The sequence below is a fragment of the Podarcis erhardii genome (genome assembly GCF_964252035.2).
Source record: "Podarcis erhardii genome assembly, chromosome: 8".
In the NCBI taxonomy this organism is placed as follows: Eukaryota; Metazoa; Chordata; class Lepidosauria; order Squamata; family Lacertidae; genus Podarcis; species Podarcis erhardii.
In genome coordinates this window covers 26,937,799-27,009,887 of record NC_138499.1, presented here as the reverse complement: position 1 = coordinate 27,009,887, position 72,089 = coordinate 26,937,799, and positions in this window count along the sequence as shown.

Sequence of the window (72,089 nt, the reverse complement as noted above, 5' to 3'; positions counted from 1 at the left end):
TGAGATGAGCGCCGCAACCCCAGAGTCGGTCACGACTGGACCTAATGGTCAGGGGTCCCTTTACCTTTAAGAGCCTGGCATCCAGCTCTATTCTCTCCCCAAAAATGTTTACCCTTACTGATTTCCGCAGGCTTGCAGTTGTCAGTTCTGTTCCTACCTCTAAGTGGGAAAAGATAGTTGCTAACCAATGCCTAAGCAACCACTCACCTTCTGTAATTCAATAAAGTTGTGGCCAAAATTATGCCAAAAACCAAAACAAAAATGATATGTGAACCGTGTCTTTATCTGGGGGTGTCATGGGGGTCCTCGACACGCAACTAAATCTTGACCCCAGCAACAACACCCTGAGCAATAAATCCTAGGCATTTGGAGCAGGACAAGTAGCCTTTGCAGCCAGTCAGCCAGGGCTCTGCCCTCCCAGGCCAGGTGGAAATAAGGCAGACAAAGCAAGGAGCGGATCTTGCAGGATTCACAGCAAGAAATCATGGTGGCTTCTTTGGGTGAAATACCACACAAATCATTTTGGGGAGGAAAATGTTGGAGGATACGGTGATGGCATGACACAATCCCTTACAAGGTGGGTTATCTGGAAGAAGCAGTAGAGGAGATAAAGGTAGTGAACGAGGTCAAGAGCGAGTGAATATGAAAGCAGTTGAACTGTTTTTCACAGTTTGTTGTTGCACAGAGCCTATTTCACGACATTTGAACTCCATAAAGGCAAAACTTGGGATGTAAAAGGTATTTTGTTTTGGTTTGCAGAACAATCCTGGGCTACTTGTAGGAGATAGGTAGGGAAAATGTTTCCAGGAATCTGGCTGTGGAACAGCTGTCCTGATGGACATTCTTTTGACCCCAATAGTAGCTAAACTTGTGAGAACATCTGTGTGATGTTATTAATGTGGTGTTTAAGAACTGCAACAATGCAACTGGCAGACTTTATATAAGATACTGCTTATTAACCACTCAGCTAGAAAGACTTCATTGAACTCCTTGCCAAGGGTTTGACACAGAGATAATTATATGAGCCCGACAATAATGTATGAATAGTTGATAGAAAATGGAATTTGAAATCACAATGCATCTAGTTTTATTCAACTGTTATATTTTTTTATTGCTGTTTGAGAAAAGACTGGGTAGCTCAGGAATAAAAGCTTTCACTTTTTTGAACCAGCTATGATATTATTTTATTTGCAAACCTTTAGAATGGATGCTACAATCTTCATCCAGCTATGGGAAATACAGGGAATTGTAGTGGTTAACCATTGTGAACACAATTCACAGGTAGATTGTGGACTGTTGATTATTTGTACAGTGAGCTCACAAATGACTCCAAAAAGGAATGCTTTATGAATGCAGATGTGAATATAGAAGGCTCTGTCCCCAGTCAAATACAGGTAGGTAGCTGTGTTGGTCTGCCATAGTCAAAACAAAATAAAAAAATTCCTTCCAGTAGCACCTTAGAGACCAACTAAGTTTGTTATTGGCATGAGCTTTTGTTTGCATGCACACTTCTTCAGATACACAAGAAGTGTGCATATACACGAAAGCTCATCCCAACCAAATAATCATATTTCCAATTGAAAACAATGGGATAAAATAGGTTAAGCTAAAGAATTAAGTGTAAGTGGGGAGTTCAACTTACTATTTCAAGGAATTGTTGGCTCAGAAAGAGGTTATTTCTGGTGCTCATATTATCAAACTACTATGCACAGGCTTCATATTACTCATTTGGAAAAACGTGAAGCCACATTGTTCTCTGTGGAGGATGTCATATATCTAACAAGCATTATAGTAAGAATTTTAGCAGGTAGGGATAACAAGATATGGATGAAGTTTGATACTGGAATGAACAGATGGATGTGCAACACAAATGGGGATGTACCTCCCCAACACTACCTTGGGAGCAGATGCGTTCTTATGCACAATGTGGGCAACCACCAAGGAGAAGGCCTTTTTCAGCAGTGGCAACCTTGTGATGAAACAGCCTCCCCGTAACAGTAGTGGGAAAGTCTTGGTTGCCGCCATCTTTGTGGTTGTTTTAGCACCAGGTAAAGACTGTATTATTCATCCAATCTTTTAAAATAACTTACATCTTATGGGCTGGTTCTCTGAGTTTAAAATACTCTGTTGCAATTGTGTTTGGAGTTTTTAATAGTCTTTATCATTTTATATTGTATTCTAATCGCTGTATTTGTTTTATGATCCACCCGGAAAACCTATGCTAGGGGAAGGCTACATAAATTCCATTAACAGATACATAAATTGTCCCAGGGATTGTTCTTTTATATATATAGCTCCAGATATGTCTCCAACAATATTTCTAAGTGTTTATCATTATATACAATTTTTTTAAACACAAAGTTTCTTCTTGACTTCCCACCCCTCCTTTACTTATGTTTGTTTTTACTCTTTTTTATTAGCTGTTTTTAAACACATATATTTTTATTACCAAACCCCGCTGCTGTTAAATTTTCCAGTAATCCACATCCCAGGGATTGTTCTGGAGTGTGTGGGGTTATGGATTGTTGTGGTTGCTTGATATTGCATTGGATTTCAGTCTGTTCTCCTGTACATTACTTGTATCTGATGTTTCTTATCTTGGTATATAGATCACAATAATAAATCAATAAATCATCTCCTGATTCACAATGTGAGAAGTTAGGCTGAAAACCATTCGCAAAGAAACAATTATTTGAAATAAACAACTGGAAAGTTGGTGGCATATCATAACAGCTAACCGAGGTTGTCACACTGCAAATCTGAATGTAATAATAGAGATTAAAAACACATTTAACCTACAAAAAAGCGGGAAAGGATGTATTATGACTACTGGAAAGATAGGAGAGAAAACTTGTAATATTAGGCTTGTTCACACATTGAACACGGACACAAGCTGTCTCCACACATATGCAAGTGTTTGCATGAAAAAGTATACATAGGTTGAATTGTACAGCTCAAACAGGTACAAAGGCGGTGTGCACTCATGCAACATTACATGTAAATAACTATAAATGTACAGCTCAACTATTTGTGTATACAGGTACATATATTGTACACTTATTGAATGTAGTATGTGAGCACCCCTTTTGTCAGGAACGTTTTAACTTTAACATGTGAAGTACTCGCCAATTGATCCCAGACACAATTGATGTTGAAGCTGGACACTGAATAGCAACCCCATTCTCAAAATGATGTTGTTTCTTTAAGTGAACTATCTGATCCCCAGTGCATTTTTGGAAAAGACGCTTATCCCACTTATTGGGGGGGACAGAGGCGCCAGGTTTCCACCGATATTGAGGGGGTCTATCATGTGTCATGCATGTGTGATGTCACGTGCATCATGTATTGTTTGGAGGAGAACCAAGCACTCTGGAGGAGGTGGCTACTGAAGCTGGAATATGGGATGTGCTGTTGTAATGTCACAAGCGTTCAATGTGTGCAAAGTCCCCTCTACATTGAGGGGCCCTAGCAAATATTGAGGGTCTCTAGAATTTGTGTGCCTGTTGGGGGAGTTAACATGGAGCACATTACTTCCTAAGTGAATTGCAACAGTAAGTGGAAAAATAACGCCCTGAAGAAGGTGTCATGGATGGATAGATTGGACGTGGTCCAATAAGATTCTTCAAGCATGATTCTGAGGTTTCACCTCTCTGTTTTCGGCTCCTAGCCTTTTTCATGATCCCCCACTCCATGTTCAAAGCCCAGTTCAGAATAGGTACGAAACTATGTACTGCAAGGTCTGAATTCTAACACACTAGTCAAGATGCGCCAAGCTTATGAGAGGTTGGTAAAGGGTGGGTTGGAATGGATTCTTGATGATTTATCGCTCTCATTTATCCAGCAAACAATGCAAAGACGTATGTGTGAAGGAGGAGTTTGTCTTAACAATGGCGCGCATTGAATTTATCAGCCAAGGGAGGGTGGAAGTGAAGAACTGAGAGAGAGACCGAGAGAGAGGCAACATGAGAATTACCAGGGAGAAGCAGGAGCCGCATGCCATGGAAAGAGAATGGTGATAAAAAGAACTCCAACCTGTGCTTCCTGGGCATCAAGGTTCATGTAGAAGCCAGAACAGTTAAAATATTCATATCTGGGCAGTCGGTAACATGGGAAGCAGGCAAATGTACTTCCAAGACACACTATTGATTTCTGACCTACAAATTACTCTTCATCAAGGCGGGCTGGAGGGGGGAAAAGAGACAGGGAAGGGAGGGGCTACAGTCGACTGGGTCCTTCTCCTTTGCAATCTGCAGAGTGTTTAGTATTCAGTGAGTTAAAGCATGCAATGAAAGGGAACTGTCAGCGCAATCTAGGAGATATAAAGAAATGAAGGGGTGAAAAAAAAAAAGCCGTATGCTAATAATCCACTCAGTAATTAAGTGAAGATCGCTGCCAAGCGCCAGTGCCACTTTCAAAGGGTAATTTGTACAGGAAATCATAGAGTCATTGTCAAATCATTTCAGGATAAAAGGAAAGTCATCAACTGAGATAAGATAAATGCTGGCTGTCTGGCAGCATGTGCCCTAGGAAATGCCTTTGCTATTTTTTATTTATTTAAAAAAAAACTTGCAAAAGTGGGGCTAAGGAAACTTGACAGGTTGAAATGTACATTTACTATTAATAATAGGGGTGCAATATGCATAGATGCATTATTAAATAGGTAACAGAACAAAAAAAAAAATGGTAAAATACGCCAGTTACCGGGGATTTAACTTGCAATAACTATAGGCGGGTTTTCTTCCACTGTTATGATCCTTCCGGATAATGGAATTCGTTTAGCACAGATATACATACAATTTATTATACAGTTAATATTGTTTATTCACACTCTGGGGCATTTCAAGGAGGTGGGGTGTAGGCTGGCTTTTGTGACCAAAGAAATGCACACAGACACATGTATGGATGTATACTTGAATGACTGTTTCACTATGTAATCTAATCATGCCATTATATGTTTTTTAAAAAAATGTCATTCCAACTTCTATTTTTAAGTGCACTTCCATGACAGAATGTAAGGGATGGGTTTGCTTTAAAACTTGCAACGACTTCATTTTATCAAAACTATTCTGGGTGACACAGAATTCCCACCTGTGAAAGCCACTTGCTCTTAATACGTAATCCAAATAAGAACATAAGGGGGGGACCCCTTTGTTTTGTTAGATGAAAGGCCTATTATAGTTCCAGCATCCTGTTCTGAAAGTGGCTAGCCAGATTCTCATGGGAAGCCTGCAACCTCCAATAGAAAATAGCAGCTGTTCCCAACCCCACTTTTTAGGATCTGTATTTTTTTTTTTAGGAAATACAGATGCAAAGAGAACTGCAAATGGAAGAAGTTGCAACAAGAAATCATTAGAGACAAAAGGGTGGATATTGTTAGAATTCCTGCTCCATGATTGCATTCATGGGATTGTTGTCTATCACATGATGGTGTATGTTTTGACTCCACAGAATGGGAAGTGACGGAGACCGGATGTTTGTGTTACTGTGTTCCGTGAAGTGGGACTATTGTCCTTTGTTCTTTCTCTTTGCTGTCTGATGCTAGAGAGAGAGGGAGCCATGTTGCAGTGCTCCGTGTGTGTTTATATGTAAATAAAGTAGATTAGCCAAAGTGCTGAGTTGCTGAGGTCTGTTACACAAACTGCGAAGACTCTGTGGATCCCTAAGTGTGCTGGTGTCTGTTGGCATCAGTCGTTGTGATGTTCAGGCTGAAGAAAGCTAATGAAGCTCCCGAACGATCGACCAGGAGGGAGAGAACATGCCAGTTGGGCATGTGTCTCTGCCAGGGTCCTACTCGAGTGTAGGACTAGCTCCTGACAGATATACTGTCCAGACTAAGATATTTTTCTGCCTGCAATGAAGTGCATGTTTCAACTGGCCAGTGAGTCTTATCCCCACACTGGCAATGGGATAATGCAGACACATGACCCACACAGGCATTCCCACACCTTGCCATTGGCCCCTGCCCCAGCAACTGCTGCTTGGGGTACGTATTCTGTCAACCCTGAGTAGCGAGAGGAATATAATACAAGCATTTTTGCAATAGGGGAACCAGGCAGAGGACCTTCTTGGTAGTGGCACCCGCCCTGTGGAACACCCTCCCATCAGATGTCAAGGAAATAAACTATCTGACTTTTAGAAGACATCTGAAGGCAGCCCTCTTTAGGGAAGTTTTTAATGTCTGATGTTTTATTCTATTTTTAGTCGTCTGTTGGGAGCCGCCCAGAGTGGCTGGAGAAACCCAGCCAGATGGGCAGGATATTATTATTATTATTATTATTATTATTATTATTATTATTATTATTACCGCGCTTATGTTTGCTTAAGGCAGAGGCAGCCCCCAGTCAGCATGGCCAGAAGTTAGGGATGATGGGAGTTGTAGTCCAGCAGCATCTGAAGGGTAGCTCTGTAATTAGAAACCATTTAATCCTCCTGCCCCATTTAGAATGAAACCCTTTATTACAAGGGATTCTACTATGCCTTTGAAGTGCTTCATTGCTTCATTCCTAACAAATTAAATGCTGGAGAGATCCAGGGATTCACATGATCCTGGTTTATTACCTTGTTTTTTAGGGAACACTTAAGCCACAGTTTCCTGACTCAAGATAATGTGATTTAAAGAACCAGGAAAATTTCATTGGAACCAGAAATGTGAGGGGAGATAGGGAGGGGCAAAGAGGGAGTGCATGAGCACACTGCTCATTGCCAGTTCAATAAACCATATTTAAAGGTACTTTTCTTATTAGCATTCCCCCCCCCCTTCAATTCTTGAGAGCCAATGTTATTCACAAATGTCTAAGCACATTTGAAATCTTGAATCTTTGGATGCTGAAGTTCCTTAAAAGAATGAACAAATTTTAGCGATCTGATATTTTTCCACCACCACAGCAGATGCAGTTTAAATAAAACTATGCATTTTCTATATTGTGTCAGAAATAATATTCTCACAGCACCTATTAGCAGTTAAAAACAGCCTTTTATTTGAGTATTGATCTATTCTACTTGAGAACGCGAGAGCTCCATTCCTAAACACAACATGAGACCAAGAGCTTAAACAAACCATCCAAGTTAATCACCCAAATTTGATTTCATAAAAGCGCTGCCAACCTGAAGGTTCCTGCATGTGCAAAATAATGAGTAAAATAAAATAACGGGAGTGGAAAACAGAACCAATTGCGTCCTCGGTTCATAAAACCATGCCTTCCTGTGCAGCATGTTTACTTTGTTTTCCCTATCAATTTCTGTTGTGACATTTCTGCCCTGTACTTTTAATCTCAGCTATTTTCCAGTGATGGACAGAAAGATCTACTACGGCATTTAAAAAGATATTTTTGTACAACTGCTCTCTGAAAACGCTCTTGAGTTCACTATTCTGCACGGCACCGAAGAAATTCTGCTGCACGTCTTTAACAATAAAAGCAGATTATCAATAGGCATGTAAGCTGTCAGCTAAACATGGGAATTATAATGTAAAGAGGAAAAGGATCCCTTCAAGATACTGGCTGAGAGAGCACACACACTCACCATTCTTTAGATTTATGGCATTAATGTAATAAATATTTGAGGTGGAAACAGATTCAGTCTGACTTTAATGCCAGCTTTATTGGATTTAGGGGTGTTTTTTTTAATAAAAAGGTGGTGCGTTATAAAGTTGTACTTTATACATGTCATGAAAAAGGGAATCTAGTAGGCAGTTAACCTCAAGACACACAGGCTCTCAAAATGTTCAGTAAATGCAACCAACTGGTTCAGGGTAAATAACAGATGCAATGTAAGCCTTAGTATGCCAATATACTTTTTTAAAAAAAATGTAGGATATTCAGAAACCCATTTTTCAAAAGCACCCTCTCGCAAATGTATTCTCTTCTATTAGGTGCCTGACTATGTGGAAGTGTTCTTTGCATATCATAATTTAGGACACCCAAATACATGTTCTTCATGACATGCTCTTGTGAGGAATCTGGAGTCCACAACCAATACCAAGAGGATGTTTCCCGAGTTGGGTTTGAGTTGCTATTTTCCACTGAGTGCCAAAAGTAGAACAATTGCAAAAAAGAAATGTGGACGATTATCAGAAAGCACAACATGATTTTGAAGTGTAGCTGAAATATATACGTAGTTCGCATTTTCTGTGTTAGCTGCCATTTACTGCTTAAATTTAGTTTCCTTCAGCCAAAGGAAAGAAAATACCCAGCTTTATTAATCCTAAAGCAATGCAAACAATTAAAAAGAGAGTCTCTCTCTCTCTCTCTCTCTCTCTCTCTCTCTCTCTCTCTGCCCCCATTTCCCCTACCTTTCCCCTAACAACCTTCAATTATAAACACACACCATATGCCAGAGCTGGTCCTTTAACTATCAGTGGCTGTTGTTACTGTAGTAATCAGTCTAAGTCAGAGCAATTACTTAAAAGCATCCTTCCCGGTTGTTTTCCACAATCCACCTCACACTGTGCAGAACAATGGACCTGACAATCTGAACAGCACAGATGGAATGATCGTACCCCACACCCTGCCTGACTGACAGTTACCTGCACGGAGAATGAAGGACCCTATCATCTAAATACGGAGCATGCTCTGTGCCAGCTTGACTTTTGCAGGAGCTCTTTAGAGGGAAGGGAGGCAGGATTCGCCTTGCTGCATTTTTGCCTCTTTGGAAATACATGTGTGTGCCTGTTTCCTGGTGCAGAGCGTAGGTGATGTGGCACAACAGCATGAGTCCATCATCACTCATATATTTCTAACAATTAGGTTAAGCATTTTATCCGGGCATTATATGCGTTAGCACATCGGTGTTTTGTAACTACAGAACTAAAAGTATACCCGTGATCGTATTGATCAGAACAAAAAAAATAAACACTGGAGCAGGTCTTTGTGCAATCACAGCAGAGGTACCCAAGTCACAGACCGAACACCTTCACATCCCAATGGTTAATACAAAGAGGGGGAAAACGAAAGATCTGCAAACTCAGTTTAGGATCTCTTTCACTACAGTAGGGTTACCAGTATTGATCATAATTGTGCTGTCGGAAGGCAGAACAAGTATATGCAGTTTTTAATCACCTTTAATTATATGCACACGCACCCCTCAACTTGGGAAGAGACCTCTAGTAATTACCAATTTCCCTACGAAATGATGTGCCCTATTTTATGTAGGCTTTAGTTCATTATAATCACAGGCAAATGTGTATTAATATTTTATTTAGCAAATAAGCTCTATTTGAAGAGAACATCGTGGGTTATTGATTGGTAATTAAAATGATATGTGCTCATTGATTTGCACAGTCAATCAATGCTGGGAGTCTATTGATTAATACTGAGCGAGACGCAGCTCACGGTAGTATATTTGTTACCTTTATTTTATCATTTTGTTAAGTTTTACTGCCGCAATAAAACATAATGTACTGTAAGAAAGAGGAGGAAGATACTCTAGAGCTTTTTAAGAACCTCTGCAGCTTCTGTGAAACCGTTGGCTTTTCTGGAAAAAGGAGGGCTAAAATTTAAAACCAATTTACCCTTGGATTTTCGAGTTATGAGATTTATAAATCATAGCTTGATCCTGTGCTAGAGAAGAAGCTTTATTTGTATCACATGGTTGTCAATATGAAGAAATCAAGAGGCCCCATCCGTCATTTGGATTCTTATGGTGTGCTCTAGCAATAATAGTGGCTGTTATGTCTAACTGCCTTGGGATCGTTTGGGAAGAAAGGTGATCTAAAACTACAGTCAATAAATATAGAAATAAATATAACTGAGAAAACAATGGAGTGTTTTTGCTTTTGTACTTGCCACAGCAAAGCTTAAATCAGTGCCTTCAATAACCATTTTGTGGGGACAGCAAAATATAATTCTGAAGAGTAAGAAAATAAAATGTCCTGGTATGTCTAGAATTTCAGTGCAGTGTCTACTCAGAAGGAAGCATGGGACTTGGTCCCAGGTAAGGGGCATAGGACTGCAGCTCATGTCTCCTTAGAAGTAAATCCCAGTTCAATGGGGCTTCCACAACTGCAGCCATGGTGGGTTTTCTCCTGCACAAAACTGTCTGCTTCCTTACACCTTGATTAAAATGTAACCACTGAAAAATAACGTTCTGCCTTGAGTGAGGGACTGTCAATTTTGGTTCCTCTTTGTTTCTCCTTTTTCCAAACTTAAGGCCCGTTCTCTATGGTTCTGCACCAGGTGTTGATTATGCTGCAGAAATATAATATAACATGGGGTTTGACATTCACCCATCCATTCAGTCATACAAATGTGTGTGTGTTTGTGTGTGTTGGAAGCAGCCCAGAGTGGCTCAGGCAACCCAGTCAGATCTGTGGGGGTACAAATAAATGATGATGATGATGATATTGCAGTGGCAAAAGGTTTGTGACCCTCGATCCCCCCAGTTGTTCATTGAAAACAAAAACAACATACATTTTCAGTAGGGACAATGTAATTTTCTACACTTAGGCAGCTGCACACAACTAGGATGGGGGACCCCTGGCTTGCCTTGTACATGTGAAAAGGATCTAGAGGTCTTAGTAGACCACAAGCTTAACATGAGTCAAGTGTGATGCAGCAGCAAAACAAAACAAAATGTCATTTCTAGGCTGCATCAACAGAATTATAATGTCCCAATCAAGGGAAGTCATAGCCCCTCGCTATTCTGCCTTGGTCAGACCCCACTCAGAGTTGTCCAATTCTGGTCAACACAATTTAAGAAGGATGTTGACAAGCTGGAACATATGCAGAGGAGGGTGACCGAGATGATCAAGGTTTGGACTAGATGACTCTCAGGGTTCCTTCCAACTCTGCAGTGCTATGATTTTGTCATTCCAACATTTTAATAATTTAATAATTTGGAGGGAGTGACTCACCTCTAGACATGGCCTGACTCAGACCAAGGTGCCTGCAGCTCATGGGTACAAGCAGTGGGGGCTGTTGTCCATTGGGACAGGTGGGGTGGAAGGCAGGGAGACCAACAGTAGGTGGGGCCAGTGCTAATTACAGGTGGGACTGTCACGGTCCAGTTCACGGGCGATCGGAGTCCCGGCAGGGGACATCAGGACTGGGGGCAAGATGGCAGGGTGGGAGCAGGAACCGGGGTCTAGAAGCCAGGAAGCCAAGAGTCCTAGGGTCAGAGAGCCGGGAGTCAAGAAGCCAAGGGTCCGAGGATCAGGAAACGAGTCACGAAATCAAGGGTCCGAGGATCAAGAAGCAGGGAGTCAAGAAGCCGAGGTTCAAGGCTCAGGAAGCAAGAAGCCAAACACAGGGAGCATGTTGCTGAGGCAAAGAGCTGAAGGGAAATGTTGACCTTATAACCCTTCCCAGCTCTTGCCACCAGGTGCTGTGAGTTACCAATCGGCCTCACCTGTGAGGCTGCACCTTGCCTCTTCAGAACAAACTTAGGAAGGTCCCAGTCCTGCAAAGTCCTATTGGTCACAGGGCCTGGCACCTGTACGCACACCTGACAGGGACAAACTAGTCTTACTTTTGTCCACATACTTCTCCCTGAGTTTTACAAGGAAGACACTGTATTGCAGATATTAATGTTGTGCAGCTTGAAGTAATAGGATGCATAAAAACCAACTCCTCTTGGAATAAAAAATGTCCAGACCCAAAATATGGTTTCAAAGCTTTACTAACAGAACTTTATTCAGACACAAAAGTAATAGTGCTACATCAAAATAGTTGCATAAAATCATGTGCTCGTCCAAGCACAGGTTCAGCATCTTCTTAGTAATATAAAATTACTCCAAACAGACCTGAAACGAAAATAAAATAGAATAAATATCCATTTGGGACAATTGCATGCAAGTGGTTTTTTAAAAATCATTATTCCTGAGACGAAGATTGGGAAGAAAGGCAGTGGTGTGTCTTCTCATTGCTACAAGCAAATAAATAACTCAGCAGAAGAGTTCAGAACTAATTGGAATTTAGAATAATTATAGAAGATGATAAGCCAGCCACCAGAGAAATGCAATATTCAAGATGTGTGGTAACAAACACACTGATTAACATAAGTCAGGGCAGCAAAGATCACAGCTTAGAAATACCATGCAAAATTTATGAGCACATGGAACTCAAATTCCGTTTTGCCTACCGAAATGTACCACATTTGTGATGAAACACACAAATACCCTTTGCAAACTCATGCTCGGTCTTTGAGAATGAAATATTTGCGCACAATTTTCTGCGTAAGCATGAGAGTTTCCGAAGTGGGTGGCACATTTCTGATGCACTGTAATGGCCCAACATTGCATGTGAATATGTTTGATGAAACCTTGGTGGATTTTTATTATTTAAAACAAACCTGCTTAGGGAGGGGGAAGTTTCAGATGCTTAACCCTTTCCCACCAGGCTCTTTTTTTGTCCCAAATCACCCCTCTAGCCAGAGGCGGAGCAAGCTGCTCCGTCACTTGGAGCGGCGTGCAGCGGGGGCGGGGCTAGCCACCCACAGGGGTGGGGCAAGCATCCCAAGGGGGCAGGGCGCATGTGCCATGGGGTGCGCCAGCTGCCATGAGCCTCCCGGGCGGTGCGCTGGCTGCGACGCCCCATGGGGGCACCGCCAGCTGCAAGAATTGGGGGTGGCAGCGTGGCGATGTCACCCCCCTCAGGGATGGCACCCGGGGTGGAACACACCCACTGCACCCACCTCTGCCTCTAGCTTCTTTCTTTCCTTTGAGGTGCGTATTGAAATGCAAATTTAGAAGCCACCTTTCAGGCTGTAAAAATGGCTAGGAGAGTAATTTGGTGTGGCTAGCAGGTAAAACTTAGTCTAGCACACTTTTCTCTTTTTTTGCCATTTACCCTAATATTCTGCTTTTTATGCTAATCTATCTGTATCCAAATCTATGCTTGTATGCTTTCCCCTAAGATATAAATTTATGTGCCCATTTTTTGGTTGTAACCTGCATTGCAAGATTTTTGAGAAGTGTGAACGTAGATAGTTCCATTTCCATTCACATAGAATCATAAAGTGTGAATCAAGTAGGCTCACATGTAAAGGTAAACCAATCAGAATCTCTCCCTCCTCTTTAATAGGATTGCACTGACAGCCATTGTGGTATAGTGTACACTTGAGCTCCTTGAAGAGAAAAAGCGGGAAATAAAAGCAAACAGGCGCCTCAGCCATGATGCTGTGAGGTGGTTGCTTCAGGGTGGCGAACTCTGGAGAGCTGTGTTGTTGTGTTGTTGTCCAAGGGCAATTTTGCAGAGGGGGAGGCACTTTCAGTTTTGCCTGGACCAGCAAAATGCAATAGGTTGGCTCTGAATGTAATAAATAAAGGAATAAATAAAGAATTGTGCAAAAGCAGTCCTTTGAGTCACTTGGCTGCAAACTGCCTGTGAACCAAAGAACTGTATCTGAACTGTATCTGAAGAAGTGTGCATGCACACGAAAGCTCATACCAATAACAAACTTAGTTGGTCTCTAAGGTGCTAAGAGCCAGTGTGGTGTAGTGGTTAAGAGCGGTAGTCTCGTAATCTGGGGAACCGGGTTTGCGTCTCCGCTCCTCCACATGCAGCTGCTGGGTGACCTTGGGCCAGTCACACTTCTTTGAAGTCTCTCAGCCCCACTCACCTCACAGAGTGTTTGTTGTGGGGGAGGAAGGGAAAGGAGAATGTTAGCCGCTTTGAGACTCCTTAAAGGGAGTGAAAGGCGGAATATCAAATCCAAACTACTACTACTACTACTCCTCTTCTTCTTCTTCTTCTTCTTCTTCTTCTTCTTCTTCTTCTTCTTCTTTTACTGGAAGGAATTTCTTTTTTATTTTGTTTCGACTACGGCAGACCAGCACGGCTACCTACCTGTAACTGGCTGCAAACTGTTCAGGATTTCAGCCCTTGAATGGTTAACCATGAGAGAAATTTGCCCTTGAGCGGAAGAAAGTTCTGCACCCCCCGACTTTTGTCTGCTCTTCTTATTTTAGAATGAATTCAGATTGGACAGATTGTCCCCGTTCCGCTGCAGAATGGAACAGGTCTGTCCCCAATCTGAATACATTCTAGAATAGAATGAATGCAATGAGTGAGCAAGCCAGATATTGTTCCACCTCCATCTAGCTTTTAGATACTAAACTCTCAGGGCAGATTAATTCAATCTTGTAAAGTGGCAGCTACACAGCTGTCACTTTAGGAAACGGTAAAGAAGAAAAGAATCAATACAAAATGGCAAAAGTAATCTCGGCAGTGAAAGGATAGCTGTAACTCAGCGGTCAGTAGTATACCGCACTCGTAACAGAATGTAAATCCTGACTTTTTCTTAATATTCCATGGGAAAGGGGGGGAAAATACAAACGAAGGAGGGGAAATGTGTGAAAACAGGGAACAGAAGGAGCAGAAGGAAGACAATATGGTAACACATGGCAGCAGTTCTAAGATTTGAGAATATCTATCTTGTACTATATATCTCTTTATGTTAAATTGCATTATGTTTATTTTGGGTCAGTCTTTCATCTGGTGTTGAAATATAGCATCAATTCACTTGCATGCAAGGCCTACATTCAGGAATTAAAGCTGAGGCTGGCAAAGGTGCGGCGCAATTAGTTTTGCTTTCCATACTGGAGGCGGGTATTATTGCCATAAACAGATGGTCCTTGGCAATCTCAAAAAAGTCCACTGGAATGTGTGAGGGTTCAGGAAGAGGGAAATAAGAAGTCCGACGATGTTGCAGCTCCGTGACTAACTTATCTTGGTCCACTGAAGTGGATAAATGAGGAATGATGAGGTGGTGCCACTTTAACTACTAACAGAACAATCATAACTATAGGAAGCCAGCACAATTTATGCTGGTATAAATTACCTATACAGTGGTACCTTAGGTTAAGAACTTAATTCGTTCTGGAGGTCCGTTCTCAACCTGAAACTGTTCTTAACCTGAAGCACCACTTTAGCTAATGGGGCTTCCCGCTGCTGCCGCGCCACCTGAGCACAATTTCTGTTCTCATCCTGAAGCAAATTTCTTAACCTGAGGTATTATTTCTGGGTTAGCAGAGTCTGTAGCCTGAAGCGTATGTAACCTGAAGCGTATGTAACCCAAGGTACCACTGTATTCCTAAGTCCATTCAAGAACCTCTGGGAGGAGCTACTATTGGGTGAGCAGCCAGGTAAGTGTGGGCTTGAGTTTTGATGACTGGGCCTGAGATCACATGACCAAGCTGAAAAGGGTTTGGAACAGGTGTCCTTGCCATGTTTGCCATGCAGGCTGTTGTTCGTATGCAGATCATTGGTTTCCGCAAGCATGAAATATCTTTAAATACTTGTACAAGTTGGATCATCTTAAAAGATGGTCCTGGTTGCGGGCAGGCCCTCAACACAGGTCCACACAGACCCCGGCGTGGGTGGAGTGAGGCCCTCCATGCCGGGGTGGCACCACAATCACCCCAGGCCTCCTTGGACAATCACTTTCAGTGGGGTGTTCGTGGGGGGGTATATAAGCGGCAGTGTGTTGTGTGCTGTGCACCTGCTTCACGCTGCTTCACACTGCCAAACACCCACCCACTCGCCATTTTATTTTAGGTGTCCTCTGGCCTTGCTTTGGACTTTGGTTGGTCGCCTGTCTTGGGCCGGGTAGGAATTTTTCCATTTGGCAGATTGGCATTGGCCTCTTGGTTTTTGCTCACCCCTTAGCAATCATCACAACTTTGTAAGGTTTGGTGGTTAGGCATTGCGTTATTGATGTGTGGGGGAGGGGAGGTCGGCCATTGACTGTCCCTCCATGTCCAAGGATATTCCGTTAAAGGAATCCGGGGCTTGGATCTTGTCCAAAGTCCGCTTGAGGGGCTAGGGCCATGCCAGGCCTCTAGGAACACCAAAGAGAGCTGCAGGTGGGTTCTCCCGATGTGGCTACATCTTTTGGTGGTTTACCTTTTCATGACTCCCTGCAAGGTGGGCAGAAGTCAGATATAGTCTATTGCCAATGCCCAACCCAATACCGCTCACATTTGCTATAATCAATAAAGTTGTGGCCTAAATTTTGCTCATTAACCTTAAACCAAAATTCTGTGTCAGTGTGAATTTCTTATGGGGGGCTGGCTTAGGGCCTTGACATGCAAAATGCCACCATCATACAGTCAATATCTTGTATCCAAAGTTGATGGCCATATCAACATTTGAGCATGATTTAGCTGTTAATCTGCTCTCTGCCCAGTCAAATTAGACCAGAGTAGTCTACATCCTTATCTGAACTTGTAGATGAGGCACAACTTTGGCCTTTCCCATTCATCTCAGCAAGCGATCCTTTTTGTGTTTGTCCCTGCCTTCTTATTTCTTTGTTCTCTTATGCTGAATAAGTACCAGCAGGGGGATGCATGCAGGTAGATGCTGGTGCGCCTTGTTTTTTGTTTTGTTTTTTGTTTTGTTTAAATCCCTGCCAAGGAAGTGCACGAAAGCACAGACAGGCAATTGGAAATTTGCTTGTGCTGTTCTGCTTTTGTGCAATCTGAAGGAGCAAAGCAATATCTATATATGGTGGCATTTGATTACGAAGTTTTCTGGTTTTGTTCAAATCAGACGGAGAGTGTGTGTGTGTGTGAGAGAGAGAGAGAGAGAGAGAGAGAAGGTAGCTAAGCTCTTGATGCCTCCCTTTCTAGCCAGCTTGAAAAGAAATGTAAGCAATTCTAAATTCCCAGTACACATTTTTTCAGATTGCTATGCAATATATCTGAAGTAGAAATGTTTAATGTTTGTTCATGCCATTTTCAGACTTTGTGCAAAACTGAGGGATCAAAAGAAAACATTTTTTTAAAAAATATATATTCAGGAGTGCACCAGAAATAGTAAAGAGCATGGCCAGAAAAGAAAGCACTGAGGAAGTAACGGGAATGGAAAAGAAAGTAGCAGAAAATGGCAGTGACCCACCCACTCCAAAACACCAGAACAAATGGTCTGCAACCCTGAGTGAAGCAGTTTGAAGCCCAATTTCCTCCAATTTATTGGATTATCCCTATACCGGGTAAACCTAAATTTACAGGAGGAAAGCATTGATATTGGTGCTGCTTGAGGATATTGTCATGTGGACTGTGCAAATTTAATGGGAACACAAACAGCTGCAAACACACAGCTAACTGTGGTGCGAACAAGCCCATAACATAGCAGAACTGAAACGATGCATCTTTCAGTCACTGTTCCATTTCTTCTCACAGAAACTTCAAAAAATGGGGGGGGGGGAGCCCCTCTAATTTTATTTAAAAAATGGAACTGTAACTTTTGAATGTTATGATTTATTTTTAATTATCCTTTTCTCTTTTTGTCTTAATTGGACAGAGGCAGTCTACACTTGTTCTTTGCAATTAAGAGCAGTTACATGCATAGAAAATTGAGACCTATTTTAAATCTCATTTGGACTGACTCATAGTTCAGCTAGTTACATGAAAATTAGGAGGAGAAAAAATATATTTTAAAAGCTAATGAGCTTTTGAAAGAAAAAGGAAGAACCTCCATACAAAAGGGATGTGCTTAGAATTTATTAAACGTTCACTTAAATTTGTACTTTTTTTTTTAAAGGTTATCATTTGCCTATCAGGCACAATCCTTTAGGAACAAAGCCATGTTATACTTAGCAGTCTTTCAGGCTACTAGAGTACAAATACTGTATTATCAAAGCCTCTTTAAAATCAATTCTGGACTATTTATTTCCAAGGCAACTAAACAAATATTTTTGAAATAACTCACACATTCCACTCACATGGTGGCTAATTCCATACTTGTTAATTTCATACCTCTTGCAAATACAATTGGCTCTCTATGAATGCAGTAATACACGTTCCAAGAGTTTATGTAACAAAAACATGGTGCCGTACAATCCCTTTCTAAGGCAAACCGCACAATGCCCATTAATACTAATAGGGGCTTGGGAGACGACATCAAATACACTACAAAAGGTCACACGCCGCCTTGAATCAATGTGCAAAACAATATTAAATTAGCAAACTGGTTTGAGAATAATAATTTGAAATAAACCCAAACACAAATATTGGGAGCTTGTGCAGCTTTGTATTATATTGGGGGTTAATTTGTGAGACGACTTCCCTTGGCCATGCAAAGGTAGGGGGTGAAATGAGCTTGGAAGCCTGCATTCTCTAGCCAGAGAATTACAATCGGAATCATATAAGTGAAGAAATGCAATAAATAAATAAATTCATGGCTTGTGTATTTTGCTCAGACTTCTTTTTTGTTACATCCTGCTGCTGAAGAGGAGGAGGAAATGCAGCAGGGTGAAGAACTTTTTTGCCCCCCCCCCTTTTATCGCTACTCCTCGCCCACATTTTCACAGCCAATGCAATTAAAGGCAGCTTCTGCACTGATTGTTGGATCAAGAACCACAGATTTAAATCTGAGCATGGATGTTGTCTGCTTGCACTGTGCTAAACCACAAAATGGGGCAAGAGAAACTGGCCTTTCATAGTAAATCCAAAGCTTTTGAGGCACTGCGTGTTCCTTGTACCACGAATGTTTAGAAACTTACTAGGCCACCAATCTTCTGACTTAACAATTACCACCAAAAGCTATTAATATTTTCAAGGGAAGGGAATTCTTCCTAATCCTGGGAGGAAAGCTGCAAACTTAGTCTTCTGATCCTGTCCCTCTTTACTTCAAGGCTTTTGGTGGCCTTCAAGCCGGAGGAAAACATTTTCCATTTTTCAAAATAACTGAAGAGATATATTTAAAATAACCACACACGGGTTCAAAAGCAGCCCAAACCGATTAGAGGCCGTGTTTGTTTTGAACACTGTGCCATTTTCCAAATGATATTTGTTCTCCAAGCTCACTCTCGTTGCCAAAGTCCTACGCTGGCGTCCACTTTGAAAGAATGGCTTTCCTTGTTCCAGATGTGTAGATTTCCATCAAGTCAGCTGAAATGCGAACTTGAACAAAGGAGTTCTGGCTTCTCTCCAAGGTCTAAATAAAGCTGTGCAAGAAGGGGTGTGAAATGTACCAAGTGACCAAGAGTGCTATTATTTTGGAGTAAGGGGATGGTTAGGAACCATACTTATTATGGTGTAGTACATCTTATGGTTTCTATTGGCTTTTTCAAATGTGCTGGGGGAACTTCCTTTCCTGCAGTTATCAGCTACATATTCTCTGCATTAGCTGTGTGACTCCATACGACAGCTGCATGCAAATGTGGCCTCTGGAGTTCTGCACCCTATTAGCGGATAGTGAAATTGTGGTAAACCTTTTCAGTGAATTTATCCAAGGAGCAGTGTGGTGCTGGTAAATTTTGGAGTGATGAGCTCCAATGAGAGTCCACAGCCAGGCACCTCAAGGATAGTCCAAAAATGCAGGCAGCTGTGTTGTCCCCTCTTCCCCAAGAGCATTGGTACATAGCCTAATACCCACTGCATTAGGATAAGCGTGACCATAATCCTGCGAATAATTTCCTGGAGCGAGTGCCATTAAATTCAATGGTACTTCTAGGTTCTGACTGCATAGGTTTATCTTGAAAACAAAAGGTCTTCAGCCAGATGAAATGCAAACAACCCTGCAAAGAAATGTTACCATTTCAGTTCCAGTGTGAAGTAGGAACCCAATCAAACAATTGGGATTCTGCTTGATTACTTTCTTCATTCTCTTACTTTCTTTCTGCTAAAACAAAATAAGAAAATAGCACCTTAGAGACAAACTAAGTTTGCTATTGGTATGAGCTTTCGTGTGCATGCACACTTCTTCAGATACCTGTATGCTAATCAATCACTACAAGTTTCCTGCTTGGCAGGGGGTTGGACTCGATGGCCCTTGTGGTCTCTTCCAACTCTATGATTCTATGATTCTAAGTAGCAAAACTTGGAAGCCTTGTTATCTCCTCATTTGCTTGCCAGAACAAGGACTGTCCCTCAGTTACTGTGGCATTTTGGCAGATGTAGTCTCTTGTTCTGGGGCGGGGGAAAGTCTTGGAGCTCTGCTCTCGTGATTTCCCCCATCTTCAAAATCTTTTAACATGATGGTCCAAGGGCTTCTGTTAGTTGTGACAACTGGTTATGCTCTTGGGTGTGCTTCATGTATATTCTGTCGCAACCTGATGTTTACGTCTTACCTAAATCAAAGGCATACAGCATTTCCCACCATCTATAGCAGCTTATTGTTTTTAGCACAATCGATGTCTCTCCATTTTTTTGCATTAGGTCCAGCTCATGATATGGTAGCTGACAGCAGCTCCCTGAAGTTTCAAGCACCCTGAAGCCTTTCCCAGCCTTTGTCGCTGAGATCATTTTATCATTCTACATGCAACAAACATGCACTGTAGCTGAGCTTTCTCCTGCAAAAGGAAGCTTTGTGAGTTCTCTCTGAGTTACTTTAATTCTTTGGTGGTGGGGGAGACACATATTGCAGAATGTACAGTAATTGGTTTCTAGGAAGAGATTAATTGACAAAACACACACAGGAAATAATTTCAAGAGGAATCCAAAATGTAGCTGCAAGAGATGGGAAGCCAGAAGCGACAGAAGGTGACTTGCCCACTCACCTGGCAAACTGTGCCAAGAGGTGGGTTTGTTCTGCTGCTGGTGTATCAATCTGTTCAAGGGCTTTGGTTCTGGGTTCTGCAAAATGTACTAACGTTCTCCATCAATGAGTGTCAAGACAGATAATTAAGGAGGAAGACACAAGAAGGGAGGGAAGGGGGAGAGACAGCTATACTTTAACAACATAGGTTGGAAATCTTTTGCTTTCCTCTTTTGCATTGATATTCATTCAGGTAAAGATTTTTAAATGTGAATGACCCTTTCTGAAAGGAAACCCTTCATGGAATAATGGATTGAAAACTCCTCCAAAGCAAAAAAAGAAACACAAATAAAATCTCCCCAAGTTCTCAAAAAAGAGAGAGAAGAAGCTGGAAGCAGAGTTAACTGCAGGCAAACAACATGGGCCAGGTAGGAAAATGTACCTAAGTACGTAGTTAAAGAAAAACTGCCAAAAGAACCCTACTAGAAATCTCCAGTCAAATGGAGAGGTCAGAAACCAGTAAGGCAAAGGTAAGAAACACAAGTTGAAACAGCTAAAAGAATGTGGATAAATGTGGCAATGTTGGCAAGGATGTGACATTTACTTCCAAGCACACAGATGACTTTCTCTCCATGTGGCAGTGCTTAAATGGGTGGGAAGCTTTTCCACTTTCTGTCAGGTAGACCAAAAGCATCCTCCTCCTTTTGAGTCTGGCCTAACCATCCCACTTTCCCCTTTCTCCCACTTTTGGCACTGCCATGCAGACATTCATTGCAAGGGTGGGTGGGAGGGAGAGTGAGAGAGAGGGGGCAGGGAGGGTTTTATTGGCCCACTACACCCTCACCATGACATCCATCCATTGGCTGGAATTGGCACATGATAGTCTGCATGGGAAGGCAGCAACAACAAGAGTGAAAAACAGGGAGTGCCAACCATGTGATCCCTGCCTGCCCCCCCCCCCGCACACATGGACCATTCTGAAGAACTCATGGAGAGCAGTGATTTGACCCTCATCCTCATTGGTGGCACCAGAAAGCAATATTGGAGAGGGGAGAAGCAGGACAAAATAGGTTTTGGAGAGGGGGACACACTTTGTCCTGCATGCTATTTTTTCCTTAAAAAGAAAAGAGTCTATTTTACTACAACTTGAAACCTCCAAATTGCAGTTCATCAAGAGGTTCCATGCTATTACTTGTGGACTGAATCAGAACAAAGGGTTTTGGATCCCCCCCCCCCTTTGTTTCAAATCACACTACCTGAATGTTAATTGGCTTACTAATGCCATATCTTTGCTATCAGGTCAGCTATCTTTTGTAAAATGGCTATAGTAATAATTCAGTTATCACTGTCTGTACTTTCTGCATTCCAATTTCCTCCTCCATAATCCTGTATATGTACGAATGTAATTCAGGATAACACTCCATGCAATCTAATGAAACAGACTATAAAATAAGAACACTTATACCATAATAAATTTGTTAGTCTTTAAGGTGCCACAGGACTCTCTTGGTTTTGTTACAACAGCTGAACATGACTATCCCTCTGGAAGCTGACCTATTTTATCTTAGCATTTCTATCCTAAGCATATTTTCTCTGAGCACTGTTGAACTCATGTCTTGCTTGAGTTACAACCATTGGCATCTGGTTGTAAGAACAGAATGCTCTGTGACCCAGCAGAACTCCATGCATGGTTAAGAGTCTTTAGTTGAAGTCCAATAGATTTCAGTGGGTCTATTCTAAGTCTGGATCCAACCCATAATTAATAAATAAAGCCAATATGTATGGAATTGCTTGCTGACTATACAAATCATCTATGATCAAGAGCCATCTGTAGTTTAATGTAATTTGGATGCCTATAAATACGACAGTAAAGGCTTCAGGTAGAGTAAGCGGCTTATCATCACGTCTCTTTGTGTTTCCTGTAAGAAGCAAACTCCTCAAGGGCAGCATTAACATAAATCATGTCAAGTGATTGATTTATACGTTGTTTAAGTAATTATAGACATGCAGCTTTCCATCTCCTCTAAAATGGCAGTGACGGACAGTCCACGCCAAACGATCCTTTTACAATTCTGCATTGAGGAATATAAATTTTCTGATGTAATATACTAATTGGAAACACAGATCATCTCCTAACTGCCTCTCTATGGCTGTTGCTGGGAAATTGTAGCCCACAGCTTAGCAAAGTTTAAACCAGGAAAGCTGCTATCACATAGCAGTGGTTGAGGAACAGTAGCCAAAGGACTGAGGACTGGGTGGTGCATTACAGTAGCTGTGGAGACCAGTGCAACTGTGGCAGATCCACCTTCCAGCTATAACACATACAAGCTCTAACCACATGAATCCAAGCTCCTTTGAACTCAGCAGGGCTAATTTCCAAATAATATGCACAGGACCAGGCCTTTATATTTCTTGCTATGCCCTATTCTCCTGATGGACCTAGAAGCATAGCCATCTGGACAAATAGTGGCCCTGGTGTTTCACTGAGTTCAGTACTCTTGATATATAGTTGATGGTGTCATCCAAAATTAAATCAGCGACTAATATTTAAATCACCAATAACCTCACATTAAACTAAGGTTCCTGAAAAACACCCTGCTCCTGAAACATCTGGAATCTCCATCAACGTTTTCATGATTCAACGTGCAAGTGAGTGGCTTGCTCTACCACCACACATTGCAACTTCACAGAACCACATTACATTTGGATTCTTCCTGGAAACCATAAAATAAAAGTTAAATCCACACTCGCAACCAGTATATGGTACAGTTCCATAGAGGTTGCACCCATTGTTAGAAACTGAGAGATGAAAGTTAGGAACTAAATGGCACCTTCAACCTAGGTTATGGGCGCAACAATGGAATGTCCAGGCAACTTTTTTATAACAAGGATACAAAGCTGAAAATGAATGAACTGCAGCTAAAATATTATGTTCATTTTTCACATGGTCTAGTCCTTCCCCTGCCCACCCTCCCTAATATTCTTAGGAAGGTCTCTTCTCCAGTCTTCAGAGAGTAGTTGGAAGTGAGGAGGCAGAAAAAGGCCCTCCTTTCTTTACACTCTGCAGTTTTAATCTGAAATCTTAGGCGCAGTACTGCTCCCAGGGCTCCAAAACTGCTCACACTAATGAAATTCCCTGTTGCAAAATGCGCCTGAAAACAATGGGAGTTTCGAACACTGGTTCTACCACTACAGAATACAAGTGTTGGTGCTACATATTTAAATACCTCCCCCTCTTCTCAAAATTTTCTTTCAAGGTAGAAAACTAGAATTAGAGACAAGGCTTGGTGGAAACTCTGCTCCTTCACATTAGCAAAGGGTTTTTGTTGTGTGGGAACAATCAATGACCATATTTTTCGTTCTATAAGACGCACCTTTTCCCCTTCAAAATATTAAGGGGAAATGTGTGTGCATCTTATGGAGAGAATTCAGGCTCCTTGGCTTCAGCGATAGCAATGCAAAGCCTCCAAAGCACAGAGGGAGAGCTCCCCCCACACTCCAGAGGCTTCACGTTGCTTTTGCTGAAGCCCCCGAAGCCCCCGGGGGCTTCAGGCAGCTATCCGCTCCGAAGGCTTGCAGATAGTCGCCTGAAGCCTGGAGAGCGAGAGGGGTCGGTGCACACTGATCCCTCCTGCTCTCCAGGCTTCGCTTCGCTGGAGAGGCGCTGCACAGTTTTCCCTCTCTACGCAGCGCCCCTTCAGCGAAGCTGGAGGAGAAATGGAAGGGGCTCAGTTTCTCCTGCCGCTTCGCTGAAGGGGCGCTGAGCAGAGAGGGGGAGATTTTTTTTCCTGTTCTCCCCCTCCTATGGTCTGGTGCATCCTATAGAGCGAAAAATACGGTATGTGAGCCCTCCTTTGCGTTTTGAAGTGGTGTGGTCTCAGCAGACACCACCAGCAAATCAGAAGCAGCTCATCAGATGGTTGGGGCAACCAAAATGGGGTTGGAGCAAATCCCTTATGAGGAAAGCTTGCAGCATTTAGAGCAGCTTGTTTAGAGATAAGGTGAGTAAAGCATGGAATTGTAAAAGTTTACAAAATTACGCATTGGAATCAACTAAGTGGATAGAGAAAAGTTTTCTAGGAACTCACTACCACAGGAGACAGAGATTTTGAAAAAGGATTAGGCAAATTAATGGAGGATGAAGCTGTCAATGGTTACCAGCCACGAATCACTGGGATCGCAGGAGAGCAGAATGCTGTTGTGCTCCTGTCCAACTTGCAGGCTTCCCACAGGTCTCTGGTTGGCCACCATGAGAACAGGATGGTGGACTAGATGGGTCACTGGCCTGATCTACCAGGCTTGTCTTTGCTGTTGCTGTTGCTTTCCATGATTGAGATGGAGGGGTTTGCTGTTGCTTTCCATGATTGAGATGGAGGGGGGGTAAAGCAGTGAGGAGGTTGGTGTCACGGTCCGGTTCACGGGTGATTGAAGTCATTGGGACCAGGGTCAAGATGGCGGCGTGGGAGCAGGAATGGGGACGTTGGGACCAGGGGCAAGATGGCGGAGTGGGAGCAGGAACGGGGGTCTAGAAGCCAGGAGTCAGAAAGCCAAGGGTCTGAGAGTCGGAAAGCAAGAAGTCACGAAGTCAAGGGTCCGAGGATCGAGGATCAAGAAGCAAGGAGTCAAGAAGCCGAGGTTCAAGGATCAGGAAGCAAGAAGCCAAACACAGCAAGGCAGGAAGCATGTTGCTGTGGCAAAGAGCCGAAGGGAAAATGCTGACCTTATATCCATTCCCGGCTCTTTCCACCAGGTGCTGTGAGTTACCAATCGGCCTCACCTGTGAGGCCACGCCTTGCCTCTTCAGAACAAACTTAGGAAGGCCCCAGTCCTACAGAGTCCTGTTGGTCACAGGTCTTGGCTCCTGCACGCAGTCCTGACAGTTGGCCCTGTGCAAGCTCACTGGTGCATTTGCACTACATCGACCTCCATGTCATCTCTCTCTCCTGCTAAACAACAATGACCCACCTGCTGGAAAGGCAGCTCTATCCCACCCCGCAAGCCACTTCTCACAACAGAGATGCTGGAGCTTTCCTCCTGATCCAGCAGGGCTCTGATGACAAGTCCACAATGCTCTCCCAAGGATCTGCCTCAATTTTTCAGCTACGCTCAACTAAAATGAAATCCAGCAGGACCTTTTTCTTCCTCCCCTCCCCCACCCGCCCACTCTTCTTAAGGCAACATTTCGGTGCAGCAATATTTTGCAAAACATATAAAGAGGGAGAAAATAATAAAGGGAAAAAAATTGGTAGGCCACTGAGATCAAATGCATAAGGAGAATTTTCCCTCTAGGTGCTTACAGAGAATTTTCTCCATTATTAATGGTGTGATTTACACTCTTTCAAAGTAGGGTGTATTATTTGACACAAAACATTGGTTATTTTCCAGAAATTTGGTGTCAACTATTTAGTTCACATCCTCGCCATAATGCAGCCTTGTTTGTATTTTGACTGCTGTTTTGACTTAAACAGAATCATTCCCCATTTAATGGCCAACAAATGTTGAATTTGGAGATAGAATTACATACATTGGGGAAACACGCAGCATACAAATAAATACAGTGTGCTGCTGTTTAAGTACTGCTGGTGCAATCTGTTGCCAGTTCTTGGAAACATTAAATCCTGCTACTTACTCTACTAAATAATAACATAGGCAAGAGGTACAAGGGGGGAAAGGAGGGTGGTGTAGCAATTGGAATCAATAGAAATCAAGCATCTAGTCACCAATTTGCACTGGAAAATTGCCAGAGTATATTTTAGGTGCTCCCCCCCTTTTTTCTGTTGCTAAACTACTGTTAAAATTGGCAGATCTTAAAAAAGAGAGAATGTCTAATGCTAAATATTACAATAAACCCCAGCTGGAAAGTTTATAGACTTCAGTTTCCAGCTTAATAATCAGTCTACGGATGCTTCTTAGAAGACTCTATTGTCACATATATCAATAGACTGACAATTCAAGAAAATCTGCATCTTAGATTTAAAAGCAACATATTGTAGAACTTTCCGATCAAGCCAGTCTCATGCATGCATTCTACATTTCCTGCCCAGTCCTAGAGCCCAGAGGAACAACCCCTGAGAGGGCTCCTTTGCTGGTGGTCTGGCAGACGAACCACAAGACATATTATTATTATTATTATTATTATTATTAAATTTATATACCACCCTTTATCATAAAATTCAAGGGCACTGAGAACATATTTTATAGACCATAATAATAAAAACATAATGCAAAGCATAAAAAATAGAAAGCATAATAATAAAATAACCATAATAATATTCCCCCCAATTACACATTTTGCAGACCATAGATCATTTAATGGCTGACGGCCTGGGGAAAGAGAAATGTTTCATACCCTTCAAGTGTCATGGGGAAAACGGGACATCCCATTTTCTAACATGAGGGCAGGGTGGCCAATTTGGGTGCTGTGGGAAGGTGCCTGTCCTGGTTTAGAGACTCAGAGAGTTGGAGCTTATGATGTTTTTGCCTGGAACCTAAAGATATGGAATGATGGCACCAGGCAAGCATTCCACAGACAGAGAACCACCACAGCCCGTTCTTGTGTGGCCATCTCCCAAAACTCTTGGGGAGGGGGAACAGAGAAGGACCTCTACCCCATAACCCAGAGGTAGAGCATTTGGTCTTCGGAAGGTACCAGGTTTAATCCATGGCATCTCCAGGTAGGGTTCCATACACACCTTATACTTAAAACACATGACCCCCCCCCCCCCCAGAATCCTGGGAAATGTAAGGAGGAGGAACTTGATACACAGTTGTAACCAAGACGACAGCCAGCCAGGTGGGGGCTGGCTGAGGTTCATGGGGTTGTGGCCTATGCACCCTAATAGTTTTGGCTCAATTGCATGGCATTAGTATTGGCTCTGGCACATGATTCTTGTGGCGACCAACTGGGATGCTTCTGATCTTATCCTGTTCCAGGTTACAGAAGAAGAAGAAGAAGAAGAAGAAGAAGAAGAAGAAGAAGAAGAAGAAGAAGAAGAAGAGTTGTTGTTGTTGTTGTTGTTGTTCTGTGAGGTGAGTGGGGCTGAGAGACTTCAGAGAAGTGTGACTAGCCCAAGGTCACCCAGCAGCTGCATGTTGAGGAGCGGAGTCGCGAACCCGGTTCCCCAGATTATGAGTCTACCGCTCTTAACCACTACACCACACTGGCTCTCCTTGTTACAGGAACTCCTTGGGTTTTTTTGTTTTGTTACCTTTCTGTGTTGACTGACAACAACATCACTTTGGGTAGTCAAAAGCAACATCTCAGCAATGTTGATGCTAACCTTGGTGTGTGTGTTTTTAAATACGGTGCTCTTGTTAAGAATTTTAACATTATGAGATTTATCAAAGCGAGTAACATGGCTAAACCTGAAGCATCTCTTCCCTAATGAATGATTTATAACAAAAGAGTAGCCTACTTTATTAAATGGTTCTCATGCTTTAGAGGCTGTCATGCTCAAACAGATAAGTGGTGCCACTCTTGCACTGGAAGAAATACAGCTTTCAGAGGTCCAAACAATAAATAAATCCAAATGTCAATCTCCTTTATTTCCCTGATCTGGCATGTAAAACACCACCATTTTATTTTATTTTTTTGTAAAAAGCTACGCCCCATCAGCTGAGAAACTCATCTATTAATCAAAATAGATCCTGCCATCTTATGCCGGAGCACTTTGAAGCACCGTGCAGTAAAATAAAAACAATATTTAAAACATAAACACAAATAAAAGAAACAATGCATTTACAGTCCAATACTATTCATATTTTTCTGAATGGGTTGATTTCTAAAGATATTTTATCTTAAAATAATTTGTTAAAAATGTGCTTAATGAAGTTTTTAATGGTGGCTTTTTTTTGTTTTTAAAAATTGTACAGTGGTACCTCAGGTTAAGTACTTAATTCGTTCCGCAGGTCCGTTCTTAACCTGAAACTGTTCTTAACCTGAAGCACCACTTTAGCTAATGGGGCCTCCCACTGCCGCCGCACGATTTCTGTTCTCATCTTGAAGCAAAGTTCTTAACCCGAGATACTATTTCTGGATTAGCGGATAACCTAACCTGAACCTGAAGCGTCTGTAACCTGAGGTACCACTGTATTGTTTCTGTGTTCTACCTTCACTGTTGGAGGCAGTGGGTCTCTGAATGTTAGTTGTTGGGAGTCACAAGTGGGAAGAGTAATGCTTTTGCACTCAAGTCCTTTGGGGGCTTCCCATAGCATCTAGTTGGCCACTGTGAGAACAGGAGGCTGGATTAATTAGACGGGCCTTTGCTTTGATCCGGAAAGGCTCTTCTTATGCTCTTACTGATGTACAGTGGTGCCTCGCAAGACGAAAAGAATCCGTTCCACGAGTCTCTTCGTCTTGCGGTTTTTTTGTCTTACGAAGCAACCCTATTAGCGGCTTAGCGGCTTAGCGCTATTAGCGGCTTAGCGGCTATTAGCGGCTTAGCGGCTTAGAAAAGGGGGGGGGAGCAAAAAAAATTGCAAGACTCGCAAGACGTTTTCGTCTTGCAAAGCAAGCCCATAGAGAAATTCGTCTTGCGAAGCGCCTCGAAAAACGGAAAACCCTTTCGTCTAGCGGGTTTTTCGTCTTGCGAGGCATTCGTCTTGCGGGGCACCACTGTATTTGCTGCCCTGTTCTCCTCTGAGAGGAAACATGGAGTACAAATGTAATGAGAGACTCCATCAGGCAAGGCCTCTTTCCACCTGCCTTGCCCCAGCCCCTAGCCCTGGGACTCCTCATGAGGGAGCTGTTCCTGGAGGAAGAACTGTGAGGGGAGAGACTCCATCAGGCAAGGCCTCCTTCCACCTGCCTTGCCCCATCCCACCCTCTAGTCTCTGCTTCTCAATTTGTATTGTATTATTTTATGTACTGTGGCTTGCCATTGTTTTATTGATTATAGTTTAGAAATTATTTATTGTAACTATTGAGTGGATTTCTGTTTAACTTTTATAAGTTGCTATTGTTTTGTACTATTCTAATAATTGTTGAACGTTACTTTTTGATGTAGGTTGCTTATTTTAAAGTTTTGTTTTATTATCACATTTTTGTATTGCATTAGATTGTTATAAGTTGTACATTTTTTGTTTCTTCAGCTTGTAAACCGCCTTGAGTATTGTAAGATAGAAAGACGGTATACAAATTAAAAATGATGATGAGGATGGAGAAATATTATTTTGGTATGCCTTTTGAGCATAGAAATGGTATTACGTCATTCAGCGAGTGCAAAATTCAAATGATAATTATGTGCCAATCTGCAACATTTGTATGAATCATATCAGTTCACATTGGAAAACCAATCACAAAACTGGAATAGCACACACACACCAAAAAAAGTAGGGGGGGGGACGACGACGACGACTCCAGGTGCTACAAAATGGCATTTATTTTGTAACCCAGTGCAGTTCAGAAACATTTCTTTCTCGAGGGCATGCCGTTTCAGCAACAATTTGGACACACCAGGGCAACTGTAGTAACTCCTTAGTGCGCCAGGGATTTCTCCCAATAAACACATCCAGCTCACGATAAATGTTCTTTTGTGGCACCTGTTCTCATTGGAATTCACAGAAATCAAATACCTCGAACATCTTGGCTCATCACATCATTACGAAACCTGTGCACTTGCGCTCCAATCAGCCTTGCACATGCAAAGGCACTCTTGAAATGTGAGCCCGCAAAGCCCAACGCCTCTGTGCCTCTGGGGATGCTGGAGTGGAGAGGGATCTGTTTAATTGCACGTTCAACATCTTTATGCATTCTGTCCCATTGGCCTAGGAAGTTGTGCCTCTCTAAAGAGAGACAGTCGCCATTGCTGACTATACAGTGGTGTGCCATGTGCTTTTCTCCAAAACATTTGAACAGCATGCCTGTCTCCTAGAAAGGTGTGTGTGTTCTCTTTTCTCGGGCTGCCAGAAGCTTAAATTATTCAGCAGTTCCTGATAGTGCCAAGTTTTTTAGTCGGCAGCAGAGATCTTGCCAGAGAGCTAATAATGTTTAAAACTGGGAGCGGCAGTGGCAGAGGGAGGGGGGCCAGAGGAGAAGAAGGAAGCAGCATTTGTGACCATTAACATAACTTGCAGCTTGCGAAGAGAGTTGGGCTCATTTGTAAAAGAAAACACACATAATCTGCTTAGTGGGGTGTACACGGTCCCATGCAACACACGACTAATCAACCAAAGCAGCTCTCCCTGCCCGACACACTTTCCTATCAGATAAACTAAGCTGAAATGCAGGAGTCGAAGTTCCTGGCCACTGTTTGCTAGCGCTATAAATATGTTGCCTGTGGTTATCTTTCAGCATTATAATCCTCTTAGATCAAAATGAATAATTAGCTCCAAAGTGGATGATGAGAGTCCCATCCTTCCTATCTGGTCTATTAATAATAAGTCTAACTTCACAGCCAATGTAAAAAAAAAAGAAGAGGTAGATTATCATACCCCAGAGATCCTGTTTAGGCAGAACCCCTTATGACCTCACCAAAGTCAGCCGCACATAGGAGATGGCATGTGTGTACACATAATGATGCACCGCCAGCTGCCATCTCTCCCCCCCCCCACTCCTCATCTTTCTTCTCACATTGGGGCAGGGGAATCAAGAGGCAATCACCAGCACACATACAAATCAGTCCAAGGAAGATATGATTTCCTGCTTTCTTCTTCTTCTTAGGGCTTAGCTGAAGTTTCTTAGAAAAGAATTTCATGACAAAATTCTGAGCTTCTCCCCTGGATGAATGTTCAGCAGAGAGGCCTCCTTGATTTTGCCACCCATGAATTCTGGATGCAACCATGGCTTCAGTTTTAGCATCATCTAATGTTGTTTTAAGGGACGCGGGTGGCACTGTGGTCTAAACTACTTGCTGATCAGAAGGTCGGCAGTTCAAATCCCCGCGACGGGGTGAGCTCCTGTTACTTGGTCCCAGCTCCTGCCCACCTAGCAGTTCGAAAGCACGTCAAAGTGCAAGTAGATAAATAGGAACCGCTCCGGTGGGAAGGTAAACGGCGTTTCTGTGCGCTGCTCTGGTTCGCCAGAAGCGGCTTAGTCATGCTGGCCACATGACCTATACGCCGGCTCCCTTGGCCAGTAAAGCGAGATGAGCGCCGCATCCCGAGAGTCGGTCACGACTGGACTTAATGGTCAGGGGTCCCTTTACCTTTTTGATGTTGGTTTAACACCCTCTCTTAGCTCATTTCTTCCTTCACCCACTCATAAGAATGTGCACTAGGGGGTTTCATTCAATATGAAATCAGTCAAAAGTCTCAGGAGATACTTTCCTGGGGACGAGGGCAAACTGTTGGGGAATTTCACCTCTCTGTGCAACAATATTTGGCAAAATGCTCCCTTTCAATTTCACCACCCCCACCACAAATAACGTGGATAATTTTTGGGAAACCTAATTTTACCTTTATACATGTAAATGATCCGTCAACATTTCTTTAGTCATTAATTATTTGAGCAAGCTTATATGTCATCTTTCCGCCTCAAGGTACTCAAGGCAGCAGACAATATAAAATTTAATAAACAATATCTATAAAATTAATTAATAAACATTAACTCATAAAACAAGTTAAAAATCAGACGGTACCATAACCTAGACACAACCATGTTTGTTTTTGATGCAGCTGCTCCCTGCATTTTAACTATTAGATGTAGGTAGTTTATATCTTACACTGCTGTGAATTTATGTTACTTTACGGCTGATTAATGGGCCATCAATTTTGAGAAGATGCACTGATGCTTATTGAACAATGTCCCATCTGATCCTCATCATATTTGCTAACACCAAGCACAATGCGTATCAAACTACATCTGGTAGGTTTATTTTTCATTTATCTGGCAATCTTTTTATTGAGAAATGGGAGTCCATAAATGTGAAGAATCTCACCCTAAGGGCTTAGAAAACATACTTGTTAGAAAACATAGTGAATTTGGTCTACTTTTCTTTAGTATTTTTCTCATCGCCTTCATTTCAGATATACCTGCCTTCACAGCCATGCTGATCATTCACGTACTTTGAAGAACACATGGATTTTCAGGATTCTAACAAGGGACTGATGAGCCATGCCAGTAAAGTCAAACTGAGAAGCAAATATGACAAAACATAAAAAATGCTAGTATTGGGTATGACGGAGCTGAAGCAGGAGTATTCCATTTGGTCTGCTGAGACACCAGCTGCTTTGGGGGTCTTCTTCTTCCTCATCTGTTACCATTCTGCCAGGCTGCACAAACTGTTTCCACCCCTGCAGGTCACTAGTATAACACTGGAGCGTATGCTTGTGATTACTTCTTTCCTCCTCCCTCTCCCTTCGCATTTCCTTTTGCAATGTGTCTTTTAAGATGCACTCTTAAGGCAGGAGATGGGGTGGGGAGAATGAAGGCTGGCAAAACCAGCTCATACAATGTCCTACAGGGTCCTGCCAGTAGGGGATAAAAAAAGGGCTGGAGCAACACTTGCACTGTTTAGTCCTTCTCTGGGACTTATAAAAGTTCTCTCTCATTTAAATCAATTGGGGGGAATTCGCTATGTCAGGGAGGAAAATGACTAGCAGAGTTTCCTTGCTGGTTTGGGGTGATGTTGGGGGACTGGGAAGGCAATGGACCCTACTTATGTCAGACCTCCAGTGTCAATAGTGTATGAGCCACAGTTGTTTCTGTGGTGGTGAGGAACGGGTATCTGACATCAGGTCTACCTCTCTGAGGTAGAACCTCTCTCTCCATCCTTGGAGATCCAATGCTTCCTATGGCCCCTCTGGAATATCTCCAGAGACAAAAGGAGTGCAAGGACCATTTGTAAACCTGGTGGCAGCAACCCTATGTTTTCATTCTAATCTGTAAATTGCCCTAGGAGCCTATTTGGCTGCAGAGTAGGGCAAAAATGCTTTAAGCAAGCAAGGAAACAAAAATGGATCACATTTAAATAAAGTAAAGCACATTGGTTATAATAGAAACTCAATTTGAAATAAAATAGAAGCTAGTAGGGTTCAAATTTGCACTTAGAGGCCACCATCCCTCCAAGGAGCTCAAGGCGACATACAACCTTTTCTGCTCTCCATTTCACCCTGGCAAAAACTCTGTGGGGTAGGTCAGGCTGAGAGATAGTGACTGGCCCAAGGTCACACAATAGCTGGATCATACTCATGGTTGGAAACAGAGACATTTCATGGACATTGGATTAAACAGTAACTTAGCATATCTTGTACATTTCCTTCAAACAATACCAGTGGACCTAGTAGGTATTTTCAAAACCAACTAAGCACCACCCCATGTTCATTCAATATACATTCTTCATGACTAACCCAAGAACAGATGGGGGTGAAATGGTCAAGGTTCCTCCCCCCCCCTTTGGTCTATTACAATAAGTGCAGAAGTGAATTTGGTATTTGCTGTACACAAATTGTGAAATATTTATGGAGACAATGTGATTTGGGTTGAGGTATTAAGTTCAGCAAAAGTTGTTTTATTCAATATGTGATGAACAGTATCCATATTAAAAACCAAGGGGAAAAGTGTTGAAATACGAAAATATGCTTAAAACAAATGCATCTGTTCACTGTTCATAAATGTTTTAAGGAATGCAGACAAACACATCTTGAAATCCATATTTACTGCACACAACTGAAAAACTAATAGAATTTACTTAATCCAGAGGGAGATAGGGCTGCCGATTTAGCTTTTAATCACCAACAGAAAACAGTTTTCCCTCAGATATTACCCTATTGTTTGTGGCTAGCCATGTTGCAATAGGGTTATAGATCTTCTCTTGGTAAATGAATAATGATATTAAGTCAACAATGATAAGGAAAAAAATTCCTCCAAGTGTGATAGAAATTGTAAAATTTCAATAACAAGTGTTGTCTGCAATCTCCCCCAAAGCAGCCAACTGATGAGTGCTCTCAGATTCCCCAAACTCTTGAGTTTTCTTCAGAGAGGTCATGATGACCCCCTGGCTTCTAGTATAGGAGGGGCAAGATAATATTTCTCAGTATCTGTTCCAGAGGAACTGGAAGAGCAGAGGGCTGCTCTGAATCAGCGAAGAGTTAGTCCACATCCATTAAACACTATCATAACACTTTAAACTGAAATGGCTTCCCCCAAAGAATCCTGGGAACTTTAGTTTGCTAAGTGTGTTGAGAGTTGTTAAGAGACCTCCATTCCCCTCGCAGAGCTACAATTCCCAGAGTTCTTTGGAAAAAGGACTAATTGTCAAACCATTCTGGACATTGCAGTTTTGGGAGAGGAACAGGAGTCTTATAACAACCCTCAGTATCCTTAACAAACTACAGTGGTACCTCTAGTTAAGAACTTAATTTGTTCTGGAGGTCCATTCTTAACCTGAAACCATTCTTAAGCTGAGGTACCACTTTAGCTAATGGGGTCTCCCGCTGCCGCCGCGCCGCCACCACACGATTTCTGTTCTCATCCTGAAGCAAAGTTCTTAACCTGAGGTACTATTTCTGGGTTAGCAGAGTCTGTAACCTGAAGCGTCTGTAACCTGAAGCGTCTGTAACCTGAAGCGTCTGTAACCCAAAGTACCACTGTACAGCTCTCAGGCTTCTTGGGTGGAAGCCATGATTGCTTTAAATGTTTGGTGTGGACATGGCCTTAGATGCCGTAAAAGAGGTCCACTTTGTTCCCAGTGTAGGTTATGATGTAGCAGCAAGTCTGTTATTATACAGTGTTCTTAGAATCAATATGAGACTTCACATGGGACCTTCTTTCAATATATTTGCTTCCAGTCTGTTTGCTATAGGGCAGTAGATTATATTAAGATTCCCACCCCCCTGTTCATTTCCAAAAGCACACTAATGATAACTTGTTCTGGTTCTGGTGAGGTGGAGTCCATAGATGTGTCAGGTGGGCACATGCCTACCTTGTGCACTGGAACATAAGGAGAGGACAAGCAGGAAAAAAGCAGCATTCAATCTCAGAACAGGAATCTAGAGAGCAAGGATGGTCAGGGGTGGATCTTCAGGACCATGGACAGATCTCAAGAAGCAGGCAACTTGTTCCAGGAAGTGATTAGTTATCAAATATGCTCTTAGACATCCCCTGGATTTGACTATGCCTATGACTCTCTTCTTTGCTGTAAAGAAAATTAGAAGAGTAGTCCTTTGGCCTGGAGCCCCAGACTCTGCTTTGCAGAGTGGGTGTTTGATGCATGGATAAAGAAATAAATGCACATGAACCGTATTTTTTGCTCTATAAGACGCACCAGACCACAAGACACACCTAGTTTTTGGAGGAGGAAAACAAGAAAAAAAATATTCTGAATCTCAGAAGCCAGAACAGCAAGAGGGATCGCTACACAGTGAAAGCAGCAATCCCTCTTGCTGTTCTGGCTTCTGGGATAGCTGCACAGCCTGCATTCGCTCCATAAGACGCACACACATTTCCCCTTACTTTTTAGGAGGGAAAAAGTGAGTCTTATAGAGCAAAAAATACAGTACATAAAAAGGCAGGCAGCATTCCCCAGGGAAAACGAATGCATACATCAGCATAGGTTGTGCTTTCTAAATGTGCCACTGTGGGAAACAAATGATGGACCTTAGGACTGGTCCAGCAGCAGGACTCTTCTGATGTTTAGATACTGATTTATATTATATTCCAGTGTAACATGGGCCTCCCAGAAGTCTTCCTCCCATCCAGTCTCCCATCCAGGTCTATGACTATTCAACTGCCTTAATAATATCATTTATGAAAGCCATTCCTGCCTTCTGTATTAAATGTTGAGATCTTCTCTGTGTGTTTATTTTTATGCACTTTGTCCGAACTCTTTTCCAGGATAATAGAGAATTAAATTGCAGCATTAGAGAAAAAGAATCAGATAAGACAAACAGATTCTACATATATCTGTCATTTTCAGAAGTTATTTGTCACTTTTAGAGCTCCATTGCAAACCCCACTTAGAAATCTGTTTGTGAATCCCGCCTTATTAACAATTGCTGAGGCACTCTACCATTTTCACTTATTTGGCTTCAGAAAAAAGGTTTCTTGATTTGATCAAGCTGTTTTGAAGGAAACTGGAAATATATTTGTTAGCTACACAGAAGAGGCAAATCAATAAAGTATATTCCAAAGTGCACCTGAGACCCCTTTTGCACAGCTGGGCATTTTTGCCTTAACTGTAAAAGGTTGGTTAGATTAGTGCTCAAATAAGTAAACTTTGCAATGGGAGCTTTTTAAAAACATGTCTTACAAACAATTAAATTTTGGTTAGGGGGAAAAACACCTCATCAATGGAATTGTAGAATCTCTCAGTCTTTAAAAAATCAGTTAAGGATCACTTATGGAAAAGTTGCAAACACCATTTTAGAATTTGTTAAGAACCTCCTTGCGTGTCGAGGTCCCCAGGGCCACCCCAATAACTCACACATCACACCAAATTTGTTGTTTAAGATTTTTGACATAATTTTGGCCACAACTTTATTAAAATACAAACATGTGAGTGGTTGCTTAGGCACTGGTTGCGACTATCTGCCCCCACCGTGGGGGACAGACTGACATTCCGCACACCTGCGAAAGTCAGAAAAGGGGAATACACTTGGGGATAGCGACGAAGCAGGGAACCTGCCCTCAGCCCTCCCCAAATGCAGCCAGGAGCTCTTGCAGTGGCCCGAGCCCCCTTGATAGTGTAGACAAGCAATAGTTAGCCCCCAATTCCTTTAACGGAATCCCTTGCAGCAGCAGCATTAGAGAGGCAGGCACAGCCAATCCATGCCCCTCAACCAACCAAACCATAAACCAATGCCTAACCGCAACTTTACAAGTTGTGACGATTTGCTACACAGTAGGCAAAAACCAAATGGCCCCAGCCAATCAGCCAGATGGACAAAATTCCTACCGGGCCCCTGCCCCAAGAGCAGACGACGCCATGACAGGCATAGCAAGGTCAAAGCGAAAAACCCTAAATATAGGGGTGGGGACGGGCAATCCGATGCACGGGCGAAAAGAGGAAGCCCTAGCCTCGTGCAAGGAGTTTTAGCATTTCTGGCTGTCAATCAACAAATGGCAACATTAACTTCTTCTCAACAAGGGAAGCCCAATCGCATCAGTGGCCAACAATCAATTAGCCCGTCCCACAACTTTGGAGTGTCCTGGCAGCCCCCACCACAACACGTGATCTCCATGATGGAGAACACGCTTTGTCTTCATCCTACTCATTCCTTCTCCTCATGTCCTTTTTGTGGGCTTACCATGACAGGTGTCTAGTTAGCCACTGTTGGAACAGAATGCTGGGCTGGATAAGCATTTGGTCTAAGCTGGCAGGGCTATTCTTATATTCCTTTCTTTCTGGGTCCCCAATTGGCCATTGAATATGGACCTGTGTAACTAGGCTCTCCAATATATGCTGTGCAAAATAATTTCCTCATGTTCATGTGACCTCCCGGGGCTGAGAATTCATATGAGACTAGGAGTTGAATAGAAATGAGAATAGATGCATAGATGAATTGTTATGTTCCTTCCAACTGTGTCAGTGGATTAGAATAAAAGAGAGGAATTTCTTGATTGCCCTGCATTCAGGGAGAAAAAGTTTAATTAATCACAAGTCTATCCCAGAGGATATATTTGGTCCTGAGGGACACAAAGGAGATTTCTATTAAACATTTTTCTTCACCTCCTTTGTACATCTACTTGACATGCTAAATGCCTTGGTGGACCCAGGCAGATTTATCATTGCCACTGTTGATGCACATTTAATTGTCCTGATTGCGCAAGGAAGGATCTCATGTAAAATTATTTCCCTGTTCACGAGGGCATCAAACCCACAGAAAACTAGTATCACTGCTGCCCACTGTTGCAAGAAAATTTTATCAGCCTTTGCAGCTTACCCATGATTATAGGATTCTATCCAGCCTCATTTTCTAAGCTCACCTACTGCATCTGTAATGAAGTACAATTGCAACTCATTTGGTCATGCTAGGAACCTGTGGCCCTTCAGACATTCTGAGACTCCATCTCTCCTCATCCCTGATCACTGCTCATGTGAGCTGACCCTGATGGGAGCTGGAGTTTTACCACACCTGGAGGGCAGCTTGGTCCCCATCCCTGGGTCCCCATTCCAGCAGCCATTACAAAAGAAAGCAGGAAGAGGATGCAGAGATGATGCTAGCTAGCTGTTCAACAGATCCCTCTTAAAGCATCTTAACTGCCTTGAGACTAGTGCTGTCTCCTTGCAACTATCTCCACGCCCTGAGCTGCCCTTTTGTGAATCATTTCTTCAACTTGATGTCTGCCTCAGATTCGTTTCTCCATTACTGATTGCTTCTTTGTTTTGTCCATCACCTTGCCCTGCTGTTTCTGGGCATAGCATTGACTTGTTTCTACCTCCCACCTGACTGAGCGATAGACAAGATCCTTCTAAGCCTTCTTCTTGGAATTAGTCATGCAAAGACATTGAGGCTGGTGCCCATGCACTCACCTATGATCTGAGCTTGCTTGCTTTGTTTCTGACAGTTATCTTTCTAAATTAGATTCTGGATTAGAGACCTGCATGTTCATAGCTGGATTATTCAGTAGAAATTTGCACACCACTATGCAGGCCAAACAAAAATTGGTATTTGACCAATTAAAAAAAAAAAAGACATTTGAATCCCTGTATCTTAAATCCACTCTTGGAAATAGTTACAATGCAGCTGGAATTTTGATAGAATGAAAGATATAAGCATTTAAAAAGTGAGATTGTAGAACTACACATTTGGAGCAATAAAACCCCAGTTTTTCAAACCAAACGAATTTGCCAACTGCTACTTAGAGCTATTGTTGTTTATGGGAGTTGGGCATTGAAAGCATTATCTTGTCAATGTTGACATGATCCCAGTAAGAACTGAATGTCTTCTGAACAAAAGATACTCGTGAAACAATTGATGTAGGATAATAGTATGCGGCAGCATCTAGATGCAGCTAACTGTGCAACCGCGTGATACTTTTGGTCGAGCCAACAACTCCACAAGACTCAGGTGTACTCATTTTGGCATCATTATACAGGGAGTGTTGATTCTCTGTAGTCAAGTGATCAAAAAGTATATTAAAAGGTGGACAAAACAAAGGCATTCTACTTCTTGTCTTCTGTTTATGCTTTCCAGCATTTTTTCTGCAGATTGAAAATTAAGTGGCCAAGAAACAGACAAAGATGTAAAGATCCTTTTGTAAAGCCTTTTGCAAATCATGCAGTCTTTCACCTAACTGTCAATTAACCTCAAATATGACTGCAGATATAAAAGCTGTTCACTAAGCCAAATAGTTTACAAAACTTCACCTGAACACTGAAGGAGTCGCTGCTGCAAACGTGTATTTTTGTGAACAACTGGAGTAATCTAGTTAGGCCTGCCACAGGGGAATGTGAGAAAGTTGTAGATGAAGCTGACAAAGGTGGGGAGACAGAAGAGGTGGAGTGTAGATCTACCTTATGGTGGGATACACAGATGTGGATCAAGTTCATGCTTGGTCAGCAGAACTCATATGACATCACTTCTGATAGAATTGTACTGGTTGCCTGACTGATTCCCAGCCTAATTCAAGGTCAAGCTCAGTGGCATGGGAACCCTAAATGTATGGGGTCCCAAGTATCTGAAAGACTGCCTCCTCCTTTTCAGATCAGCCAGGGAATTAAGATCAGCAAGAAAGCCCTTGTTGGTAATACTGTTGTCATTGGAGGTCCATGGGGTTGTAATAGTTGAGAGAGCCTTCTCCTTGGTGGACTCTGGGTTTTGGAACTCCTTGTCTTTAGATGTGCACCTAGCACCAAGGAGGTCAATCTAGAAGAAGGAAAACTCTGTTCCTAAACCTAGGAGTTAACCTACGCAAATTCAGAGTGGAGTCCCTAAGGTGGTTGGATGGCAACTTGTACAACCCTTTTCAGCCAAACCGATGCCAAACATATTGCTCCTCTTTTCTTTGGACCAGAGCAGTGAGGCTGAGAGGAGGGTCTTGTCATCTGGGCAGTCCAGGAGCTCTTTACACACTGCCCAAGCTTGCACCCCAGCACTTTGGTGCTGCTAATGCAGTAGTTTGACTTCACCCCCAGAGGTGCACTTTATTGTCACTTGAGACAGAGGGATGCCAACAATTATTTTATTGCCAACAATTATTTTATTTAGTGATTCAGTTACTTATGTGTTGTATTTTACTATTACATAACCCACTCTTGGACCCTTTACTGAAGGGTAGATAATAAATGGATTAAATAAATAAATACATAAATAAATAAAATTCCTTTCTGTAAGGGAGGTGTACAAGTTCCTCCTTTAGACAATATGCCAGAAGTTGTGACACAGTTGCTGGGAGAATTCTGTATGAATAAAATAATTTAGTTTTTGTACCCCAGGTAGAAATCAATCACCTTATACCAGAGCAACAATGGAATGCAACAACTAAGTTACAATGGGAATTGAGAGCCTTTGCCAAGAATGACAGAGACATGGGTCAGGTTGGAAATTTGAAACTGCACATAAAACTCAATGGCCCTTGTCTGGTACAGAAGGGCATTGAACAATCCAGTGCTGGATTACCCAAAAGGCAGATTAAGCACATAATTATCGGATCAGTAAAACAGAGAAAATTATCTTTGTAAGAATCTGGCATTCGGTATTTTAAAAAGAGAATCAAAGCAGTAATCATGGGAAAAACCAGAACTTTGTTAGACTTCCTTATATTCCACTTTTCTCCCATTTTCCTGTTCTCTTACTGTTAACTGATGCTCACCCAGAGGTGCCATTTTCTGAAGAACATTGAGGGGGTCCGATGTGATGCCTTGGTGTCGCTCATGTGATATCATGTGATATCCTGATGACATGTGACATCCTGATATCGCTCTGCGTTTGGCCTCAACAATGGGGGATCCCGATCCCCTAAAAAAAACAAGAAAGATTGAAGGGCGCCAAAGGGCCTCAGCCCTCTGGAGCCAGTGCCTATGTCTTCACCTAAACCAGGTGGTGTCCTACTAATATAGAACAAAATAATGTGAGGAAATCAGATGCTGTCATGTGTTACAATAAATCTGTGTGGTTTTTATATTTTAAAATTTTATTTTACAGTTTAGTATTGTTTTTATTTTGAATTACTTATGGGGGCACCATCATCTTTTTCAGGGCCTCTTAAGTTATTAGTCTGGACCTGGAACAATCCCAAGGCCACTCTGTCAGGTTGAAGACTTTGCACCAGACTTACTGGACCATGGATGGACCACTAATACCCATTACTCATATTCATCCCCAGTAGCCTGAGTAAGGGAAAAGGATGGCAGTCTAAAGCTATATAATGTGCCAGGTCAGCAATGTGGATCTCCTAACATCTCTCAGCACCACCCACAAATTATAGCTCCCATGATTCTTTGGGAGAAGCCATGACTGTTAAAGTGGCATAAGTGTGCTTTAAATGTATAGTGTGGATTTGGTCTCAGATAATCTTAGAAAAAATTGCTTGATATTTTGACACAGCCTCCACTTTGAGATTATCCAGATTTCACATTGCCATTTATTTTACCTAACAATGCTTCCTATAAAAGGTTGCAGGTAATATTGTACTAGCAGCACTAGAACAAATTAAGAGTTAAAGTTCATCAGCTTAGATTGTTTTCTACTGCAGGAAAGTGATATTTACATTCAGAGATATTGGGGGTTTTAGCCCAGAAGGGGACAATTACAGGATGATTTCCAGACAGATCTCTGTTTATGCCTGAGCAAATAGAAGGAACCCCATGACAATCCAGAGTAAATAATAATAATAATAATAATAATAATAATAATAATAATAATAATTCATTTCTACCCCGCCCATCTGGCTGAGTTTCACCAGCCACTCTGGGCAGCTTCCAACAGAAGGTTAAAAATACATTACAACATCAGTCATTAAAAACTTCCCTAAACAGGGTTGCCTTCAGATGTCTTCTAAATGTCATATAATTGTTTCTTTGACATCTGATGGGAGGGTGTTTCACAGGGCTGGCGCCGCTACCGAGAAGGTCCTCTGCCTGGTTCCCTGTAACTTGGCTTCTTGCAGTGAGGGAACCACCGAGAAGGCCCTCGGCACTGGAACTCAGTGTCCGGGCAGAACGATGGGGATGGAGATGCTCCTTCAGGTGTACAGGACTGAGGCCATTTAGGGTTTTAAAGATCAGCACCAACACTTTGAATTATGCTTGGAAATGTACTGGGAGCCAATGTAGGTCTTTCAGGACCAGTGTGATATGGTCTCAATGGCCACTCCCAGTCACCAGTCTAGCTGCCGCATTCTGGATTAGTTGTAGTTTCCGGGTCACCTTCAAAGTTAGCCCCACATAGAGCGCATTGCAGTAGTCCAAGGTGGAGATAACTAGAGCATGCACCACTCTGGCAAGACAGTCCGTGGGCAGGAGGGTCTCAGCCTGCGTACCAGATGGAGCTGGTAGACAGCTGCCCTGGACACAGAATTGACCTGCGCCTCCATGGACAGCTGTGAGTCCAAAATGACTCCCAGGCTGTGCACCTGATCCTTCAGGGGCACAGTTACCCCATTCAGGACCAGGAAGTCCCCCACACCTGCCCACCTGCCCTCTGTCCCCCCAAAACAGTACTTCTGTCTTGTCAGGATTCAACCTCAACCCGTTAGCCACCATCCATCCTCCAACCACCTCCAGGCACTCCCATAGGACCTTCACCACCTTCACTGGTTCCGATTTGAAAGAGAGGTAGAGCTGGGTATCATCTGAGTAAAACACAAAGCCCCCCAAAATTAACTTATGATCACTTTGGAATGCCCAAGTATAATTGTAGGACTCTTTCAAACAATCAAAATACTATTTTCAGTGATTCTGTTGTAAGTTGGTTAAAGTCAAATATGCATTCCTGCATTTTCATTTTCTTGCAAATTCTTTTAAAGTTGTGGTCCAATTGCTATTTTGTGAGTGCAATTTTATGAATATAAATGCAAGCCCACACGATATTGTTGAATAATATGACATGCGAGAAGCCAAGTTACAGGGAACCAGGCACAGGACCTTCTTGGTAGTGGCGCCAGCCCTGTGAAACACCCTCCCATCAGATGTCAAAGAAACAACTATATGACATTTAGAAGACATCTGAAGGCAACCCTGTTTAGGGAAGTTTTAATGACTGATGTTGTAATGTATTTTTAACCTTCTGTTGGAAGCTGCCCAGAGTGGCTGATGAAACTCAGCCAGATGGGCGGGGTAGAAATGAATTATTATTATTATTGAATTACAAGCCTGGTAGATGAAGGGAACGCAGTGGATGTAGCCTACCTTGATTTCAGCAAGGCATTTGACAAGGTGCCCCATGATATTCTTGTAAAGAAGCTGGTAAAATGCGGACTTGACTATGCTACCACTCAGTGGATTTGTAACTGGCTGTCTGACCAAACCCAAAGGGTGCTCATCAATGGTTCCTCTTCATCCTGGAGAAGAGTGACTAGTGGAGTGCCACAGGGTTCTATCTTGGGCCCGGTCTTATTCAACATCTTTATCAACGACTTGGATGATGGACTCAAGGGCATCCTGATCGAATTTGCAGATGACACCAAACTGGGAGGGGTGGCTAACACCCCAGAGGACAGGATCACACTTCAAAACGACCTTGACAGATTAGAGAACTGGGCCAAAACAAACAAGATGAATTTTAATAGGGAGAAATGTAAAGTATTGCACTTGGGCAAAAAAAATGAGAGGCACAAATACAAGATGGGTGACACCTGGCTTGAGAGCAGTACATGTGAAAAGGATCTAGGAGTCTTGGTTGACCACAAACTTGACATGAGCCAACAGTGTGACGCGGCAGCTTAAAAAGCCAATGCAATTCTGGGCTGCATCAATAGGAGTATTGCATCTAGATCAAGGGAAGTAATAGTGCCACTGTATTCTGCTCTGGTCAGACCTCACCTGGAGTACTGTGTCCAGTTCTGGGCACCACAGTTCAAGAAGGACACTGACAAACTGGAACGTGTCCAGAGGAGGGCAACCAAAATGGTCAAAGGCCTGGAAACGATGCCTTATGAAGAACGGCTAAGGGAGCTGGGCATGTTTAGCCTGGAGAAGAGGAGGTTAAGGGGTGATATGATAGCCATGTTCAAATATATAAAAGGATGTCACATAGAGGAGGGAGAAAGGTTGTTTTCTGCTGCTCCAGAGAAGCGGACACGGAGCAATGGTTCCAAACTACAAGAAAAAAGATTCCACCTAAACATTAGGAAGAACTTCCTGACAGTAAGAGCTGTTCGACAGTGGAATTTGCTGCCAAGGAGTGTGGTGGGGTCTCCTTCCTTGGAGGACTTTAAGCAGAGGCTTGACAACCATATGTCAGGAGTGCTCTGATGGTGTTTCCTGCTTGGCAGGGGGTTGGACTCGATGGCCCTTGTGGTCTCTTCCAACTCTATGATTCTATGATTCTATGATTCTATAAAGAATCCATAAATATAAATGTGTCACAGCATGATTATAAAGCAATGTTTTATTATGATTTGGAGCATAATTTAGTAATAATAATAATAATAATAATAATGGATGGCGGCTAACAGATTGAGGTTGAATCCTGACAAGACAGAAGTGCTGTTTTTGGGGGACAGGAGGCGGGCAGGTGTGGAGGATTCCCTGGTCCTGAATGGGGTATTGTGCCCCTGAAGGACCAGGTGCGCAGCCTGGGAGTCATTTTGGACTCACAGCTGTCCATGGAGGCACAGGTCAAATCTGTGTCCAGGGCAGCTGTTTACCAGCTCCATCTGGTATGCAGGCTGAGACCCTACCTACCCGCAGACTGTCTCGCCAGAGTGGTGCATGCTCTGGTTATCTCCCGCTTGGACTACTGCAATGCGCTCTATGTGGGGCTACCTTTGAAGGTGACTCGGAAACTACAACTAATCCAGAATGCGGCAGCTAGACTGGTGACTGGGGGCGGCCGCCGAGACCATATAACACCGGTCTTGAAAGACCTACATTGGCTCCCAGTACGTTTCCGAGCACAATTCAAAGTGCTGGTGCTGACCTTTAAAGCCCTAAACGGCCTCGGTCCAGTATACCTGAAGGAGCGTCTCCACCCCCATCATTCTGCCCGGACGCTGAGGTCCAGCGCCGAGGGCCTTCTGGCGGTTCCCTCATTGCGAGAAGTAAAGCTACAGGGAACCAGGCAGAGGGCCTTCTCAGTAGTGGCGCCCGCCCTGTGGAACGCCCTTCCAGCAGATGTCAAAGCGATAAACAACTACCTGACATTCAGAAGACATCTTAAGGCAGCCCTGTTCAGGGAAGTTTTTAACGTGTGATATTTTATTGTATTTTTGCTTTCTATGGAAGCCGCCCAGAGTGGCTGGGGAGGCCCAGCCAGATGGGTGCGGTATAAATAATAAATTATTATTATTATTATTATTATCTTTGCTTTTAGTGTTATAAGACTTGCATTATTTCTGAAAATTAATTTTATTAATGATGTTTACCATAATGAGTTTCCAGTCAAACTATAGACTGAGTCAGGCCCAAGTGGAGTACTTTAATTAAACTGCATTTGTGCAGGAGTGATTTTGTGATTTTATATATACACACTCACCACCAACAAATCTACCACATACATAGATAGAAGTGATGGGTGTGTGATTGTTTTCATTGTTTAAAAGGGGGAACAATCTCTCCCCCTTTAAATGAGTTTGAGCAAGAGGTTATTGTGTAGTCTTCTGTCAATGTCACCAACACTCTAATAACATTTTTAAGGATGACTTCTTTTCTTGCCCCAGATATTATTCTTCTCTGTTTTCATCCAGCAGCAGACATGACGTTAATGAATGCACTACATACTGAATGGCAAGTGTATTGTCAGGTACAGCCTGATTCAGAAATAACAACAACAACAACAACAACAATAGCAATAGTTAAGGCATCATATACTACATGCCAGATGGCTAACTCCCATGGATTAATGAGTATACCCGAAGTCTGGATGATTTTAAATGTCCTGCGGATATTTCTTTACACACACAGTCTGCTCTCTGTTAATTTACGTGTGTACTGTAGTTTTGCTTCTCTTTTTCTAGTGATCATTGGAAAATTGTAGAGTCCTGCCTTTTGTTGTTGTTCGTAAAATGACTAATGCATCTCTTTCTTGATTTTTCAGTGCTTAGGTTTTGTTTACATTGGTCAGACCTCTTTTTTTATGAGGACTTTATTTTTATTGAAACAGTTAATTTTCTAGGTTAAAAAACCCCAGTAATTCAAAATTAAATAATGTTTTGTTTTCGTTTTGAGAGAAGTACATAGATTTTTCTTTCTCTAGGGGTATGTCTACTTTTCAATTGTGGGTTATTTCATAGGATAGGGTGGTGCTTTGCTACACTGAAAAGGTTAACAGCAATTTCCTACTTTTGATGATGAATTAATACTGTACTGCACCATCATTAAACAGAATAGCCCTTTGGGTTGTATCCATGGACTTAGCTTACACTGACAGAGTGTTCTCTGTTCCAGAGATGGTTCCCATCAGAGGAACAAGGAAGGAAGCCATTTTGCTGACACTCTGCAGTTTCCCACATTACTTCCCACTGCATTCCAAGGGGTCCCCCAACATATTTTGGGGCATGCAAGGGGGACTGCGAATAGGCAAAAATGGACCCCTTCCTTGTTCCTCTGATGGGAACCTCCACTGGATCACAGAGCTTTCCATCCACATAGAGGACATGGCTGGATACAACTCTTTGAGCATTTCATAGTTTTTTTCTTGGTATGGAAAGAAATTGATAAGTGCAGCTACATTAGAGTAGGGGAGAAATGAATGAGGGTGACGATTTCATCGAAAAAGGGGAGAAGTAATAGATAGTAGGTATGCCATGCCTGATCCATATTGGGATTCTTGCATGGGGAAGGAGAGTTCCCCCATGATAATTGCTGCTTGCCCAATCATGAGAAATAGATGTATGCTTTTTCAACTGGGCAAACAGCAGCTTCAAGTGTTAATTTTCATAATCCGGAGCCTATTTGCAAAAGTTTAAAAGTACCCTTTAAGGATCTCTTTTGTCACACCTAGATTGGCTCCGTACATCCATAGTTACGGTTTCTGCAAAGACGAGCCGCCCAGAGTGGCTGGGGCAAACCAGTCAGATGAGCAGGGTACAAACAAACAAACAAACAATTACTGCATTCCTTCATTTTCTTCCTGCATGCCCTGCACCACCCATTTAGGATATATGGCTTCTGCTAATAGGGTAGTGACCTTGTATTGAAATTCAGATTCCACAGTGTAGACAGACTACTATAGTTTCCTTTTACAACTCATATTTTAATTTTTTTCAGTATGTTGTTAAGAGTCAATCAATATTAGGTGACTTAAAATATTTAATTAATGGTGATGGTGATGGTGATGGTGATATTGTTCTTTTGCAAGCTTGACCCCACAGACCCCTCGCAGCTCCTCTTAAGAACCCCAGCCTGCAGGGACACATGTCCCAACTCCCTAGCATTAACTGAATATCTTTGCCTTCTGATCTATATCTGTCTAGGCTGGAGTGATTGCAATTCAACACATGACTCAAGATGAAGCGAATGTATTGATTGTTTTTAAAACTACATTACAATTTTTCTCAAGCACTGTGTCCTTCTCCACGCAACCTACATTTTCTTTGCACCCAGCCCCCTCCCCAAACCATGGCTGGATACTGAGATTTTCTTTCAGCTATCAACAATGACAATTGGTTTTTATTTTTTTCCTCCTGAGAAATCACAACTAATTTCAAAACCCACAGTGTGTGTCAGAGAGGAGTTCAGCATTTCCCTTCTGGAAGACTTGCTCCTCAAGGACACGGAAGTAGAGGTAGCCACACCAATCCACATTTATATGTAACATACCAACTTGGGAGACCACTTCATATTTCCTGGAACGTCCCTTCATCCTTAGATTTCTGCAACATTAGATAGGTTGGTATGGAAAGGAGTTTCCAAAGGCAGGAAGTTTAAAACCCATGAAGGTTTATGTTACCATGAATCTGCTAGTCCTTGATGTACCAGAAGATTTTCTTTGGGTTGGGTTTCCCACTCGATGGAAACACTTATGTGTAAGATACATAGCCATGGAAATAATTTGGATCAGCAACACAGAACTGCATGTGCAAAGTGGCCCCAAAATCAACAAATGAAATTTCTCAGCAACCATTGATTCCATTGAGGATGCTATCTCTAGGACCACTCAAGGACTCAAGTTCCTTTCTTGGTGAGTTCTTGATATCATCAGTTATTCCTAAACACTCTTCCCATGTTCTCCTCCAGTAATGAAGTCAACCCGTGAAGGCTGGTCCATTAAGGCAAATGGGAAATTGCCTTAACATCAGTCTTCCCATCAGCCAGCCCCCACCTGCCTACCTTCTTGCCTACATCCAGGCAGGGGGGCACTGCCTCTCAATGACCTCCTCCTCTTCCTCCTTCACTGCTCTGGTCCTTGTAAGAAACTCGGGAAGGAGGAGGAAGGGGCGTAGCTAGAATCAGTAAGCTCTGCCATTGCCTCTTGGCTCCACCTACTGCTCTTCTCCCTGACTTTGACCTGTCACAACTGCACTCGATTTGTTGAAAGGGAAGCAAATGGAAAATTAATCTGAATAAGGCAGAAAGACTGCTAGTTGGGAAGACCGCTGGCCTGCATTCTCTCTGAGAAATTGGGTACAGAGCAAGGGGTTCACTTGGAGCCAGTGGAGGCAGAGGTGACCTGAGAAAGCTGAAAAAAGCAGACTCAGACTTCATTATATGAGCTCTTGTCACAACCAGATCCAACTACTGCAATGTTCTCTGTATAGCGCTACCTTTTAAATTCATTCTGGAAGCTTCATCTGGTGCAAAATTCAACAGTCAGAATGTTTGTGTGGGGCTCATTGGTTTGATCATATTACAACACTTTACCACTGGCTGCACTGTTTTCTGGGCTTAATCTAAAGTGTGATGATGTTGATGATCCTTCCTTCCTTCCTTCCTTCCTTCCTTCCTTCCTTCCTTCCTTCCTTTCTTAAATTATTTTTATTGAATTTACGATGATACTTACTTTCAAAATGTTGAACAGTTGGGGACCAGGTTAGCCAAAAGACTACCAAAACCCACTTGCCTGGGAACTAAGGTCAGCTGCAGAGAGTCTGCTGTCTGGCCTGACACTAAGGTTGATCAGGCTGGTAAATGCCAAGCAAAGACCTTTCCAGTGGTGGTTCCATGTTTGTGGAATTCCCCCTCTACTTGGCTTCTTCTTTTGTGGCCTTTAACCATTCTGCTCAACTTGCTTTTACTTATTTTATTGCTGCCCCTCCTCCTGTATATGATTTTGTCTGACAAAATGTTTCCCATGCTGTTTTTATTCTGTTATGTTAGGGACCGTGCTGAGGAGGGCTGCACTGAGGAAGAGCCATCCCTTCCTCCTGATCCTGAACCTTCCCAGGAGCAGGAGGGCAGTATAGATTTGGAACAGTGGTTTGCAGAGGGACATAGTCCAGAAGGCAGAAGCTGGGAAATACTGGATGGGGGACAGCTAGCAGAAGAAATACTAGAAGAGAGAGAGTTAGCAGATTCACAGTCTCTGGAGTGACATAGTTTAATAGGGATTGGGGGGGGGACTTAATTGGGAGCACCACCATTTCTAGGAGGCATGTTCTTTGTTCTCTCGCTGTGAGTATTGAAATTTCTAACTGGTAAGAAGACTCCACGGGGGGGGGGGGGGAGGAAACAGATTCCCTGAAGCCTCACATATATGCTGTTTTGTTTTGTTTTTGACATTTGCCTTATCAGCCACAATGAGGAGTGTTTAGTCCTAAAGGATGGGGTAGAAATAAAGCAGCAACATACAAATGAATGCAAATGGAGCACTTTCCTATGTTCTGTAGGAACCAGAGAATGAAAACGCGCATGTCAATTTTAGTTCTGGTTTCTCATTTATCCAGTCTTCCGTTCTCCAGATTTCCAAAACAATTTGCAAATTTTAGTAAAAAATAATCCTCATGAAAATTGAACCAGCGTTTTTAGTGGAAATGTCTCCTAACAAATGTATTTTTGTATGTAGTTTTGACTAATATACACATTTTGGCAAGCCATTTCCCCAGATATAATGTACTGCTGTATGTTGTTTTCATCAGTCTATGCATTTATAGGTTACATTTCACACCAGCATATACATTTTTAAATAAACTGCTTGGTTGGAAAATTACATTCCAAAATTTTGACATGTGTGAATTTCGAAGTATGGCTGTGTTTGGGTTCGTATCTTGTTTCAGACAGTGTCAATCAACTAAGTTTCTCTTTAAATGCAAACTGAATCAAATTCCTCTTCCATCCCTACTCAGAAGTAAGCCCCACTTAGCTCAATGGGACCCACTCCTTAGCAACTGTGATTAGGAGTGCAGCTTTTGAATGCAATCCTATAGTTTTCTGTTCAGGGAAATCCAATCCTAACCATGTCTACTCAGAATTAAGTCCTATTGAATTCAGTGGGGATTGCTCCTAGGAAAGGAGGGTTGCAACCTTAATTTTCTGGACTTGATGCAGCACTGATTGCTTGAAGTTACTGGTATAATTCCACTATACAATGTTTATTATTGTACTGTGAACCACCCTGAGGCCTCTGGCTATAGGGTGGTATATAAATTCAATCAATCAATCAATCAATCAATCAGTCAATATATTTATTAAAATTTATACACTTCTTGATTGTAAAAGCAGATTACAAAAAGATAAAGCAATGGTATCAAGAAAAATTCACAACCATCCTTTAAAACACACAGAAGCTGAAATACTAAAACAGATTAAAATTATTTCAGCTACTTTATATGCACACAATACTTCATATGCTTGTAAGTAGGTGAGGTCCTCACTATTTGAACACTATGTTGTGATATTTGCTTGCTCTTGATCAAAGCATCATGGCAATTCTCTGTGAGCATACCCTGAAACAGAAGAGCTTACCTAATATACTATTGGACAGGCAACATGACTGAACCTAGGCAAGCAAGAGTTAATTTTTTTATATAGAACAGAAGCATGTAGTTAAATACTACATCACACATTACCATTTTTATGTCACCACCCCATCATGACTCTACCCTAACCCATCCCTATCTTCACACTCATTAGGATATAATGCATATTCATGGTCCTGATTATATAGCCACTTTCTTGACTTGTTTTAATTGTGCATAAAGACACTGTGAGACAGGATACCTGACCTTTTCAAGATCATTTTCTCTCCATTACTTTTCATAAAGCTATTAACTTGTCGCCTTCCATAAGACTGCAATAATTTATTTCCCATTAATAATAATAATAAAAAAATCCCGGTGCCATGCAAATTAAAATTTATTCAGCAAATAGAATTCTTTGGATTATTTTCTAATGGCTTTAAATACTTCCATTTTAGGAAGAAAAATAATATTAATGGGTACAGGCTGAGTGGATAATTGCAGACATGAGCGAAAAACGAATGTGCAACTGATGCAGTAGTTTTGTGCACAGTAATTACTTCAAAGTGTTGCTTTACTTAATTTAAAACACACACACACTCTCTACATAATTTATATCTGGGAATATTATTAAAATACTAGAATGCTCCCCATTGTGCAGAAAGTGGAAGTTTGGTTATATATAAACAACAGTAAATAAAAATTGCATATTGGGTTACTAAAAAAATAGTCCATGTTGTAAACAGTGCTGCTGAAGGTATTCAAGGAGACCAAGTCAACTGGACTTAACTTGAGGACCACAGTAGGGATGGAGATGGAAGGTCACTTGTCTTCCTCTTCTTCTTATGGAATATTACTGTCTTCTAAAGTTCGACACAAATCCAGTGAAGATACATTCTACACATATTTACTTGATTTACATAGAACTTCTGAGGAAGGGTGCTTGAAATCACAGAGTAAGTGATTGGCTCTCAATGTGCCTTAATTAGGACGAGTATTAACGCATCACCGAAAAGGAGGGAATGTCTCCTGAAGTGGACTATTAGGACATGTATTTGCATAAAAATGTGCATATGCTATGTATGGATGCTGATTGAGGGGGATGGCTATAATTTAAAGAGAAATACAATACATCCCACCCAAGTGGGGAAAGCTGCGATCAGGTGACTCATGTGTCTGCTCAGCCTGTTATCTAGATACCAAGTCTATTTTGTGCTTCTCTTTTTTTACTGTTTTTATTGGGTTGCCCCACCTAAGGTTTACTCAGATTGATCCTACCAAAATTAATGGACCTAAGTTATGGATGCGGGTGGCACTGTGGTCTAAACCACTGAGCCTCTTGGGTTTGCCAATAAGAAGGTTGGCAGTTCGAATCCCCTTGATGAGGTGAGCTTCCATTGCTCATTCCCAGCTCCTACCAACCTAGCAGTTTGAAAGCACGCCAAAAAGTGCAAGTAGATAAATAGGTACCACAGTGGCAGAAAGATAAACGGTGTTTCGGTGTTCTGTTGCACCAGCTTAGTTATGCTGGCCATATGACCCAAAAAACTGTATGTGGACAAACGCCAGCTCCCTCGGCCTGTAAAGCAAGATGAGCGCCGCAACCCCAGAGACGTCTGCGACTGGACTTAACTGTCAGGGGTCCTTTACCTTTAACTTTTAAGTTATGTCCATTAATTTCTATCGGTCTACTCTGACTCAGACTAACATTGGATAGGGCCCATTATATTTTGTACATTGTCTTTCTATGGTTTTTAATGTTTAAACTGAGACAGAGGACTCCCTCACACAGCAGACTGTCCTCTGTCAACCCTTTAAACAGAGAACAGTAGGACATATGGCCATCTTAGCCTTAATTTCTCCCCCCCATCTCCCTTTCTACCTCTCCCCCCCGTCCAGGGAAGAGTTATTATTGTGAGCAAGAAGAGAAAGATTTTGTTCATTACATTTGTATTCCAGCCTTAAGCTTCAGAACCAAGGTTTGAATGCTGAGAATTGGCTCATGTGACCTGATACCCAGTGAACTTTATATCGGTGGACAGTTTCACATGGTGGATGGTATCAAACTTGGGTTTTCTACAGAGTATACTCTCAACAGTGAGTTGCAGCCTAGCTTTGTTCTCTGGTGAGGATTGTGAAGGTGGAGGAGATATCACAAAAGGCACCTGTATCTTCTGAAGCTGGTCCAGTCTTTGGAGAGGAATTCTAATGACTTCTGAAAGGTCACCTTTGGAGAATTACAAGGGATTGTATCTGTTGCTAGTCCCACTCAGAGTAAACCTACTGAAATAAATCACATGGGAGAGGTGGGAGAAGGAGCACAGATTGAGGAGAAAGAGAATGTGGTTAGGGGGGAGGAAGAAAGACACCCCATCACATGTCAAATAGACAAACAAGTATTTCACTTTTAGAAGACATCTGTCCAGGGAAGTTTTTAATTCTTGATGTTTCATTGTGTTTTTTTGTTTTTTTGATATTTTGTTGGGAGCTGCCCAGAGTGGCTGGGGCAACCCAGTCAGATATAAATAAAAAAATTATCACCACTACTAGTCAAATTTTACTATCCATTTAGTTTGAATGTCAAATTGTTCATTTTTGATAGACAGTGAGGGTTTTTTGTTACATTATAGAAAAGTGGAATAGATATTATGGAAGTAAATAAATAGATAAATTATGATTCAATTGGCTGGCATCCCAGCAAGAAGACCATTGACCTTTCCACATTTCTATTTGAAATGTCATAGTTTCTGCAGGGCAGGGTTCGTGAAGAATATATATATATATATATATATATATATATATATATATATATATATAAATAAAATGAGGCATGCAGCCACATAACAGCCTCATAATTGAGCTAATATTTAATATTCTGGGATAATGTACTAAAAATGTGTTTATTCCACCATGAAAACCAACTTTTGTGAAAGATTAGGAATAGCAACTGCACCACAATAAATGGTAAGTACAGTGGTACCTCGGGTTACATACGCTTCAGGTTACAGACTCCGCTAACCCAGAAATAGTACCTCAGGTTAAGAACTTTGCTTCAGGATGAGAACAGAAATCGGCAGCGGCTGCGGGAGACCCCATTAGCTAAAGTGGTACCTCAGGTTAAGGACAGTTTCAGGTTAAGAACAGACCTCCAGAACGAATTAAGTTCTTAACCCGAGGTACCACTGTATAGAAAAGCCTTGCTGGTTTTTTGTGCTTTTTAAAAGAACCTAAACCTGCCATCAAAGCAGGAGTCGGTAAGACACCAAACAGGCAACAAACGATGTGAACAGCAGGAGAGAGACTGTATTTCACCCAATGTTTGTGGGAGAAATCCTTTTGTGAAAAATCAACATGAGAACATAAGAAGAGCCTGATGGCCCACCTAGTTGAGCTTCCTGTTCTCACAGTGGCCAACCAGATGCCTGTGGGTAACCTGCAAGGAGGATCGGAGCATATTAGCGCACTCCCCTCCTGTGCCAGTAACTGGCATTCAGAAGCATTAGTGCCTCCAGTAGTGGAGGCAGCACAACATAATCCTCATGGCTAGTAGCCATTCACTGAGAGCCAGTGTGGTGTAGTGGTTAAGAGCAGTGGACTCGTAATCTGGTGAACTGGGTTCGCGTCTCCGCTCCTCCACATGCAGCTGCTGGGTGACCTTGGACTAGTCACACTTCTCTGAAGTCTCTCAGCCCCACTCACCTCACAAAGTGTTTGTTGTGGGGGAGGAAGGGAAAGGAGAATGTTAGCCACTTTGAGACTCCTTCGGGTAGTGATAAAGCGGGATATCAAATCCAAACGCCTCCTCCTCCTCCTCCTCCTCCTCCTCTTCAAAGCCTTCTCCTTCATGAATTTGCCTAATCCTGCTCCCAGACTTTGGAACTCCCTCCCTAGAGAAGCTCAGGCTTTTAGGAAGTGACTACTTTTAATGAACAGGGTGGTTTTTACTGCAATTATTTGATTTTAATAGACTTTTAATGTGTGTGTGTTTGCATGGAGGGAGATGTATGTTTAATTGCTTTTTAACAATTGCTCCCCCCCCCCCAATGTTTTAATCTGATTTTATCTGTAAGCTGCCTTGAGTTCCGGTCAGAGAAAAAGACACAGTATAAATAAATTAGTAACAACAAAAACAATCAGTGCTATTTTTCTAGAAAGAGGTGCCAGAACTCACCATGAACACCACCCTTGTTCTCTTATAATGGTGCCGGAGCTGAGTTCTGGTGAGTTTCAGCTTTAAAAAAAACCATAACAACAACAACAACAACGCAATCTAAGTTGCTCGCTATCCTTGCTTCATGTAGGAGTGAGTTCCATTGTTTAACTATTCACTGAATGAATAAGTACGGTACTTTCTTTTATCTGCCTGAATCTTTCAACATTCGACTTCATTGAATAGCCATGAGTTGTATGTTACGAGAAAGAAGTTAGATTTATGGAGTTCCATCTTACAGGAACAAAAATTACATTAGGAAATTAGATACACACAAGGACACCAATGACCATGTACAGTATTTCCCAGTATTGTAAAATGCAACACTACAGTTATTCATCGATAGGTATTATGCAGATAGTTTATTGAACCGAGCATGTTATCTACTTACGTATCTGATGATCTCCAGTAATGTACTGATGCTACACTATCAAAGGGTTATCATTAAAAGCAAGCATGCTACCAAGTGGGAAAACAGACTTATATTGCAATTACTTTCCTATTAGCTGCTGCCTATTGCTCCTGACAGGTATAAATTAGATCTCGCTAGGTTGCCTACAGATTAATGAGTTCCAAAATTGGCATTTAATTGTTTAGGAGTGAGAAGCTGAAAGAGAGGTATATGCAAAAAAATTATATATATATATATATATATATATATATATGCTTTCGTATATATATATATACACACACACCTGTGATTAGAAGATATTTTCCCTTTCTTTTCCTTCACTCTTGGCATTGCATGGTTGATAACTGACACTTTTATCAGAGGACTCCTTTCGACACAGCAGAAACTTGCAGCTGAGGCAAGGCCAGAATTAATAATCTGCGTGAGCAAACACACAGCTGCTGTTTGTGGAGAGAGATTCTATTAACGAACAGTGAATTCTCATAATTAGCTGAGCGGTTTCTGCAGCTGCCCGCCTGACCCCAGACTACACAAATTGTGTGTGGTGTTCGGCCTGTAAATCAATCTTACCTAATTACTATAAGCATTTTCCTCCAGTCTTAATGACTGGAGGTGTGGGGAGGCGGGGGGGAGGAAAGATGTTTCCTTATCCTTACACCCATTCACAAGCCCCTCCTACGAGAATCTATTTTATGCTTATATTCATATTTTTGTTGTTTCTGAGGGAAGACAGGTGTGGTTCCAAATCTCAGGTGTCAAGGTATCATTTATACCTACAACCATGGGACTGCTGAAGGCCTCTTGGTACAGAATGGTACTTTCTTTTTCTTCAAAGAAAAGAAAGAAAGAAAGAAAGAGAAAGAAAGAAAGCCTGTTTGAATATACATTCATGCTTTCTCTCCCAGAATATAATTTAGTATATATATGTCTGGTCAAAACTCTTTTTTCTTCATTCTCTTTACTGCACCAAAAGGAATAAAGGATTATATTCAGGAAAGATATGCTGAGAGTAGACCTATTGAAATTAGTGAGCCGAAGTCAACCATGCCCATTAACTTCAATAGGTCTACTTTGAGTAGGATTAAAATTGGATGCAACTGGTCTTCTGGAAAAGTCTCCTGCACCCCTCCTCATTTCCCTTCCGTTAATGAGAAAAGAAATTAAAAATGGTCAAAGTGAAGAGAAAATGGTGAAATTCTCATGGGTGAGGTGCAGGGATTTTGCTGGACTTAGCTGGTTTTCAAAGTAGCCAAGGTGTATATTGTTGTTGTTTGTTGTTGTTGAACATTTTGATCCCAGAGCAAGGAACAATGAAATAAAGCAATAAAAATATACAGCCTGGGAGGAAAGAGATAATATACACAAAATGGGAAAAAAATGCATCCAATGCTAGTCCTACTCATAGTAGACTCATTGAAATTGATGGCCATGACTAACTTAGGCCCATTAATTTTAGTGGGTCTACTCTGAGTAAAACCATTTTTTTAATTTTTTTTTTTACATTTAAGGAAATTGGTGCAGAAAGGTTTTTTTTCAGCCATACCTTATTTTCACTCATGGTACATCAGCTGCCCACTTGCTTCTTGGCCTCAGATGTAGCCCTCAAATTTCTCATATGTATACACTCTGTCTGCTACCTCTGTGACTTGTTTCACACACCCTTCTATATATAGACTGAGAATGATAGGGCCACAATGGAACTCCTCAATTAACTTCTTTACCTCAGCTGTAATAAGTTTGCATGTCAAAGGAGGTTCATACACCCCTGTTCAGGGAAGTTTTTAATGTCTGACATTTTATTATTTTTTATATTTTGCTGGAAGCTGCCCAGAGTGGCTGGGGAAACCCAGCCAGATAGGCAGGGTATAAACAATAAATCATCATCATCATCAGGCATCCCCAAACTCGGCTCTCCACATATTTTGGGACTACAACTCCCATCATCCCTAGCTAACAGGACCAGTGGTCAGGGATGATGGGAACTGTAGTCCCAAAACATCTGGAGGGCCAAGTTTGGGGATGCCTGATCATCATCATGGTTATCATCAGACCAGTCTATCAGCTCCAACAGGGGTGGAATGTGTCTTCCTCAGACATACAGGAAGATCTCCCAGTGTGTCATCATCTCTGCCTCTCAAGTCAATGATGTTTTGGACACAAGCTATCCTCATTGTCATCTGAGCACAGGGGTGTCTGGATTATCATTTTGCTGAATGCATACCATGCTGAGTGCTGGATGGTTGACAAAACAGCATCCACCACAGCCTTCCTTTGGAACCCAGCTCGCCACAGCTGAAACAAGTTGTGTGGGCCTTCCACCCAAGGATGTTCTACTTTGATGTTGAACCAGCAGGGGTAGTACATACAAACAATGTATTCCACTATCAATCTTAAGTCGCTGAGGGTTTTGCCTTTAAGGAGATGTTTTGAAACCCATATGAGATAAAGCTTATTGCTAACCACCTTGAATTGCTCACTGAATTAATTTCAAGAAGGCCCAGATCCTTGGGAAGTTTTCCTGTTCTTATGGCCTGTGTGATCTGATACCTGTACACTTGATCAATAGACAGATCCTTTACGACAGTGTCACTTAGTAAAGTGGTATATCTTTAAGTGCCAGGCAAAAACACTCCACTTCTCCCAGGCCTTTGTCTTATTAAACAACCTATGGCGCTGTGGGTTAAACCACAGAGCGTAGGACTTGCCAATCAGAAGGTCGGCAGTTTGAATCGCCGCGACGGGGTGAGCTCCCATTGCTCGGTCCCTGCTGCTGCCAACCTAGCAGTTTGAAAGCACGTCAAAGTGCAAGTAGATAAATAGGTACTACTCTGGCGGGAAGGTAAACGGCATTTCCGTGTGCTGCTCTGGTTCGCCAGAAGCGGCTTAGTCATGCTGGCCACATTGGCTCCCTTGGCCAATAAAGCAAGATGAGCGCCGCAACCCCAGAGTCAGCCACGACTGGACCTAATGGTCAGGGGTCCCTTTACCTTTACCTATATGGCCTTTTAAACTCTATGTACGGAGGGGGGGTATTGTTTTTGTTTCTTATTATGGTATGTATTTTGGGGTTTTTATATTGTATACCATGCTGTAATCCTTGGATGAAGGGTAGTATAGAAATTTAATTAATTCATTAATTAAATACGTAGAGTTAGCAAAGCTGACAGGGAAGATCCGGAATCAGCACGACGAACTGTTTCAAAAGGACTGGAGCAAATTTATATTATATATGAAAGAGCATTGTAAACATCTGAAAACGTTTGTAGGTTTGAGCTGAAACGTTTTGTAATGAGAATATAAGTTATGACAAAATTGAAAACGCAATAAAAATTATTATTTAAAAATTAATTAATAAATAATAGTAAAATAAGTGAAGGATAGTGAAAGTACGTAAGTTTTTTGTTTTTAAAAAATAAATATAAAAAGAAAGGGTTTAAATATTTTTTATTTAACTAATTGAAGCAAAAAGGTAGCACAGAAATGAATTTCTGATACCAGGGACAATAACTTGGAATGACTAAAGCTGAATAGCTATGATTCCTGCCTTGGAATGCGTTGGACTAGATGTCTTTTTGGGTCCCTTTCAACTCTACAGTTCTATGATTTTATGAATAGGGAAATAGAAAGAAGGGAGAAAGACTATTAAATAAATATTTTGTTGTTATGAAGAGGCAGGTAAGGAACTGGCAGCTTCTGAAGCTGGTGCTGTAGCTTTCTGGAAAATCCATGTATCATATGAATTGGGATGGACAGAAAAGTGATTTTTGTCTTCATGCACATTGATTGTGAGGAATGAAGAGGTTTTGTAAGTTTCCCTGTAAACTCTAAGTGAAGTGATTAACTATTGAAAAAAAGCTGCCGGCTTGTTCATGAGATGTCCTTGGCTTTCTGAACTACTTAATTCAAGACCCGTATCGGTAGCAAAGGTAACAGAATTCAAGTGTAAATGTTCATAATTGCAGCTGTGATTACTTTGTGTCCCTGGCAGTTCAGTGATGGCTGCACAATTCCAGGTACTCTGGTTAAATGGTCCATGGAATGAGCCAGTCATGGCATTAACCTACTTCGAGTTCCCTGAAGATTATGTTCCATCTAGTAGCATTTATCCTCCTTGCATAGCACCAGTATTGGATACCTTAGCCATAAGTAAACTCCGCTCGTGTCAGCAATCCTGCTGAATTCCATGGGACAACTCTGGTTAGTAAAGAAAGTAATTTGTGGTTGATGATGGAGCTTAAAATCTTTGCAGATGTGGAGTGCAAGTGTGAGATATTCCGTATTCTTTCCTTGCAGAGATATGGTGTTACCACAAATGGAAACAAGACCACTAAACAGGGGCTGGGATTAACTAGTTGGCAGGAAACCGAAGGAATATATGCTTATATATATTCCCTTCACGGCCTAGGACCCTCGTACCTACGGGACCGCCTCTCCTGGTATGCCCCACGGAGAGCCTCAAGATCCATAAATAGTGGATAAATAGTGGTCCCGGGCCCTAAGGAAGTTAGATTGGCTTCAACCAGAGCCAGGGCCTTTTCAACTCTGGCTCAGGCCTGGTGGAACGCTCTGCCTCACGAGACCAGGGCCCTGCAGGATCTGATTTCTTTCCGCAGGGCCTGTAAGACAGAGTTGTTCCGCCTGGCCTTTGGCTTGGAGCCAATTTGATTCCCTCCCTCTCTTTCTTTTTCCCTTTCCTTCTCCTGCGATGAGGCTACATTTTAATATTTTAATGTTTCAATATTTTAATGTTGTATTTAAATTTGTTTTTAAGTTGTAATCATTCAACTTGTTTTTATTATTGCTTGTAAGCTGCTCTGAGCCCGGCCTTGGCTGGGGAGGGTGGGGTATAAATAAAAATTATGATGATGATGATGATGATGATGATGATGATGATGGGGTGGCCACTTATGCATTGTTAAAAAGAGGAAACACACACATCCTGAGAGAGGATATGGATTCAAATAATTAAAATGTTAAGGATGTCATCACACTGTTGTTTGTGTGGCCACCAATAGGTGGCCACATGAACCGCAACATGTTGAGATAACAGCAGGCGGCTGGCTGGCCAGCCCAGACAGACAGACAGACAGGCTGGCAAGCAAGCAAGAGCCAGTCCAGGTGAGCTGAAGAACGAAAGCATTAGGATCGTCCTACTCGCGTGTAGGACCCTGGTAGAGACACATGTCTGACTGGCATGTTCTCTCCCTCCTGGTCGTTCCTTCGGGAGCTGCAAAAGCTTTCTCCAGCCTGAACATCACAGCGACTGATACTAAAAGGCATTAGCACGCTTAAGGATCCGCAGAATGTTTGCAGTTTGCATAACAGAACTCAGTAGCACAGCATTTTGGCTAATCTGTTTTATTTACATATAATACACTCGGAGCATTCTGACTTAGCTCCTTCTTTTTTCTCATCAGACAGCAAAGAGATAAAAAACAAAGGACAATAGTCCCACTTCACGGAACACAGTAATATCAAAACATCCTGTCTCCGTCACTTCCCACTGTGGAATGAAAACATACACCATCCTGTGATAGACAACAATTTCATGACTGCACACATGGAGCAAGAGTCCTAACAGAAATCCCTGTGCCACTACAGTTCCCAGAATGGTTTAACAATCAATCCTTCCTTGCAGAGAACTCAGAGAATTGTAGCTCTATGATGTGAATGGGATCCCTTAACAACTCTTAGCACCATTAACAAACTACAGGGAAGGCCAGCACTGTTTCAAGCAGTATCATAGTGCTTTAAATGTATAGAGCAGATGGGGCCTAAGTGAATGAGACAGGCTGAGTCACAGGCTGTGCACTTGTCCATACCCTCATCCATTTTTCCATACAGCAAAAGATGAGATTGGAAATGTTTGCATCTGACTTTAAGCTAAACAGAGTTCCCCATAACGTTCAAACTCTGGCCATGGTGTCAGATCCTGGCTTCTTTGTAAACCACTGCTTAAACAAACCACAGTTCCCTGAGTATTGACATCACAGAAAACATGAATGTTTCTTTCAAATCACATGGCTCTTTAGAATTAGAAGTGAAAGCATCCAATCTCTTCCTTGTGAGTATAAATGAGGAGATAAAAGGGGGAGTGGTAAAGTCCAGTGCTCACCATGGAAACCATGGTTTCTCATGGTGTCTGAACCAGGCCAGAATGTGGATGGAATTGCAGACAAATTGGTACAGGGAGACTGAAGGTATAAAGTACACAATAAAGTTTAAATGATTCTATGTCGAGAAGTATGGAGATACCATCCCCACAGAAGGTAAAATTAAGCATCTTAGTTCATATCAAGAGAACGAAGCAAAAAGAAACCCCCAGCACTAGAATGAAAGGCTTCTCAACATTAAGATCCATCAAGCCCAGCAGTGCGCATACCCAATCCAATAATCAACCTCTAGGTATATGTATATATATTATTGTTGCTGAGCATCCGACAGCTGCTCTGAGCATACAGCGACCCCATGGAGAGACTGTGCTGCTGACCTCTGGTGCTTTCATTCCACTGCATGCATATTTTAACATTATTACAAAAGGTTTCATTTACAATTTACAGGCTGAGCAGCAATGAGTACATTACGTAGAGGTCAGCATCAACCACTCCTTCCAGTGATGGAATTATAGTTTAAACAGCTGGAGTACAATCCCAGGAGAGACATGGTTCCTTTACAGCAGAATAAATCCATCAGACATGTTTCTCGTGCTTGATAACATTAATAGATAGCAGGGCTTCTTAATATTTAACAAAGTCACTTGAGGTTGTTTACTAAGGGTTGGTTGTGGTGGAAAAGAATAAAGGCACGAGCACAAAAGGAGCTATGGCACAAAACCTAAATATTCCAATTGTACCCTTTATATTTTTTAATTCACCACTGTCTCATCCCCACCCCCCACCCTGACACACAGTCAAAAGAATTTGGCCAGCATATGACCTGTTTCGTTCCTAGGGTATGTGTACACGAGAGTGTTTCTAGTTTAGTGGCTCAGAAGTTAATCATTTCCATGTTGTTCACAATTTAACAGAGGTGCCAGAACTTTTCAAATAGCTCATGGCTTTTACTGATGGAGAAAACAGGAGAGGAAAGACAAATTGGGGAGACAGAAAAGCTAACAGTATATCTTGAGTTTCAGTCAGAATGATCTTGGGTCAGCTAAGGCATGTTTTGCCCATTAAGAGAAAAGTATTGAGCAGTGTGTAAGCTTTGGCACTGTACATCTTTCCTCATTGTCTATAATGTATAGTTAAATTCCTTTAAAAAAACAAAAACAAAACTATCACAGACTTTGGTTTAGTGCTCTACTCAATAAAAAAAGAAAACAGCCTGAGCAGGCTCGAATCTGGGCAGAGATAGGGTGGGAGGAGAGAGGCTGTCTAACTCTTTCTCATCTGGTTGTTTCCCAGCTCAATTCATCTTGCCTAAGCTGCATTTTTCACAAGAAGGTGGGAAAAAATGTGGAAACCATTTCCCAATTTTAAACTCAGTTCTTTACATTTCTGCAGCAAAATCCTCTTTAAAAAAACCAATTATCATGAAAATTCATCAGCAATTCGCCTAACAGATTTTTGCATGCAAATGTACACATTTTTGCAGGCTTCCTCCCCCACTTTATTTTAATGTTATTTTCACTAATATATTAATTTTTGCACATGCTTCCTCTTACTATATGCAGCTTTGTAAATGTTGTTTGGTTGGAGAACTACATTGCAAAATTCGCGTGGCTATTCTTCAAGATTTGAAGTTGTCTTTTGGTTCAAATTTGTACAGTGAAAATTGGATAGATTTGCTTCAAATATGAGCTAAATCTAATTTCTTCCCCATTCCTAGTTGACACTTACCAAATTTCAAAGACTCACCGCAACTACATTTTACACGTTGAATTGTTTTTAATTGCTTTAATTGCTTGTGTGTTTTTTAACTGTGAAATTGCTTAGAAATATTTTATCCGAAACGATTTCTAAATGGTATCAAATAAATAAATATATATATTTGATAGCATCAAACTATGGTTATTCTGTCGCATAATATGGTGTGACTTGTAGTGGAAATCAATCAACCAAGAGAAAGCCAAATATGTGAAAGTCATTAGAACTGCATGTTTGTGTTTCTTCTATTCTCAAAATTCCAATCCAGTTTTATATCTGCTATTTCTTTAAAAGTCAAGGAGGGAGCAGACAGGGGGGGGGGGTTCCTGATTGCACTGATGAAGTGCTGTCATTCACAGAGATAAAAATCTCCACCACCCTTCACCCTTTAAAACAAATCATTTTCAGGTAAAACATATTTAAAATAATTGAAAGCAAAACATTAAATCAGGAACAGATGTTCCAAATTGACCCAGAAACATTTCAGCACTTTGGCAACAAATGTACAGGCTTTTTTTTTTTTAGAAACACAAACTGGATTCCTATCTTCTAAAGGGCATACAGAGACATTTTCTATTTGTTGTCCATTTTTCCTGATGGCATGCAAATGAAAAGATTAACTGGTTGATCAATGACAACCTCAGCAAAACAAATCGCCTACAATGTGGAATGGAAGATACAGGTAAACTGCACAATATAATTAGGAGGCTTAAGCAGATAGTTAAGTCAACATCCTCTGTAATCCCCAATATCTCTTTAGTCATCCCACTTTTCAATTAACTGATGGTGTTTATAATGTACAAGCAATGTCCCTTCCGAATCGTGTACCATAAAGCAGTGGTTCCACAACACGCTTTCCCCCTGGACCACTTGAAAATTGCTGATGGTTCCTTGGCAGACCACTAAATATTTCTTCTGGCTTTTGTAGCTGGGCTAGATGTTGCATGATTTTTAATTGTATTTTTTTCCAGACACACCATGGACCACCTGAGTGAAGCTCAAGGACCACTGGTGGTCCACAGACCCCTGTTATCCAGTCAAACATTGCTTTCAGAACAACTTGAGCTCTGAATCACGTTGTGAAGCTGACGATACAATACGATTTGATAATCTTTATTGTCATTGTCCCATACAGAACAACGAATTGAAAAAATCTACATCAGACATTCAAAAACCAACAAGCCTGCTATCCCAGCCTGGTTAGCCCCCTAAAACTCTGATACCCCATAACTGAATACAATATATTCACATAGAGACTACCTTACACTGCGTTTAAAACCAAAATCACATTTTGATAGAAACTGTTTCTCAGGTGGCTAGCCCTAGTCTTTATAACCCTACATGTACTGTGTGTGACATCACACATACTACATGCAAGTGTGTGTGTGTGTGTGTGATGTCTCATGTCTGCGTTGTGGTGGCAGCGGCTCCTCTTCTCTTCTCTGCAGTCACAAAGGCACCCTTTCCCACAGGGTGGGGCCTGGACTCAGCAGGCAGAGAGGCAGAGAGACTTTGCCTCCATGTCTGAGACAACCCCTCACCCCCAGAAAAGGGTTCCTTGCTGGCTGGCTGCAGAAGGTGGAGCTGAACTGCTTCTCTCTCAGAGGCAGCTTTTCTCATTGACTTTGTGGGTGCCTGGCCTTCACAATTTTATTAATGTGGGTGCCGAAGTACCCATGGCCCACTGATGTGGGCTCCTATGCATCTGTACAACACGTTGATGCTACAGATACATGCCTTGGATCAATGACGTTTTAAATTAATTGTCAGTGAATCATCAAACCCATTCAGTGAATAGTTTTCCCATTCCTTAAAGAAGAAATTAACTGGAGTTAAGAATGAAGAATACAGTGCCAGTTCCTTTGCCATTTACTCCAAACTTTGTAGGTACAGGAAAGGAAAGTGTTTCACACGTGTTTCCATTTCCTTATGGGGAGAAAAGGCAAAGCTTTATAGTGTTTATTTCCACCCACAATTTATTGGAGTCTTGCACCATAAATAGGGCAATTCGCTTTAAGGGAAATGAGCTACAGTATAGCTGGAAGTTGGAAAAAACCCATCCCGCTAAGTTTTCCCGCATAAGAAATTATAGGATGGTCTTGGTTGTTTATTTCACTAGATGAAGTGATAAAAATATTTTCCCCTGCTCTTCTGAGTTGTTCCTTTAAGTGGTATTAGAAGAACATGTAATAATAATAGAAGTGGGAAGCTAAACTATCAGAATGGAGCTGTTTTGCACAGCAGAGGGACATTCAAAGCAAACAAATTTTTAGTGTACTTCTTGGTTCTCCTCATTACTATAAGGGAAATTATTACATAATTTAATTTCTGTAATCTATTTCAGTTCCTTGAAATATAGATCTTTATATACTTGAAAAAGTTAAAGAAAATTGTTACTTGTTGTAGATGTATTAATTTGTGATTGTAATCTTGGACCATTATTTATGTCTAAAGATTCTGATTTACTATAATTAATTTGAGGGCCAGCTACATCCACAAATAAATTAATTTCTTGTAACATAAGTAGGAGAGACTCTGCCTGGCTGGATAGCATTACGCATTTGGATGTCTCATTCCATCAAGTTCATAGCCATTTATATTGTCATTGCCTCTTAAATCTTGCACTTTTAGTTCTACATATAAAATAAAAATGAGAGATGATAGCAAACACCACAGTTTGTTCTATGATGCAGTATTATAAATTCTAAATCTAAATTATTTGTATGACCAACTACTGTTGTGGACTAGTAAAGCTGATGCTTAATCTCTTTTCCGTTTGATTCTTAAGTGACGATTGAAGAAGGTAGGGCCATTCCAAACAGTCGAACGCTTTGTAGCATTGAATGCTGTAGTAGCCAAAGGATGATTATTGCTCTTACTGTGCCTAGTACTGTTTAACAGATGCCAGATTGAATCTGCAATTAATCTTCCTGTTTGCTCTAGATTTATGTCCTAAAAATACAACTTTTAAACTATGTTTTTATGATTAACAGCTGACTGAGTGATCCCACCCTCAGACTCACACAGTTGGCATCTCCGCCCATAGGGAATTTTTGCCTGCTGGAGTGTCTCATCAGCAGATCTCAGATATTGTTGGCAGCATAGAATGTCTTCACTGAGATCTTGTAAAAGCATAACTAGAAAAGCATTGTATGAAAGTTTTTCATGTCTCTCACACATCTAAGCAGCTCTTCCCTGGTAACATAATGTGTGAAGCACACCAATATGTACTGAGGTTTGGCATTATTAGGAGACTTGAGAAACAGCATCCTGTGCATTCTCTCAATATCAGTGTGTGTGAAGTGCCAAGATGGGAAAATTGTGATCCACTAATCCAGAACCCACCCCCATCCCCTTCTGAAGACTCCAGGACCCAGTGTATCCAGAGGTTCTGACAGTGACCACGGGTTTCTATATCATCAGGCTTGAATCCATATTTGCTCACATTAGCTTTTGTATTTGATTTCCATGCTGGTTGTTCTAGTCTAAAGATTCTCTCTCTCTCTCTCTCTCTCTCTCTCTCTCTCTCTCTCTCTCTCTCTCGATTTGGTAGAGCTGAAATACACACTTCTATGGTGTCATAGATGGCACTCAATCATCTGATTAATATTTCTTCAGCTGCCGCAGTTGCAGCAACATCTCTTTTAGGAACAGGGCTGTCATTTCCTTCCCATTCCTCCTTGCTACTTTAGGGGTTTTGGCCACCATGTTGGGGCCCACTTGTAAGAGACCAAGCCTGGTCTCTTCTACAGTGGGGGAACTTTTAAAATAAATGGTAAGTGCTTGTTCTTTGGCTCTTCGAGAACTTAACAGCATTCCCAAATCAAATCCCACACTTAGGAAAGACAGTTTTTCGCTTATCTGTGGCTGAAGTCCACTTTCCTGAGACATAATATTCAACTCTTAGACTAAGCTGCCGTCAGCTTAGCTACGGTGAGCCTCCATAATGGAAGGCAGTAATGAGTCTGAATACCAGTTGCTGGAAATCGCAGGAGGGGAGAGTGCTTTTGCGCTTGGATTCTGCTTCTAGGTTGGCCACTGTGAGAACAGGCTGCTGGACTAGATGGGCTATTGGCCTGGTCCAGCAGGCTTTTCTTGTGTTCTTGTGTAGCTGCTGCCAGAGAGAATAGACAATATTGGACTAGATGGATAAATAACCCGTTGAAAGGCAGCTTCCTGTGTCTTTTGTTCCCGAGTTCATATAATAAGGCCAAAGCGCCATTCTCTATCCGTCAGGCCTCTAGAAATCAGTGTTGTTTCACTCTAAGCACACGTTCTGTTTCTTCAGACATTGTATTCATATGGAATTCTTTTCTACTGTTATGTCCACTGTTGTTCTGCTCTACCTCATTAGCTTTCATACTCCATTATCTCTCTTGAACTTGTTTCTTTTGATTGCACACTTTGGCAAAATGATTGCCTCTTACTTGTACAAATTGCAGCACTTGCCCAGTGCAAGATGTGGCGGACTTCAGTATACATACATAGCTTTAACTTTTGTGCATCTCCTTACACTATTTCTTGGTTCATTTTACTATGGCTTGTTTTCAAACTTTCCTGCTCTCTTGGCTTGCTCCCTTGATTTTCCCTTGCTCTCCTTTCTGCATTCTGGGCACTGTGTTTACAGTAATAGCATCTGGTTTAACCTCTATTATTTTTGCCCGGTGCAGGTAATCTCAGTTGCCTGCACATTCTGACTGCTTTCTTTGAACTTAAATTGATATTTTCCAAAAGTCTTTTCCCTATCCTTTTTTGCAACTTTGGATCTCTAGTTACAATAACAGCCTGATATCTTATGATGTAGTCTGTTACCTGTCCATTATTGAAGGTTCAACTCATCAGTTTCAGTTCTGTTAAAAATTCTTTAGAGGACATGCCTCAGTGTAGCTGTGAAATTTATATTTTTCAAGAGTTTTGCTTTTCTTTGCTTAAATGTGCCAAAATCTCTTTTTAATTACATGCTATTAACAGCAACTGCTTCAATTTTGGAAGCTTATGCTGGCCGCTGGTAGAGATACCTCTTTGGATTGCTCTACCTGCAAGCCTAGTTCTTAAGATCTTCATCACATGCCGTTCTCCAGCTATCCCAGGTAAGGTGGGTGGTTACTAGGGAGAGGGTATTTTTGGTGGTGGTGTCCTCATAGTGGAATTGTCACCCCAGGCAGGCTTGCCTGACACACTGTGGTGAAGCCCTTTTTTATTTTCCTGTTTTTTAATCATATGCTTTTAGTAGACTATATTTCAGTTATTGACATAATTACTTCTCACATTGCTGGTCGGAGGTGGTTTCGTATATTTAAAAGATGTGGTTTTTTTCTAATAAAAAAACAAGAAAATGTGATTTTTTTTGCCAATTTTTACTTATTTTTATTCTGATTTCTTTTTTATTTTGTTTTTTAAAACAACAACAACAACTTGGTTGTAGTAATACAGTTTTGAAATAGGCTCTGATATGCTTGACCATAATTTGATATTGGTTTGTGACTCTTTCAGAGAGATAAACAGAGATAATCACCAGTAAAAAAATTAATACATCAATAAAGAGTAACAGAGCAGTCCTAGCCAGTGCTTTTTTCTGGGGGTACGCAGGGGTATGCATACCCCTAAACATTTTGTGAATCTAATGGGAGAAGAAACTAAAACGTTTAACATTTTTAGTTTCTTCTCTAGCACAGTGAATCGTCAGTTCCATTGAATAGCATGGTGGATCATCAGTTCCACTGCTACCCTCAATGGCAGTTTCATTTCCTGTCATGGTGTTTACTGAGTCTCAGACAGAAGCGAGCGTTTAATGTGTGAAGCAGGAGTTGGAATATAGCATGATGATTGGTCAGTTTCGTTGTTACCACCTTTGATGGTGGCTTCATTTCCTTTCCCGGTGTTTCCTGAGTCTCAGATGGAAGCGAGCATTTAATGTGTGAAGCAGTGTGGAATGTGGACGTGTGGTGTTTTACTGATGAAGGTTTGGCCTCATTGAGGGGCAGTATTTCAATATCGCCAAAGAATTGACGCTTTAGAATTCTGGTGCTGGAGGAGACTCTTGAGAGTCCCATGGACTGCAAGAAGATCAAACCTATCCATTCTTAAGGAAATCAGCCCTGAGTGCTCACTGGAAGGACAGATCCTGAAGCTGAGGCTCCAATACTTTGGCCACCTCATGAGAAGAGAAGGCTCCCTGGAAAAGACCCTGATGTTGGGAAAGATGGAGGGCACAAGGAGAATGGGGCAACAGAGGACGAGATGGTTGGACAGTGTTCTCAAAGCTACTAACATGAGTTTGCCCAAACTGCGGGAGGCAGTGGAAGACAGGAGTGCCTGGCGTGCTCTGGTCCATGGGGTCATGAAGAGTCGGACACGACTAAATGACTAAACAACAACAACATTTCAATATGAGCTGTCAGCTGTGTAATATGAGGTAATTTGAGGTACTTTTGTCCGTTAAGTGTATTTATTTATCCCAATTTGAACTATAAAATGGTGATTTTCTTGTGTCAAAATGGGAGTACACATAAACATTTTTTTAGAAGAAAAAAAGCCCTGGTCCTAATCACTGACTAGATGCGATTAGGACTGAGAAGAGGAGACTCACCACAACTGGACATGAGCTCTGCTGCTGCAGGCAGGTCTCATCTACTGTGGAGGCCTCTGCAATGCGTAGTTGGATAGGTATAGATCTACTTCTGCTGGTGTTCCTATTTTTACAAATCTTACAATTGAGTAAGTGCTTCAGCACATATTCAATAACTGATTTAAAAAAATGATAAACATTGGCTGGGGGGGGGGGGAGAAGAGAAACATGAATTGTACCATGCAGCTATGTAACATCCATAGGAGTGAACAGAACACAGTAGGACATAACGACCAAAAATACTGTTTATCCCTGCCCCTTCAAGGGTGGAAAGCCAGCCATAATTTTGCTTTTTGATCACAGCGAAAGAACAATGATTTGGTAATGCCCCCAGCTATGACCATGCCTCATTGTATGATTTTTAAATTTGTCAGAGCTGCCTCTAGGTCCCAGCTCACAGAGGACCAACGCCCGGTTGATATAATGTACAAAAGTCTTTATTGAAGTTTAGTTTCCATTTCAAACCCCAGAGCGTGCAGCCCTACGTCTTGGCTCTAGATCGGCGAAGTCCCCTCTGAGTCACTACCCCTTCCGCAGTTTAAGATCCTAGCCCGGCTCCACCTCCTGCGCTGTTCCTTCCTCCTCTGGGTCCTTCTGCCCCCTGGGGTTTCCTCCTTCCTGGACTCTTCTGACGCTGACCCCCCTGAGTCTTGCCCTTCCTTCCGGCGGGCTTTAGGACCTGGCTCCCTATCCGGGCTACCTGCTGTGCCACTCGCCTGTACATTTGAACTTGGCGCGCGCGCCCAGCCGGTGACTTTCCTCTTGACCGTTTCCCCGCTCTCCGATGGAGGCGTGGTCAATCCTGACTCATCTCCTCTCTCTGGTGGTGAGAACACTGGTCCCGATGCCTGGGACTCCTCCCCCCCACTGCGCTCTGGTGGGGAAGCTGGTCCTGATTTCCAACTGCTGCTCAGGGAGTCCCCGCTGGCCCCTTCCTTCTGGGGTTTCCCCCTTGGCACCCCCCTTGCCCTGGCCATCGGCGCTCCTTTCTGTGAATCTTCCGATTCGCTGGAGAGACTCGTGGAATCTCTCTGACCACTGTCACTGCCTACACCCCCCTCGGATTCCTCCTCCTCGCTCTCCATTTGCTCCATCTCCTGTGTCTCTGCTCCTGAACCCCTGACAAAATTGTAAACATTTCCCATCTTATTACTGAATAACGTATCAAAAGCTGAGGAACTTTTTCATCTCCATGTACAAACTGTTGCCTCATTGCTAAGCCTATCTCAACAAATTGTCTCTGTGAGGTGGGATCACCACCAACGTCACAAAGGCCTTATCATGGTACTGAGCTACATTTGGACCTTGGACCTTCAGGCAATGGGGTTATGAGATTCATTACATCAGCCTCCTGATCCCTTCAACCTGAAAGGCATTCTCATTTTTCTGCTACAGTAATTCTAGCTAGAAACAAGTAACATTTTTTTCACAACCGTTTCCATCCAACTCTTGCATGGATTTACAGTGGTACCTCGAGTTACTTACGCTTCAGGTTACATACGCTTCAGGTTACAGACTCTGCTAACCCAGAAATAGTGCTTCAGGTTTAGAACTTTGCTTCAGGATGAGAACAGAAATTGTGCTCTGGCGGCACGGCGGCAGCAGGAGGCCCCATTAGCTAAAATGGTGCTTCAGGTTAAGAACAGTTTCAGGTTAAGTACGGACCTCCGGAACGAATTAAGT